The sequence below is a fragment of the Salvelinus alpinus genome, chromosome 20 (genome assembly GCF_045679555.1).
Source record: "Salvelinus alpinus chromosome 20, SLU_Salpinus.1, whole genome shotgun sequence".
NCBI classification, from domain to species: domain Eukaryota; kingdom Metazoa; phylum Chordata; class Actinopteri; order Salmoniformes; family Salmonidae; genus Salvelinus; species Salvelinus alpinus.
In genome coordinates, this window is record NC_092105.1 from 20,893,601 (window position 1) to 20,958,530 (window position 64,930).

Consider the following 64,930-nt stretch of genomic DNA (forward strand, 5'->3'; position numbering starts at 1 on the left):
TATGATAAGTGTACTATATTACATATTGGTGTCACTGCCGTCGAATGAAGAGGACCAAATCACAGCGTTGTGAGCGTACATATTCCTTTTTATTAGGATGACGCCGACAAAAACAATAAACAATACAAAAAAAACGACCGTGAAGCTTAAGGCTATAGTGCCACAAACAAAGACAACTTCCCACACTGAAAGGAGGGAAAAGGGCTACCTAAGTGTGGTTCCCAATCAGAGACAACAATAGACAGCTGTCCCTGATTGAAAACCATACCCGGCCAAAACATAGAAATACAAAATCATAGAAAACAAAAACATAGAATGCCCACCCCAAATCACACCCTGATCAAACCAAATGGAGACATAAAAAGTCTCTCTAAGGTCAGGGCGTGACAATTGGATCACAAAAAAATGCTACTTTTACATTACCGTGTAGTTTACCAATAAAATGGTCTGACGGGAATGTAGACATACTCGGTATACATCCCAAAAGAAAGAAATTATCTAACTCCAATACATTTTTATAGAAAGTTAGCACAAATAGATAAGATCTTGCTACCATGGAAAGGAAAATACCTGTCTATTTGTGGAAAAATCACCCTGATTAACTCTTTAGTCATATCACAGTTCACCTATTTGTTTATGGATTTGCCTACAACAAGTGACCAGCTTTTTAAATGATATGAACAAAAAATATTAAGTTTTATTTGGAATGGCAAGCCAGAGGCCTATTTATATAACGAATATGAATTCGGGGGCAGAAGTGATTAAATATTAAAGCCTTAGACCTCTCACTAAAGGCATAGAATGTGTCTGTAAAATGTGTATAATATGTATAAACTGAAGGTAGAAGACTAAGTGTTATTGTTTATTAATTTACTCTATTGGGGGAGGGGTGGTAGGGTTTGCTGGGAATAATAAAGTTACATTCAAATAAAGAAGTGTGTACAGTCATGGCCAAATTTTTTTGAGAATGACACAAATATACATTTTCACAAAGTCTGATGACTCAGTTTGTATGATGGCAATTTGCATATACTCCAGAATGTTAAGAAGAGTGATCAGATGAATTGCAATTAATTGCAAAGTCCCTCTTTGCAATGCAAATTAACTGAATCCCCCCCCCAAAAAATCACTGCATTTCAGCCCTGCCACAAAAGGACCAGCTGACATCATGTAAGTGATTCTCTCGTTAACACAGGTGTGAGTGTTGACGAGGACAAGGCTGGAGATCACTCTGTCATGCTGGTTGAGTTTGAATAATAGACTGGAAGCTTCAAAAGAAGGGTGGTGCTTGGAATCATTGTTCTTCCTCTGTCAATCATGGTTACCTGCAAGGAAACACGTGCCGTCATCATTGCTTTGCACAAAAAAGGCTTCACAGGCAAGGATATTGCTGCCAGTAAGATAGCACTTTATCGGATCATCAAGAACTTCAAGGAGAGCGGTTCAATTGTTGTGAAGAAGGCTTCAGGGTGCACAAGAAAGTAAAGCAAGCGCCAGGACCGTCTCCTAAAGTTGATTCAGCTGCGGGATCGGGGCACCACCAGTACAGAGCTTGCTCAGGAATGGCAGCAGGCAGGTGCGAGTGTATATTGCACGCACAGTGAGGCGAAGACTTTTGGAGGATGGCCTGGTGTCAAGAAGGGCAGCAAAGAAGCAACTTCTCTCCAGGAAAAACATCAGGGACAGACTGTTATTCTGCAAAAGGTACAGGGATTGATGAATCCCCTTTCCGATTGTTTGGGGCATCCAGAAAAAAGCTTTTCCGGAGAGGATAAGGTGAGCGCTACCATCAGTCCTGTGTCATGCCAAAAGTAAAGCATCCTGAGACCATTCATGTGTGGGGTTGCTTCTCAGCCAAGGGAGTGGGCTCACTCACAATTTTGCCTAAGAACACAGCCATGAATAAAGAATGGTACGAACACATCCTCCGAGAGCAACTTCTCCCAACCATCCAGGAACAGTTTGGTGACGAACAATGCCTTTTCCAGCATGATGGCGAACCTTGCCATAAGGCAAAAGTGATAACTAAGTGGCTCGGGGAACAAAACATCGATATTTTGGGTCCATGGCCAGGAAACTCCCCAGACCTTATTCCCATTGAGAACTTGTGGTCAATCCTCAAGAGGCGGGTGGACAAACAAAAACCCACAAATTCGGACAAACTCCAAGCATTGGTTAGGCACGAATGGGCGGTCATAAGTCAGGATGGGGCCCAGAAGTTAATTAACAGCATGCCAGGGCAGATTGCAGAGGTCTTGAAAAAGAAGGGTCAACCCCGCATATATTGACTCTTTGAATCAACTTCATGTAATTGTCAATAAAATACTTTGACACTTATGAAATGCTTGTAATTATACTTCAGTATTCCATAGTAACATCTGACAAAAACATCTAAAGACACTGAAGCAGCAAACTTTGTGGAAAATAATATTTGTGTCATTCTCAAAACCTTTGGCCACAACTGTTTATGTATGTATGTATAGTTGAATTCGGAAGCTTACATACACTTAGGTTGGAGTCATTAAAACTCGTTTTACAACCGCTCCACAAATTTCTTGTTAACAAACTATAGTTTTGGCAAGTCGGTTAGGACATCTACTTTGTGCATGACACAAGTCATTTTTCCAACAATATTTTACAGACAGATTATTTCACTTATAATTCACTGTATCACAATTCCAGTGGGTCAGAAGCTTACATACACTAAGTTGACTGTGCCTTTAAACAATTTGGAAAATTCCAGAAAATTATGTCATGGCTTTAGAAGCTTCTGATAGGCTAATTGACATCATTTGAGTCAATTGGAAGTGTATTGTGCCAGGTCGCAATTGTAAATGAGAACGTGTTCTCAATTTGCCTACCTGGTTAAATAAAGGTTAAATAAATAAATAAATAAACCTGTGGATGTATTTCACGGCCTACCTTCAAAGTCAGTGCCTCTTTGCTTGACATCATGGGAAAATCAAAAGAAATCAGCCAAGACCTCAGAAAATAAATTGTAGACCTGCAGAAGTCTGGTTCATACTTGGGAGCAATTTCCAAATGCCTGATAATACGCAAGTATAAACACCATAGGAACACGCAGCCGTCATACCGCTAAGGAAGGAGACACCTTCTGTCTCCTAGAGATGAACGTACTTTGGTGCAAAAAATGCAAATCAATCCCAGAACAACCACAAAGGACCTTGTGAAGATGCTGGAGGAAACAGGTACAAAAGTATCTATATCCACAGTAAAACGAGTCCTATGTCGAAATAACCTGAAAGGCCGCTCCGCAATGAAGCCACTGCTCCAAAACCGCCATAAAAAAGCTAGACTACAGTTTACAACTACACATGGGGACAAAGATTGTACTTTTTGGAGAAATGTCCTCTGGTCTGATGAATCAAAAATAGAACTGTTTGGCCATACTGACCATCGTTATGTTTGGAGGAAAAAGGGGGAGGCTTGAAAGCAACACCATTCCAACCGTGAAGCATGGGGGTGGCATTATCAAGTTGTGGGGGTGCTCTGCTGCAGGAGGGTCTGGTGCACTTCACAAAATAAATGGCATCATGAGGGACTAAAATGATGTGGATATATTGAAGCAACATCTCAAGACATCAGTCAAGAAGTTAAAACTTGGTCGCAAATGGGTCTTCCAAATGGACAATGACCCCAAGTATACTTCCAAAGTTGTGGCAAAATGGCTTAAGGACAACAAAGCCAAGGTATTGGAGTGGCCATCACAAAGCCCTGACCTCAGTCACATAGAAAATTTGTGGGCAGAACTGAAAAAGCGTGTGCGAGCAAGGAGGCCTACAAACCTGACTCAGTTACACCAGCTCTGTCAGGAGGAATAGGCCAAAATTCACCCAACTTATTGTGGGAAGCTTGTGGAAGGCTACCCGATACGTTTGACCCAACTTAAACAATTTAAAGGCAATGCTACCAAATACTAATTGAGTGTATGTAAACTTCTGACCCACTGGGAATGTGATGAAAGAAATAAAAGCTGAAATAAATCATTCTCTCTACTATTATTCTGATATCTCACATTCTTAAAATAAAGTGGTGATCCTAACTGACCTAAGACAGGGAATTTTTACTAGGTTTCAATATCAGGAATTGTGAAAAACTGAGTTTAAATGTATTTGGCTAAGGTGTATGTAAACTTCCGACTTCAAATGTATATATGTATGTAAGTATATATGTTCATATGTATGAATGTTTATGTATACAGTATATACATATATGGGTATGTATGTGTATGTACGTACTGTATGTATATGGATATATCTATTTACCCAAAATTATATGGGGGATTGGATGCAGACAATTACATTGATGGAAGCAACAATCTTTCTGCAATATTAAACCCGATCCACCAATAAAAAATATAAAAATAAAAATAAAAAAGAGAAACAAAATAGATAATAATGATGTCTGAGTGTTGGAGTGTGGCCCTGGCTATCCATCAATAAAAAACAAAACAATTGTGCCGTCTGGTTTGCATAATATAAGGAATTTGAAATGATTTATACTTTTACTTTTGATACATGAGTATTTCTAAAACCAAATACTTTTACACTTTTACTCAAGTAGTATTTTAGTGGGTGAATTTACATTTTATTTGAGTCATTTTCTATTGCGGTATCTTTACTTTTACTCAAGTATGACAATTTAGTACTTTTCCACCACTGGTATGAAGCTACAAGCTTGATACATCTGTATTCGGGGAGTTTCTCCCATTCTTCTCTGTAGATCCTCTGAAGCTCTGAAGCTCTGTCAGGTTGGATGTGGAGCATCGCTGCACACCTATTTTCAGTTCTCTCCAGAGATGTTAGATCGGGTTCAAGTACAGGCTCTGGCTGGGCCAATCAAGGACATTCAGAGACTTGTCCCGAAGCCACTCATGCATTGTCTTGACAGTGTGCTTAAGGTCATTGTCCTGTTGGAAGGTTAACCTTCACCCCAGTCTGAGGTCCTGAGCGCTCTGGATCAGGTTTTCAACAAGAATCTCTCTGTACTTTGCTCTGTTCATCTTTCCCTCGGTAGTGACTAGTCTGCCAGTTCCTGCCCCTGAAAAACATCCCACAGCATGATGCTGCCACCACCATGCTTCACCGTAGGGATGGTACCAGGTTTCCTCCAGCCTTGACGCTTCACATTCAAGCCAAAGAGTTCAATCTTGGTTTCATCAGACTAGAGAATCTTGTTTCTCATGGTCTGAGAGTCCTTTAGGTGCCTTTTGGCAAACTCCAAGTGGGTTGTCATGTGCCTTTTACAGAGGAGTGACTTCCGTCTGCCCACTCTACCATGAAGGCCTGATTGGTGGAGTGCTGCAGTGATGGTTGTCCTTCTGGAAGGTTCTCCAATCTCCACAGAGGAACTCTGGAGATCTGTCAGAGTGACCATCGGGTTCTTGGTCACCTCCCTGACCAAGGCCCTTCTCTCCCGATTGCTCAGTTTGGCCAGGTGGTCAGCTCTAGAAAGAGTCTTGGTGGTTCCAAACTTCTTCCATTGAAGAACGATGGAGGCCACTGTGTTCTTGAGACCTTCAATGCTGCAGACATATTTTGGTACCCTTCCCCAGATCTGTGCCTCGACACAATCCTGTCTCAGAGCTATGTGGACAATTTCTTTAACTTCATGGCTTTGTTTTTGCTCTGACATGCACTGTCAACTGTGAGACCTTATATAGACAGGTGTGTGCCTTTCCAAATCATGTCCAATCAATTGAATTTACCGCAGATGGACTCCAATCAAGTTGTATGGAAACAGGATGCACCTGAGCTCAATTTCGAGCCCCATAGCAAAGGGTCTGAATATTTATGTAAATAAGGTATTTCTGTTTTTTGCCAATATGGGGTATTCTGTGTAGATTGATGAGGGGGAAAATAATTTAATCTGTAATGTAGCTGTAATGTAACAAAATGTTGAAAAGGGGTCTGAATACTTTCCGAATGCACTGTAGGTTCAGTTTGCTCCTAGAAGAACTTCCGCTAGGCGAAGCGAACGCCCGTGCTTGTACACTCCCTAAAAGCGGCAATATTACTGTTATTTTTCCCTCTTGAGCCACAGTAGCAAAAACATAGCCAGTACACTCAATATAGCCAGAATTAATCTAAGATAAATAAAGAAATATGTTGACGTTTTTTCCAAGGAGGTCTTAGTCGTGCAATTTTACATCTGGCTAAAATGTTTGGTGCAATACTTCTCGGGTGAAAAAATGTGCATGAAAACTAGTAATAATAATAAAGTGCTTTTCATTTTACAAAGCTCTCCCTCGCCCACCATTTGGTAAATCCGACCACAACTCTATCCTCCTGATTCCTGCTTACAATCTAAAATTAAAGCAGGAAGCACCAGTGACTCGGTCTATAAAAAAGTGGTCAGATGAAGCAGATGCTAAACTACAGGACTGCTTTGCTATCACAGACTGGAACATGTTCCGGGATTCTTCCAATGGCATTGAGGAGTACACCACATCAGTCACTGGCTTTATCAATAAGTGCATCGAGGACGTCGTCCCCACAGTGACCGTACGTACATACCCCAACCAGAAGCCATGGATTACAGGCAACATTCGCACTGAGCTAAAGGGTAGAGCTGCCGCTTTCAAGGTGTGGGACTCTAACCCGGAAGCTTTCAAGAAATCCTGCTATGCCCTGCGATGAACCATCAAACAGGCAAAGAGTCAATACAGGGCTAAGATTGAATCATACTACACCGGCTCCGACGCTCGTATTATGTGGCAGGGCTTGCAAACTATTACAGACTACAAAGGGAAGCACAGCCCCGAGCTGTCCTGTGACACGAGCCTACCAGACGAGCTAAATCACTTCTATGCTCGCTTCGAGGCAAGCAACACTGAGGCATGCATGAGAGCATCAGCTGTTCCAGGCGATTGTGTGATCACGCTCTCCGTAGCCGACGTGAGTAAGACCTTTAAACAGGTCAACATACACAAAGCTGCGGGGCCAGACGGATTACAAGGACGTGTGCTCCGGGCATGCGCTGACCAACTGGCAGGTGTCTTCACTGACATTTTCAACATGTCCCTGATTAAGTCTGTAATACCAACATGTTTCAAGCAGACCATCATAGTTCCTGTGCCCAAGAACACAAAGGCAACCTGCCTGAATGACTACAGACCCATAGCACTCACGTCTGTAGCCATGAAGTGCTTTGAAAGGTTGGTAAAGGCTCACATCAACACCATCATCCCAGAAACCCTACACCCACTCCAATTTGCATACCGCCCAAACAGATCCACAGATGATGCAATCTCTATTGCACTCCACACTGCCCTTTCCCACCTGGACAAAATGAACACTTATGTGAGAATGCTATTCATTGACTACAGCTCAGCGTTCAACACCATAGTACCCTCAAAGCTCATCACTAAGCTAAGGATCCAGGGACTAAACACCTCCCTCTGCAACTGGATCCTGGACTTCCTGACGGGCCGCCCCCAGGTGGTGAGGGTAGGTAGCAACACATCTGCCACGCTGATCATCAACACTGGAGCTCCCCAGGGGTGTGTGCTCAGTCCCCTCCTGTACTCCCTGTTCACCCACGACTGCATGGCCAGGCACAACTCCAACACCCTCATTAAGTTTGCAGACGACACAACAGTGGTAGGCCTGATCACCGACAATGACGAGACAGCCTATAAGGAGCAGGTCAGAGACCTGGCCAGGTGGTGCCAGAATGACAACCTATCCCTCAACGTAACCAAGACTAAGGAGATGATTGTGGACTACAGGAAAAGGAGCACCGAGCACGCCCCTATTCTCATCGACGGGGCTGAAGTGGAGCAGGTTGAGAGCTTCAAGTTCCTTGGTGTCCACATCAACAACAAACTAGAATGGTCCAAACACACCAAGACAGTCGTGAAGAGGGCACGACAAAGCCTATTCCCCCTCAGGAAACTAAAAAGATTTGCCATGCGTCCTGAGATCCTCAAAAGGTTCTCCAGCTGCAACATCGAGAGCATCCTGACTGGTTGCATCACTGCCTGGTACGGGAACTGCTCGGCCTCTGACCGCAAGGCACTACAGAGGGTAGTGCGTACGGCCCAGTACATTACTGGGGCTAAGCTGCCTGCCATCCAGGACCTCTACACCAGGCGGTGTCAGAGGAAGGCCCTAAAAATTGTCAAAGACCCCAGCCACCCCAGTCATAGACTGTTCTCTCTACTACCGCATGGCAAGTGGTACCGGAATGCCAAGTCTAGGACAAAAATGCATTGTGTGCCCCCCCAACCCCTATTTTTACGCTGCTGCTACTCTCTGTTTATCATATATGCATAGTCACTTTAACTATACATTCATGTACATACTACCTCAATTAGGCCGACCAACCAGTGCTCCCGCACAGTAGCTAACCGGGCTATCTGCATTGTGTCCCACCCACCACCCACCAACCCCTCTTTTACGCTACTGCTACTCTCTGTTCATCATATATGCATAGTCACTTTAACCATATCTACATATACATACTACCTCAATCAGCCTGACTAACCGGTGTCTGTATGTAGCCTCGCTACTTTTATAGTCCCGCTACTGTATATAGCCTGTCTTTTTACTGTTGTTTTACTTCTTTCTTTACCTACCTATTGTTCACCTAATACCTTTTTTTTCACTATTGGTTAGAGCCTGTAAGTAAGCATTTCACTGTAAGGTCTACACTTGTTGTATTCAGCGCACGTGACAAATAAACTTTGATTTGATTTGAACATAAAAAGTAAGAAACCAAATAGAAAACAAATTGACACAAATAGGCAGGACAATTGACACAAAAAAACCCAGCTGGTGCTACAAAGGACAAGGACTTCAAGGAACACTGCTATAGGGCCAAGCTGCTGCTGCACTCTCTTGTTGAATGACAGCAAACACTTTATTAAAGAATCCCGTCCATAGTTCTCACTCTTAATGTTGACCAATCTCCAATGAAGGGGCGTAGATTCGGCTATCAAACTACGACTTGCCTCAAGAAAAAATGTGTGTGCACGAACAGACGGGGAAAAAACCTGCCGAACAATTAACAAATATTAGTCATAATATATGCGTGTAGTGTTTTAATTGGGAAGCATGCGACAGGCCATAGAGAGAGATTCTATATAGGAGGGCAACACTGGGTCTCATGACATAGCACCAGTAGCGGTGCGTGCATGGGTAAAATCACTGGGGAAACAGAAAGAAAAGCTATATTACAACCTATGTGATAGTTGCATTGTTTGCTCTATAACCTGTTACTTCATGCAGTATGTTATAGTTTTGATGTCTTCACTATTATTCTACAATGTAGAAAATAGTAAACATAAAGAAAAGCCCTTGAATGAGTAGGTGTTTTAAAACTTTTGACCGGTAGTGTATGTATCTCTATTAAGGGTCTTAGAAGACTTCATTAAGCCTTATAAGGCAATTTACAAGTAAAATCATGCTACGGCCAGAGAGTTTTATATGGTCATGGCAGATCTAACCTCTCACACCTCTGTGAGAACAAATCACCTCTCTCTACCCCTGAGCAATTTCGTGTTTCCTCTAAGAACCCAATGATCATTACTTTCCAAAGATTGTTTTTAAGATTGAACAGACCATACAAAGGCATTTCCGAAACTTCATACTTCATGTAACTTCATGTATCTAACCCTCAGAGTGTCGAGAAGGCCTCTATTGTCCTCAGTGTGTATTAACTGTGTTACTTCCACTCCAGACAAGTATGTTTAGGATCTCTAGTGGTTTTAATGGTCCCCATGGGACATACTCCAGGCTGCTGGGCAAAGGCTTACTGTAGACCAGGGCCTGCTTCCTGCCATGTACAGACGTGCATTTACAGGTAGCTATGTAGAAGATAACTTACCTGAGCAGGGGACACAGGCAGGCAAGGCAGGGAAAACACTGGACTTTGTGACCATGCATAATCTAGGCTACATTCCTCAAATGTTCACACACTCAGTGAGGGCTCTGTCCTGGTCCTGGAGCCAGGAGGGATGAGTGAGTCACAGTCCTGTAGTCAGCCCTCACTGCAGGTTCACAAGACCAAACCCTGCTCCAGGAAGCCTAAAAATAAAATGATGCCATTAAAGAATTCCTTACTGGAAACTAGGAAACATACTCACAGAAAACATGGGCCTAAGGAGGGAGAAAGATGAAGAGAATGAGTGAAGGAAGAGAGAGTGAAAGAGAGAAAGAGAGGGGATTGAGTGTAGAGGAAGAGGGAGAGTAGGACGGGGTGGAAGAGAGGTGAGCAGGTTCAGTGTGTGATAAGATGATAAGGAGGGAAAGAGAATAGAGGGTAGGGAAAATAAGACACAGAGATCCATTGCTGATGCATTTGAGGAGTTGTGGTGCAGTGAGAAATGCATAAGCGTAGGGTTAAAATTAGGTCTTGGAGCGACCACAGATTATCAAGCAATCTTTTTAGATTTGGACATATACTATGTGTTAAACCAACACAGGATGAATACAGTATTTGTGGCACAGGTACAGAACATGGGTTGAGAAGTGAGAGGGTGTGGGATATGAGTAAGTAAAGGTTTCTGAGAAATGCAGAGGGGGAGCAGAGGGATGTAGGGGGGTGAAGGTGGATGTAGGGGGGAGCAGTCAGATGCAGGGGGATGTAGGGGGAGTACGGAGATGTAGGGGGATGTAAGGGGAGAAGGGGAATGTAAGGGGGAGCAGATGGATGTTGGGGGGACAGGAGGAATGTATGGGGGAGAAAGGGGATGTAGGGGGATGTAGGGGGGGAGCAGGTGGATGTAGGGGGAGAGGGGGGTGTAGGGGGGAGCAGAGGGATGTAGGGGGAACAAGGGGAAAGCAGGGGGATGTAGGGGGTAGAAAGGGGATGTAGGGGGATGCAGGAGGTTGTGGGGGAGCACAGGGATGTAGGGGGAACAGAGGATTGTAGGGGGGAGAAGGGGAATGTAGGGGGGAGCAGAGGGATGTAGGGGGAACAGAAAATGTTGGGGAGAGAAGGGGAATGCAGGGGGAGAAATGAGGGAGAAAGGGGATGTAGGGGGATGTAGGGGGGAGCAGATAGATGTTGGGGGAAAAGGGGGTGTAGGGGGAGTAGAGGGATGTAAGGGGTGCAGAGAGATGTGGGGGGAACAGAGGATTGTATGGGGGAGAAGGGGGATGTAGGGGGAACAGAGGAATGTAAGGGGAGAAAGGGGATGCAGGGGGGATGTGCGGGAAGAAGAGGGATGTAGGGGGAGAAGGGGGGAGCAGCGGGATGTAGGGGGAGCAGCTTGTAGGGGGAGGGGAGAAGGGAGATATACAGGGAAAGGGAGCTGTTTGGGGGAGTAGGTGGACGTAGGGGGGAGCAGAGGCATGTAGAGGGGAGAAGGGGGAGGTAGGGGGAGAAGAGCGATGTAGTGGAGAATAGAGGAATGTAGGGGGGAGCAGAGGGACGTAGGTGGATGTAGGGGGCAGAAGGGGGATTTGGGGGTAATAGGTAGATGTAGGGGGAGAAGGGGGATGTAGGGGGGCGAAGGGGGATGTAGGGGGTAGCAGAGGAATGTAGCGGGGGGCAGAGGGACGTAGGTGGATGTAGGGGGCAGAAGGGGGATTTTGGGGTAATAGGTAGATGTAGGGGGAGAAGAGGGATGTAGGGGGATGTAGGGGGGAGCAGATAGATGTTGGGGGAAAAGGGGGTGTAGGGGGAGTAGAGGGATGTAAGGGGTGCAGAGAGATGTGGGGGGAACAGAGGATTGTAGGGGGGAGAAGGGGGATGTAGGGGGAACAGAGGAATGTAAGGGGAGAAAGGGGATGCAGGGGGGATGTGCGGGAAGAAGAGGGATGTAGGGGGAGAAGGGGGGAGCAGCGGGATGTAGGGGGAGCAGCTTGTAGGGGGAGGGGAGAAGGGAGATATACAGGGAAAGGGAGCTGTTTGGGGGAGTAGGTGGACGTAGGGGGGAGCAGAGGCATGTAGAGGGGAGAAGGGGGAGGTAGGGGGAGCAGAGCGATGTAGTGGAGAATAGAGGAATGTAGGGGGGAGCAGAGGGACGTAGGTGGATGTAGGGGGCAGAAGGGGGATTTGGGGGTAATAGGTAGATGTAGGGGGAGAAGGGGGATGTAGGGGGGCGAAGGGGGATGTAGGGGGTAGCAGAGGAATGTAGCGGGGGGCAGAGGGACGTAGGTGGATGTAGGGGGCAGAAGGGGGATTTGGGGGTAATAGGTAGATGTAGGGGGAGAAGAGGGATGTAGGGGGAGAAGGGGGGTGTAGGGGGGCGAAGGGGGATGTAGGGGGTAGCAGAGGAATGTAGGGGGGAGCAGGGGGATGTAGGGGGATTTGGGGGGAGAAGGTTGATGTAGCGGGAGAAGGGGGATGAAGAGGGATGTAGGGAGGGAAGAAGGATGTAGGGGGAGAAGGGGATGTAGGGGTGAGAAGGGGGATGCAAAGGGATGTAGGGGGGAGATGGGGATGTAGGGGCTTGAATGGCTTGTACAAAAGGTACATGGGGGGAAGGGGAATCTTGGGGGGAGAAGGGGGACGTAGAGGGGCGGTAGGGTCGAGCAGGGAATGTAGGGGGAATTAAAGAGATGTAGGGAGGAGCAGAGGGATCTGGAGGAGAAGGGGATGTAGGAGGGAGAAGGAGAAGGCAGGGGGATGAAGGGGGAACCAGGGTATATGGGGGAGAAGGGTGGAGAAGGGAGATGTAGGGGGAGAAGGGGGATGTAAGGGGGAGAAGGGTGATTTGGAAGGAGCAGAGGGATGTAGCGGGAGAAGGGGGAGAAGGGAGATGTAGAAGGAGTAGGGGGAGCAGAGGGATGTAATATATGTAAGGGGAGGGGAGAAGGGAGATGTAGGGGTAAAATCTAATCAAATCAAACTTTATTTGTCACATGCGCCGATTGCAACAGGTGTAGACATTAACGTGAAATGCTTACTTACAAGCCCTTAACCAACAATGCAGTTCAAGGAAGAGTTAAGTTTAGTTAAGGAAATATTTACCAAATAAACTAAAGTGATAATAAACAGCAAGTAGCAGCAGTGTAAAAACAAAGGGGGTGGTCAATGTAAATAGTCCAGATGGCCATTTGATTAATTGCTCAGCAGTCTTATGACTTGGGGGTAGAAGCTGTTAAGGAGCCTTTTGGTCCTAGACTTGGCAATCTGGTCCACTTGCCGTGCGGTAGCAGAGAGAACAGTCTATGACTTGGGTGACTGGAGTCTGACATTTTTTTGGGCTTTCCTCTGACACCGCCTAGTATATGGCAGGAAGCTTGGCACCAGTGATGTACTGGCCCGTACGCACTATACTCTGTAGTGCCTTACGGTCAGATGCCGAGCAGTTGCCATACCAGGTGGTAATGCAATCGGTCAGGATGCTCTCAATAGTGCAGCTGTAGAAGTTTTTGAGGATCTGGGAACTCATGCCAAATTTTTTCAGTGTCCTCAGGGGGAAAAGGTGTTGTCGTTCCCTCTTCGCGAGGTGTGTTTGGACGATGATAGTTTGTTGGTGATGTGGACACCAAGGAACTTGAAACTCTTGACCCGCTCCACTATAGCCCCATCGATGTTAATGGGGTCCGCCTTTTCCTGTAGTCCACGATCAGCTCCTTTGTCTTGCTAACATTGAGGGAGAGGTTGTTGTCCTGGCACCACACTGCCAGTTCTCTGACCTGCTCCCTATAGGCTGTCTCATCGTTGTCGATAATCAGGCCTACCGCTGTTGTGTTGTCAGCAAACTTAATGGTGTTGGAGACGTGTTTGGCCCCGCAGTCCTGGGTGAACAGGGAGTACAGGAGGAGACTAATCACGCACCGCTGAGGGGCTCCAGTGTTGAGGATCAGCGTGGCAGACGTGTTGTTGCCTACCCTTACCACCTGGGGGCGGCCAGTCAGGAAGTCCAGGATCCAATTGCAGAGGGAGGTGTTTAATCCCAGGGTCCTTAGCTTAGTGATGAGCTTTGTGGGCATTATTGTGTTGAACACTGAGCTGTAGTCAATGAACAGCATTCTCACATAGGTGTTCCTTTTGTCCAGGTGAGAATGGGCGGTGTGGAGTGAGATTGAGATTGCGTTATTTGTGGATCTGTTGGGGCGGTATGAGAATTGGAGTGGGTCTAGAGTATCTGGGATGATGCTGTTGATGTGAGCCATGACCAGCCATGAAGTGCTTTGGCTGACGACATGAGTGCTATGGGGCGATAGTCATTCAGGCAGGTTACCTTCGCTTCCTTGGACACAGGGACTATGGTGGTCTGCTTGAAACATGCAGGTCGATGCGGATGTTGCCTGTAATCCATGGCTACTGGTTGGGATACGGTCCGTACGTACGGTCACTGTGGGGATGCCGCTGTCGATGCACTTATTGATGAAGCAGATGATTGAGGTGGTATACTCCTCAATGCCATTGGATGAATCCCGGAACATATTCCAGTCTGTGCTAGCAAAACAGTCCTGTAGCGTAGCATCCGTGTAATCTGATCACTTCCGTATTGAGCGAGTCACTGGTACTTCCTGCTTTAGTTTGGTGGCTTTAGGGGGAAGCAGGTGGACATTTTTTATTTTTTTATTTTTTTACCTTTATTTAACTAGGCAAGTCAGTTAAGAACAAATTCTTATTTTCAATGATGGCCTAGGAACAGTGGGTTAACTGCCTGTTCAGGGGCAGAACGACAGATTTGTACCTTGTCAGCTCGGGGATTTGAACTTGCAACCTTTCGGTTACTAGTCCAACGCTCTAACCACTAGGCTACCCTGCCGCCCCATAGGGACATAGGGGGGAGCAGAGTGATGTAAGGGGTAGAAGGGGAAGGCAGGGAGATGTAAGCGGGAACAAGGGGATGTAGGAGGGAGCAGGGTATAAGGGAGGGGGAAGGGGGATGTAGAGGTGAGAAGGGGGATGTAGGGGGGCTTGTCGGGCTTGTACAAAAGGTACATACTGTAGTAGTACGTTCCCTGTCCTATCTGAGGAACACACGTCATCCAGGGTAGTATTTCATCCCTGCTGGTGCCTTCAGCCAGGCAGCCAGCCAGCCAGCAGCCCAACACAATGTTATCCGCGGATACGAGTGTGTGGACACACAGTTACAAGCCTCCCGTTCCCCTCACACACACGCCCGTACACACATTCTCACAAATGTGTACAGCGTGTAATAAAACGTGTTCATTACTGTTCGTATTTCCTGAAATGCGACTGAGCCACTTTAGCAGACCCAAGTTGAAGTTAATAAAACATCACCACATGTACAGGAAACAACATGTCAATGCAGCACAAAAACACATAATAAGACTAGCAACAACAAGCTCTTTCTGTTAATAGTATCCTATGAGACATGTATCAATCTAATCCATCATTAACCCGTGTGGTCAATTTCTTAAGGTGGTGAAATTTCTGGAATAGCCCCAATTCATCAACCTTGAGTCGACCCCTGTGTCAGTGACTGGGTATTGGGTGTTGCGTGATGCAGTGTATGTTTATTGGACAAGTTGATGAGCGATGCCCTCCTCTCCTCTGTTTTCATGGACATATAGCAAACACACACACACACAATACACACCCTTTTCTGTCTTCAATAACAAAAGGAGCCATGTCTGTCCACACACACATACACGCAAACACACACACAGTGCATGTTTCTCTGCATATCTGAGGTAGTTGCCTTGGGCGAGGGAGTCTTGTAGATACACCTCTTCCTGCGTTTGTTATCCCTCTCCTACTCTAGATGGTGAAACTGAAGCTTCAAGCTCGATGGAGAAAAATATAGCATTTGAGCCCAAATTACCTCCTGCTTTCCCCCAACCTTCGTTGCCTTCTTCTCATGGAGGTACCGACAGGGGCCAATTTACATTCCTGCTTGTTTTGATTTGACTAAAAGTCCAGTCAGTTATGTTGGGAAAACTCATGTAGGTCAGAAAAGTCATGGAACATTTTAATAAGATCTGAATTTCTATAGCAATGACCCAGCAATGTACTATATACGTTTTTCATCAATGACTGATGAAAGAGACATTCCTAAGAAGCACGCTAATTGTAATATATTGATACAACTTATAGCTGTTGGATATCAATATCATGGTTATTTTCATTGTATAACAATTTAAAGGGAAAATCCACTCAAAAACTAGGTGTTGGTATTTTTTCTTCATAAATCCACTGTTGAAACAACAATGCCAAAATGTTTTGCATGTCAGCAGTCAAGTTTCTCAAGATATTGGACTTTCAAGAAACAAAGTGCTTCATCATCATCATTCTCTATATGGAAAAAGTCTAGAATGGTCATTGAGAGGCTGAAAGGAAAACACACACACACACACACATAAACAGGATGTGTTTGTCACGGCCGTCAACAGAAGTGGACCAAGGTGCAGCGTGGTGAGCGTACATAATCCCTTTATTTAGAAAAATGACGCCAACAAAACAACAAACAATACAAAACGACCGTGAAGCGGTCACTAACAAAAGTCAACTACCCACACTGAAAGAAGGGAAAAAGGGCTACCTAAGTATGGTTCCCAATCAGAGACAACGATAGACAGCTGTCCCTGATTGAGAACCATACCCGGCCAAAACATAGAACCACAAAATCATAGAAAACAAAACATAGAATGCCCACCCCAAATCAAACCCTGACCAAACCAAATAGAGACATAAAAAGGCTCTCTAAGGTCAGGGCGTGACAGTGCTGTCTCCAGTGTTTAGCGGCAATATGAGGGAGGTGAAGTGATGGGGTTGGAGAGGGAAACTGCCAGTCAACCTTGACACACTTTATAAGACTCACATGACCCACATATTCTCTCCATCCCTCAGGTCTGGGATAACAACACTATAATGAGTACAGAGGTCAGAGGTCACCGTGTAAGAATAGCAGGAGCAGTCTAAAAGACAGTAGACAGATCTGAGCAACGGCTACGTGTCTGGTCGACAAGGAGAGAGACGACAAAGTGTGGCCCGCTGTGACATTGTCACCAATCCCCTCCATCCCTGTCATCTGCTCTGACTGGTCACCTGCACCTCACCTGCTCTGACAGTGTCACCATGGTGGGAACAAACAATGCATTGACTAATTTACTGTTAGGAATGCAGACAGTGTTATCTAGATAGAGTGGCTGTCAGTGTGTGCATTAAGGTAAGCTCTAACCAACAGCACCTGTGACTTATCAGACACGTACTCTTACATACACAGACTTGTAATCAGCACACACTCAATCTAAAGACTGATTGTGTCATTTGTTCATGTCAACATGAACACTTTCCTACTAAGTGGATCATGTTACTGGTGACGCAAAAACATGAAACAGACAGAGACAGCAACAGGGCTCATGCCGGAATAGGAGCAACATTCTGTATTCTCTCCAGGTTTGGCTGTGGAGTGACAGAGATAGAGGCTACAGTAGAACAACATGGTTAACAGGATGCCTACTCAGGTCACTATGTGGTTTACAGTATGTGAGGTAGGGTGTGTGAAGTTGGTGTGTGACCCCACACGGGAGAAGAAAGCAGCACGCCCTGGCAAGTCACTAAACCAGTGAGCGCACATACCTAAACCAGTGAGCGCACACTTAAATAGAGCACTTATCTCACCTACATACAGTCTGTGTGAACACATATGCATGCACACACATATGCATGCACACACATGCGCAAGGTTTGTTGATTGTATCATTGTGTATCACAGCATATCACTGTTCGTGTCACTTAAAAACCATAGTCAGGTCAGCTCATGGCAGTTGTGCCAATTGTGTGTGTTGTACTGAATGTTTGTCTGTCTGTGTGCCTTAAATGTTCCACAGTGGTGTAACCTAGGTCTACAGTGGTGTGGGAGGGAGTTTTGGGGGCATTTTGGAGGGTGACTGGGGTAGTGAGGTGCGTTTAGGAGACACAGAGAGTGTCCATCAAGCCTGGTTTTCCTCAGATACGGGTTCAGCAGGGCTGATATCGGGTCGGGTCACAAGCAGGGGTGGTAGGTGGAGGGGTTATGGGGTTATGTGGTTATGTTAATACGATCTGGCAGGTTTTTTTTTTTCCACACACACATACACAAACAGAGACACACACACTCTTCCCCACACACAGCCCACACCCTGGCAGTGCTGTTCTGTTGTAAATGGTGAGATTAAGTTGTGGAGCGTCACCTCTCTGTTCCAGATCACTTGATGCTGTTTGACTGAGTAAACAAACTATGCTCTGACCATAATCCTGCCTGATGAACACTAAAGAGGGGAAAGACAGGGTTGAATATCCCTTAGAATGAAAAGAGGATGATTAGGAATTAGCTACATCTTTCCTTTCCTTGAAGATTTCCTTTAAGAGTATTACTGATTGATTGAGCCTCAAGAAGCTAAAGGGAAGATTTGTTTGGTTTTTACAGTAATAGAGACTTAGCTGTGATTGGCTCTGAATTTGCTTTGGGGTTGTACTGGAGTTACATTAGGTGAAAGTCAAATACTGTATATCATTATTTTCTGTGTGTGTGTGTGTGTGTGTGTGTGTGTGTGTGTGTGTGTGTGTGTGTGTGTGTGTGTGTGTGTGTGTGTGTGTGTGTGTGTGTGTGTGTGTGTGTGTGCGTGTGTGTGTGTGTGTGTGTGTGCGTGTGCGTGTGTGTGTGTGTGCGCGTGCGTGCGTGCGTGCGTGTGCCTGTCCATGCATGAAGACAGAGCTACAGTGCATTCGGAAAGTATTCAGAGCCCTTGACTCTTTCCACATTTTGTTACCTTGCAGCCTTATTCTAAAATGTATCAAATTATATTTTTCCCTCATCAATCTACACACAATACCCCATAATGACAAAGCGAAAAAACAGTTTTTTATACATTTTACCAAATAGAAATACCTTATTTACATAAGTATTCAGACCCTTTCCTATGAGACTCGAAATTGAGCTAAGGTGCATCCTGTTAACATTGATCATCCTTGAGCTGTTTCTACAACTTTGGAGTCCACCTCTGGTATATTCAAATGATTGGACATGATTTGGAAAGGCACACACATGTCTATATAAGGACCCACAGTTGACAGTGCATGTCAGAGCAAAAACCAAGTCATGAGGTTGAAGGAATTGTCCGTAGAGCTCCGACACAAGATTGTGTTGAGGCACAGATTTGGGGAAGGGTACCAAAAAATGTATGCAGCATTGAAGGTCCCCAAGAACACAGTGGCCTCCATCATTCTTAAATGGAAGAAGTTTGGAACCACCAAGACTCTTCCTAGAGCTGGCCACCCAGCCAAACGGAGCTATAGGGGGAGAAGGGCCTCTTGGTCAGGGAGGTGACCAAGAACCCAATGGTCATTCTGACAGAGCTCCAGAGTTCTTCTGCGGAGATTGGACCAAAAATTCTAAAAACCTGTATTTGCTTTGTCATTATGGGCTATTGTGTGTAGATTGATGAGGGGGAAAAAACAATTTAATCGATTTTAGAATAAGGCTGTTACGTAACAAAATGTGGAAAAAGTCAAGGGGTCTGAATACTTTCCGAATGCACTGTTTGTTAAGGTATGCTATCTCGCTCCTGGGATAAGAGATTAGAGAAAGGAGTGAAGGATTATGGGTAGCAGAGGAAGTGATGACAGGCCCGAGAGTGACAGTGGCACCTCAACTGTCCCTCCTACATATACTGAAACAGACACACTGACACAGGCTTAAACAGACATACTGACAGATATATCCTACCCCTGTCACCTCATTGCCAAAATATTTTTTTTATTTCACCTTTATTTAACCAGGTAAGCTAGTTGAGAACAAGTTCTCATTTACAACTGCGAACTGGTCAAGATAAATCAAAGCAGTGCGACACAAACAACAACACAGAGTTACACATGGAATAAACAAGCGTACAGTCAATAACAGAATAGAAAAAAAGAAAGTCTATATACAGTGTGTGCAAATGGCGTGAGGAGGTAAGGCAAATAATAGGCCATAGTAGCGAAGTAATTACAATTTAGCAGATTAACACTGGAGTGATAGATGTGCAGATGATGATGTGCAAGTAGAAATACTGGTGTGCAAAAGAGAGGAAAAGTAAATAAAAACAATATGGGGATGAGGTAGGTAGATTGGATGGGCTATTTACAGATGGGCCATGTACAGCTGCAGCGATCGGTTAGCTGCTCAGATAGCTGATGTTTAAAGTTAGTGAGGGAAATATAAGTCTCCAGCTTCAGTGATTTTTGCAATTTGTTCCAGTCATTGGCAGCAGAGAACTGGAAGGAAAGGCGGCCAAAGGAGGTGTTGGCTTTGGGGATGACCAGTGAGATATACCTGCTGGAGCGCGTGCTACGGGTGGGTGTTGTTATCGTGACCAGTGAGCTGAGATAAGGCGGAGCTTTACCTAGCATAAACTTATAGATGACCTGGAGCCAGTGGGTCTGGCGACGCATATGTAGCGAGGGACAGCCGACTAGAGCATACAGGTCACAGTGGTGGGTGGTATATGGGGCTTTGGTGACAAAACGGATGGCACTGTGATAGACTGCATCCAGTTTGCTGAGTAGAGTGTTGGAGGCTATTTTGTAAATGACATTATGTACAGTATATCTTACCTTTTACCATCTCTCTGTAAGCTACGGTGTCATTTGTTATCCTCATGCCTAAGATGGAAGATGAACAAAAAGATGCAGATAGCAGACATGAAGAGGAACACATTGAGGAGAAGAGAAAAAGAAAGGGAGAGAGATCCAGGGGTGCTGATGTCACAAGGTCACGAGGAGCCTAGCATGGCTGGGGGGCACGGCATGAGATCTGCATCATGAACTAGTTTCCCAGATATATATATACACACAGAGGCATTATCTACAGGCTGCCATCAAAGACACACTTGTTACAGGGAGAACGGGAGACAACAGGCTCTTTTAGATAGTCCATAAGGCTGTGACATTAGCATGACTCTGCAGATCTAACCCACAGAGATCTGGCTGATCTGGGACTAGCACAGACCTACTGTAGGGAGCAGTATAGTCTCTGGGACGATATCAATTAAATGGCAAAAAAATGATATATATATATATATATATATATTACTTGACTAAACTAACAATACATGGGAAAAGTGAGTGAGGGGAAGTCCAGGTGGCCTAAGCCGTTATTTCCTTTAGGAGGCTAATCAATGGTAGATTAGAGCTGGCAAGAGAGATGGAAGGTGATAACACCCACCTTTTAGCATTTTCCATGTGTGCATGTGTGTTGTCGGGACAAGGTCTTTTTCCATGTCTCCTCTCACTCCTCTCATTGTAGATGAAAACAGAGTTCCCACAAGGTGATGGAAAGCAATGTCACATTCGACAGAGGTGCCCCTGCCACTAAATTAACATTGTCATAATGTATGTGCGTGTACTGTATGTGCATGCGTGACCATGTACACGTGTGCACACTTGTGCATGTGTGTGTGTGGCATTCGGTGTGTGTGACATTCAGTGTGTGTGTGTGACATTCAGTGTGTGTGTGTGTGTGCCCCCACCACATAATTACAGTTGTTTGAACAGGCTGCCTTTGTGCACACTCGAGCCCTGCAGCAAGGAGGAATCACAACATAAAAGATTGCCATTATATAATGTTGTCATATATCTGCAGGCCCATACATCTACAACAGTGGAACCAGCCAGGCCAGACACTGGCTCTGTGTACAGGACAGGAGGAGAGAGAAAGAGAGAGGAGGAGGAGGAAGAGGGTGAAGAGGAGTATCGGCCGGAATCCCAAACTTTGTCTCCTGACTCGAGAGCAGGACCGTGTTTGACAGCAAGGGAGGAGGGAGAGAAGACAAGACATGACCAAAACAGGTATTCTCACCACAGAGTGGAGGGGGTCGATTGTTGTTGGCATCTGTGGGGCATACTGTATAATACAGTAGGCCAGATATGCTTGTAATATCGCTGACTTCATGTTTACAGAGTAGTTGAACAAGGGTGAGGTATCCGATTCTGGCTAATTTAAAATGGTTATTAAATTCTGATCATCGTTCATATTTTTTAAAGTTTGTTACCTATTAATCATAATCAATATTTTTTTGTAAATGTATCATAAACATTCAACCTGTTTCAAATATAACAATGACATTATCTACTGCAAATAACACACTTAAAACTTTGATTCACTAAACATTTTCCACAAAACTTTTTAAAAGCTCGAAGTCACAATATTTCATGACTACTTGCAGTCATCGGAAATCATATTTATTTCCCAGTAGAGTGATTCTACTACGTACAGTATATTCCTTGACATAACTACTCATGTTACCTACACATTTCACAACTGAAAAATTACAGTAGTTATATAGTAAGCTGGGACAGAATGTATTGCTGTCTGTCTGAGGTTTATGCTGACTGCCACATACAGACTATACTCTTGATGGTAGTAAACTAAAAAAGCACAATAAAGACTAAATAATGCAGCTGGAATCTTTGTCAGAACGGAATTCCTATTGATCCCTGAACACAATTATACTTTCCTTCCTGATGTTAAGGAATTCTTCCCACCAAAATACTGTTAAGTGGCAGGAAGCCAACCAGGGATTCTGGGAGAGGGGGGTAGCTTGAGGAGACTGGGAGGGAAGTAAGGAAAGAAAGAGGAGGAGGATATGGAGGAGGAGAGAGAGGGAGGAGGGCAGAGTGGAAACGCTCTCTCGTGATGCCACTGCTTTTCTTCCCATGCCCCCTGCGCAGGCTAGCATTCTCACCCTGGGACGGCACAGTGCTCCAGCACTACTACAGTCTACTCTATAAAGATCCTACTCAACTCTACTCTACTCTATTCTACTTTACTCTACTCTACAAAGATCCTACTCTACTCTACTCTAATCTACAAAGATCCTACTCTACTCTAATCTACTCTACTCTGATCCTATCCTATCCTATCTACTCTACTCTACTCTACAATACTCTGATCCTATCTAATCTACTCTACTCAGATCCTATCTAATCTACTCTACTCAGATCCTATCTAATCTACTCTACTCTAATCTAGTCTACTCTAATCAGATCCTATCCTATCTACTCTACTCTAATCTAGTCTACTCTAATCAGATCCTATCCTATCTACTCTACTCTAATCTAGTCTACTCTAATCAGATCCTATCCTATCTACTCTACTCTAATCTAGTCTACTCTAATCAGATCCTATCCTATCTACTCTACTCAGATCCTATCCTATCTACTCTACTCAGATCCTATCCTATCTACTCGACTCAGATCCTATCCTATCTACTCTAATCTACTCAGATCCTACTATACTCTGCACAGATCTTACTCTACACTACTTTACCCAGCTCCTTTTGATGACATCTGATGCTGTCTGCAAGAGGTACGACTCAGCATCACTGACCTCCACCAACCTCTGTCCTCCAAGCTAGCACATCTCCACTCATCCCACCAGGTCACCACTCCTCTACGTCCCGGTCCCATCCTCCATCCTCCACTCCATCCGTGTCTGAGGGGAAGACACTGCTAGGAAGCAGCTCCAAGGACCCACTTCTTCAGTGTTGACAGCCATCACCATCTGCAGCAAGAACAGGTAAATAGCACCACATCACCTTCGATCGTGCATACAAACATAAGGGGGACACTTCAAAGGAGATAAAGGAAACTCAGCCCACTGGGCACTGATGTCATTTCAACATCTAGTTGTGATTTACATTTGGTTGAGTTGTCAACTAATGTGAATTCAATGTGAAATTAACAAAACATTTCACCATGTCATTGGATTTAGGTTAAAGGTTGGGTGAAAAGAAGTCACAATTCCCTTACGTTGATGACTTCTTGCAAATCCAATCAGTTTTCCATGTTGATTCAACATCATCACATATATTTATTTTGTTGAAATTATGTGAAAACAACAATGATGATTCAACCAGTTTTTGCCCAGTGGGAGGGAAAGAGTATTTTTTCTTAGGTGCACTCAGGGATACCAGGACTTCCACAGGCATCATACAGGTGTCACTCAGTGAGTGTGTGTGAGGGTTGTATAGAGGCATGCTAAATAACATCTGTCTCTTTTATTAATTCCATATTGTTGCTGTGCCACTAAAGCATCATACCCAGTGTCTCTGTCAGTTACTATTTGAGACAGAGCATTGACAGGGTGCTGGTCCATAGCCGTGAAGTCTCTGTCACAGACAAGAGTGTAGGGACAATTTCTAGAGGTTCTGGTGTGCATTAGTAGCTCTGTTGTCCTAGGAACACTGTTACTTTCACTCCCTCTCCTCCCCGGTCTCCCGTTCTCTTTTTCTCTTTCTTTCCATCTCTCTCGCTCTCTCTCTCGCTCTCTCTCTCCCTTTCACTTTTTAGTCTCTCTCCGCACGCTCTCTCTCTCCCCCCCTCTCTCTCTCTCTAACTCAAACTCTTTGGCTGTGTTTCTCTGTGACACCAGCTCCAGTCATATACCTCTCCTCCAGAGTATAATTCATCCAGCCAGCAGCTCAAGAGGCAAATATACTTTAACAATGTATTGACCTGCTGTTTTCGACTCTCTCTCTACCGCACCTGCTGTCTCTAACTCTGAATGCTCGGCTATGAAAAGCCAACTGACATTTACTCCTGAGGTACTGACCTGTTACACCCTCTACAACCACTGTGATTATTATTATTTGACACTGCTGGTCATCTATGAACGTTTGAACATCTTGGCCATGTACTGTTATAATCTCTACCTGGCACAGCCAGAAGAGGACTGGCCACCCCTCATAGCCTGGTTCCTCTCTAGGTTTCTTCCTAGATTCCTGCTGTTCTAGGGAGTTTTTCCTAGCCACCGTGCGTCTACATCTGCATTGCTTGCTGTTTGGGGTTTCAGGCTGGGTTTCTGTATAGCACTTTGTGACATCGGCTGATGTAAAAAGGGCTTTATAAATACATTTGATTGAAATTTGACTTCAACGTTCAGCTGTGTAAGATGACACATATCAAACCTTACACCGAGTGTACAAAACATCTTTCCGTGACACAGACTGACCAGGTAAATCCAAGTCAAAGCTACAGTATAATCCCTTATTGATGTCACATGTTAAATCCACTTCAGTCAGAGTAGATGAAGGGGAGGAGACAGGTTAAAGAATGATTTTTAAGCTTTGAGACAATTGAGACGTGGATTGTGTGTGTGCCATTCAGAGGGTGAATGTGCAAGACAAAAAATATAAGTGCCTTTGAATGGGGTATGGTAGTAGGTGCCATGCACACTGGTTTGTATCAAGAACTGCAACGCTGCTGGGTTTTTCATGCTCAACAGTTTTCTGTGTGTATCAAGAAGGGTCCACCACCCAAAGGACATCTGGGGGGAGCAATTCAATAGTAGGAAGGTATTCTTACTATTTTGTACACTCAGTGTATATTACGAAAGGTTTCTTTCTTGTGTTTATCAGTGTGCTGCTGGCAATGAGGGATATTCATACAGTTACACCACCATTTAAAATCTCCAAGAAATTATCCATTGTCATCAAATAAGTAAACTAAAAGGGCATGAAATATCATGAAATATCAAAACGGCATCATTAACAAATACAAGACAAATACCAATTTGGCATTAAATAGTACCCACATGTTCTACGGCTTAGATGACAGATGTCTACCTTTTTCAGTGTTGTAGCTATAGCTCTTTGTTTACCTCGTAGACGCACATAGTCTCATGACACATGACACAGCACCTTGTCATTAGAGTTTATACAGAAGCCAGGCAGAGATTGGCAATCTTCACTTCCTATCATTTCTAAACACACGAGAGAAAACTGACACAGTCAATGATAACAAGCATGCATTTCAGTGCAGATGGAAATACTGATGCTATTGATAAGAAAGAGCATTATAATAGTGTTAATGTATTGCACAAACATTCCATGGTCTGACACAAGCCTGTTCACTAGAAGAACCTTTGGAAACTGAGAGATAACAGTAAAACAGCTGAAGTAACACTTGGTCTCTGTTCTGTATGCTACTGACATTGCCTCACTCTCTACCCTCTTTTCTATGAAAACAAACTAGTGACAGAAAACTATTACATCCATAATCCAATTTGATAATCCTGATAACCACAGAAAATATGAACCTCAACTTTATAATCAAACTAGAAATATGTGCAATAACAGAACATTTTCTTTCAAAACTTAACTTAAATAAAGGTACTTGATAATCAAACATCAAATAGATAAGATCAACTGTCTTCCCCTCTGGCAACAAGCTGGTGTCTGGTCTGAGTGACCTAGTAACACTACGCAGTTAAAACAATAGCTCATGACAGGGATGTGGGTCTGTACAGTTAGTGGGCAGATGAGAAGGCAGACCTCCATGTAAGGTAGCAGATCATCTGGCTAGCTGTGTGGTGTCTGGAGGGGTGAGACAGTGACTGATTTATGGCTTCCCAATCCCCATGGCCTGCTGGTGGCTCACTGCTCTGTAAGTAGCAGTCATGTGGCCCCCCTGTCACCCCCCAACTCACCCATGGGGTCTATCCCCACCCCTTCATGATTAAACTAATAGTCAATGTTAATCCAGGGGAGGCTCCCGGTGCTTAGAGAGGAGGGTCACTCAGACCTCAAACAGTTTCCGTCTCATACATATACAGTACCAGTCAAAGGTTTGGACACACCTACTCATTCAAGGGTTTTTATTGATTTTTACTATTTTCTACATTGTAGAATAATAGTGAAGACATCAAAACTATGAAATAACACAAATGGAGTCATGTAGTAACCAAAAAAAAATATATATATATTTGATATTTGATATTCTTCCAAGTAACCACCCTTTGCCTTAATGACAGCTTTGCACACTCTTGGCATTCTCTCAACCAGCTTAATCTGGAACGCTTTTTCAACAGTCTTGAAGGAGTTCCCACATATGCTGAGCACATTGACTGCTTTTCCTTCTCTCTGCGGTCCAATTCATCCCAAACCATCTCAACAGGGTTGAAGTCGGGTGGAGGCCAGGTCTGATGCAACTCTCCATCACTCTCCTTCTTGGAAAAATAGCCCTTACACAGCCTGGAGGTGTGTTGGGTCATTGTCCTGTTGAAAAACAAATGATAGTCCCACTAAGCCCAAACCAGATGGGACGCTGTATCGCTGCAGAATGCTGTGGTAGCCATGCTGGTTAAGTGTGCTTTGAAGTCTAAATAAATCACTGACAGTGTCACCAGTAAAGCACCCCCACACCATCACACTTCCTCCTCCATGCTTCACGGTGGGAACCACACATGCAGAGATCATCTGTTCACCTACTCTGCGTCTCACAAAGACACGGCGGTTGGAACCAAAAATCTCTAATTTGGACTCATTAGACCAAAGGACAAATTTCCACTGGTCTAATGTCCATAGCTTGTGTTTCTTGGCCCAAGCAAGTCTCTTCTTCTTATTGGTGTCCTTTAGTAGTGGTTTATTTGCAGCAATTTGACCATGAAGGCCGGATTCACGCAGTCTCCTCTGAACAGCTGGTAACTCCAATGAACTTGTCCTCTGCAGCAGAGGTAACTCTGGGTCCTCCTTTCCTGTGGCGGTCCTCATGAGACCTAGTTTCATCATTGCGCTTGATGGTTTTTGTGACCGCACTTGAAGAAACTTTCAAAGTTCTTGAAATTTTACGCATTGACTGACCTTCATGTCTTAAAGTAATGATGGACTCTCGTTTCTCTTTGCTTATTTGAGCTGTTCTTGCCATAATATGGACTTGGTCTTTTACCCTTACCATGTCACAACACAACTGATTGGCTCAAATGCATTAAGAAGGAAAGAAATTCCATAAATAATTTTTAACAAGGCACACTTGCTAATTGAAATGTTTTCCAGGTGACTACTTCATGAAGCTGGTTGAGAGAATGCCAAGCGTGTGCAAAGCTGTTATCGAGTTAAAGGGTAGCTACTTTAAAGAATTCCAAATATAAAATATAATTGGATTTGTTTAACACTTTTTTGGTTACTACATGATTCCATGTGTGTTATTTCATAGTTTTGATGTCTTCACTAATATTCTACAATGCAGAAAATAGTGAAAATAAAGAAAACCCTTTTGACTGGTACTGTCTGTTAAAACCAAAACAACGATTGGGCACCTGGTTTATTTCAGGGTGAGTGTGGCATCCTTATCCAACATCTTTGTTCTCTAATGGTACACCAAGCAGTGCACTGGGACTTCAAAGAGAAAGGTGGGAGGAGGGGGATTTTAAGTTTTCTTAATATTTCCCTGAGGTTGTGCCACTGTTGCTATGCTGTCACTGCACAGTACATGCAAGCGGGACTGTTATTAGTGGGGATATTTCGGTTACAAAGCGCCGTTGGCAGAGGCTTGTATATATCTACTTAAAGTGCAAACTGTGGCATACAGTGACATGGTATGCTTTGTTTCTACAGTGGTATAGATAGACCTTAAAACATCCAGGTCAAGGACTACATAAAAATAATAAAGAAAACTTTGTTAATGGCCATGGGTGTTTAATTCAGTATGTTACCAGATTTGTCAATGTCTTCCATCTTAAACAGGCACATGCAGTAACATGGATACAGGACATTACAATCCTTGGTCTACCAACCAGACATACAGTAACATATACCATCTGACAAAACGGGCCCTTTCAGCCATACATAATGGCACTAATACATACTTAATGGACAAGGCATATCGCTTCTTTGCTACGAGTTTCATTTGAACATATAGCATTGCCTGGAATCTCCCAGTGTAAACCTATGGCTCTTAAAGTGACTGTCTAAATGTTTTTAAGATGCCGTGGTAGTCATATTGTTGTTCTATATATTGATGTTATATACTGTATATTGTTGTTCTATGTATTGTTGTTCTTTATATTGTTGCTATATATATTGTGCTAAATATATTGTTGTTATATACTGTATATTATTGTTTTTTATATTGTTTTTCTATATATTGTTGTTCCATATATTGTTGTTATATACTGTATATTATTGTTTTTTATATTGTTTTTCTGTATATTGTTGTTCTTTATATTGATGTTATATATATGGTTGCTATATACATTGTTGTTCGATATGTTGTTGTTCTTTATATTGTTTTTCTATATATTGTTGTTCCATATATTGTTGTTATATACTGTATATTATTGTTTTTTATATTGTTTTTCTGTATATTGTTGTTCTTTATATTGATGTTATATATATGGTTGCTATATACATTGTTGTTCGATATGTTGTTTTTCTATATATTGTTGTTCCATATATTGTTGTTATATATAGTATTGTTGTTCTACAGTGCATTCGGAAAGTATTCAGACCCATTGACTTTTTCCACATTTTGTTACGCTACAGGCTAATTCAAGAATTGATTAAATAAATACAAATCCCATCAATCTACACACAATAACCCATAATGACAAAGCAAAAACAGGTTTTTAGACATTTTTGCATATATAATAAAAATAAAAAACAGAACACAGTGGCCTCCATCATTCTTAAATGGAAGAAATTTGGAACCACCAAGACTCTTCCTAGAGCTGGCCGCCCGGCCAAACTGAGCAATCGGGGGAGAAGGGCCTTTGTCAGGGAGGTGACCAAGAACCGATGGTCACTCTCACAGAGCTCCAGAGCTCCTCTGTGGAGATGGGAGAACCTTTCAGAAGGACAACCATCTCTGCAGCACTCCACCAATCAGACGTTTATGGTAGAGTGGCCAGACGGAAGCCACTCCTGAGTAAAAGTCACATCACAGCCCGCTTGGAGTTTGCCAAAAGGCACCAAAAGGACTTTCAGACCATGAGAAACAAGATTCACTGGTCTAATGAAACCAATATTGAACTTCTTGTCCTAAATTCCAAGCGTCACATCTGGAGGAAACCTGGCACCATCCCTACGGTGAAGCATGGTGGTGGCAGAGTCATGCTTTGGGCATGTTTTTCAGCGGCAGGGACTGGGAGACTAGTCAGCATCGAGGGAAAGATGAATGGAACAAAGTACAGAGAGATCCTTGATGAAAACCTGTTCCAGAGCGCTCAGGACCTCAGACTGGGGCGAAGGTTTACCATCCAACAAGACAATGACCCTAAGCACACAGCCAAGACAATGCAGGAGTGGCTTCGGGATAAGTCTCTGAATGTCCTTGAGTGGCTCAGCCAGAGCCCGGACTTCAACCCGATCAAACATCTCTGGAGAGACCTGAAAATAGGTGTGCAGCGACACTCCCCATCCAACCTGACAGAGCTTGAGATGATCTGCAGAGAACAATGGGAGAAACTCCCCAAATACAGGTATGCCAAGCTTGTAGTTTCATACCCAACAAGACTCGAGGCTGTAATCGCTGCCAAAGGTGCTTCAACAAAGGACTGAGTAAAGGGTCTGAATACTTATGTAAATGTGGTATTTCAGTTTGTATTTTTTATACATTTGCAAAAATCTCTAAAAACCTGTTTTTACTTTGTCCTTATGGGGTATTGTGTGTAGATTGATGAGGGAAAAAACAATTTCATCAATTTTAGAATAAGGCTGTAACGTAACACAATGTGGAAAGAGTCAAGGGGTCTGAATACTTTCTGAATGTACTGTATATATTGTTGTTCGATATATTGTTGTTACATATAATGTTCTTATATACTGTATATTGTTATTCTATATGTTGTTGTTATATACTGTATATTGTTGTGTTATATATTGTTGTTCTATATATTTTTGTTATAAACAGTACCAGTCAAAAGTTTGGACATACCTACTCATTTAAGGGTTTTTCTTTATTTTGACTATTTTCTACATTGTAGAATAATAGTGAAGACATCAACACTATGAAATAACACATATGGAATCATGTAGTAACCAAAAAAGTGTTAAACAAATCAAAATATATTCAACCCATGATTCCATATATGATATTTCATAGTTTTGATGTCTTCACTATTATTCTACAATGTAGAAAATAGTAAAAAGAAAGAAAAACCCTTGAATGAATAGATGTGTCCCAACTTTTGAATGGTACTGTACATTGTTGTTCTACATAGTGTTGGTCTATTTATTGTTGTTATATACTGTATATTGTTGTTCTACATATTGTTGTTCTATATATTGTTGTTCTATATATTGTTGTTATATACTGTATATTTTTGTTCTATATATTGTTGTTATATATATTGTTGTTATATACTGTATATTGTTGTTCTATATGTTGTTGTTCTATATATTGTTGTTCTATATATTGTTGTTCTACATATTGTTGTTCTATATATTGTTGTTCTATATAGTGGTGTGATATACGGTATATTGTTGTTATATACTGTATATTGTTGTTCTATATGTTGTTGTTCTATATATTGTTGTTCTATAAATTGTTGTTCTACATATTGTTGTTCCTTATATTGTTGTTCTATATATTGTTGTTATATACTGTATATTGTTGTTCTATATATTGTTGTTTTATAAATTGTTGTTCTACATATTGTTGTTCCTTATATTGTTGTTCTATATATTGTTGTTATATACTGTATATTGTTGTTCTATATATTGTTTTTCTATATATTGTTGTTCTATATATTGTTGTTCCTTATATTGTTGTTCTATATATTGTTGTTATATACTGTATATTGTTGTTATATATATTGTTGTTGTATACTGTATATTGTTGTTCTATATTTTGTTGTTATATACTGTATATTGTTGTTCTATATATTGTTGTTTTTCCTATATATGGTTGTGCTATATATTGATGTTATATACTGTATATTGTTGTTCTATATGTTGTTGTTCTATATATTGTTGTTCTATAAATTGTTGTTCTACATATTGTTGTTCTATATATTGTTGTGCTATATATTGATGTTATATACTGGATATTGTTGTTATATATATTCTTGTTCTATATATTTTTGTTCTATATGTTGTTGTTATATACTGGATATTGTTGTTCTATATATTGTTGTTATATACTGTATATTGTTGTTCTATATATTGTTGTTATATACTGTATATTGTTGTTCTATATGTTGTTGTTCTATATATTGTTGTTTTTCCTATATATGGTTGTGCTATATATTGATGTTATATACTGGATATTGTTGTTATATATATTCTTGTTCTATATATTTTTGTTCTATATAGTTGTTATATATATTGCTGTTATATACTGTGTTGTTGTTATATATATTGTTGTCCTCTATGAGTACAGAAAAGGTGCACGTCAGTGGGTCAGACTAGTGATGATAGCATTAAAGGGAGTATGTGTGTAAATCAACCCTGCCCCCTGTTGTTCTCATCTGGTGGATACATGAGAGGAGGGAGAGATTGGGGATGATGGGAAGGGGTTGGAAAGAATAGGGGATGGAGGAGGGGTGGCTGTTTTGTAGCAAGACTGATTTCTCTCAACAAGCCTGTGTAAAGTTTTCTAATTTACTTGTCAGTGTGAGGGAATCACTTTTCTCTCATATAGTTCAGTAAGGTAGACTGACCAGTTCTGATAGTACTCTTGCAGGAGTCTATATACCTGTTGTAAGCAAAGATAGAGCATTGAAGACTTGAGAGAGGACTAACTGGGGTTGTGGGTTAGGGTTTTTCAAGTGAGTCATCACTTGTTAAACGTCACTTGTTAACGCAGAAAAAAGTCTTACACTCAGCCTTTTAAAAGGCAGCTATAAGTTATAGAGACCGGTCCCATGAATGGAGTGGTGGCTCTCCAGCTGGAGAAGGACTAACTGCCCTCTAAGGCAATGCTTTGAGCCCAGGCAGAGAGGAGCGGCGTCAGACAGGATTTATTGTTGTTGTGTTGCTGCCTGCCCTGCCCTGCATGGAGAGAACACACTGCATTCATTCCAATGGCTTTGTTAGCCCTGCTGCTGCTGCTGGGTCTGTAGCTGTACTGCAGGGTAACAGCAGTCACTAACACACACTAGCGATGCAGTTTGCTAGCCATTTCATCTCTAAGGAATACAGCCTGGCTGCTCTCCAGCCTAGGTCAACTCAATGTCCATGTATGTATAAACAGCTGTAAATACCAGCCAAGATTCTACCTCTACTATACTGGACCACAGGTTGTCCATATCACTCTGTGTGTCTCTCTTGTTATTTCCTGATCCACTCTCTGTCTATAGGCTGCTCCACTACAGGTCCCTATGGTAAGAGTTAAGGCATGACACCAACTTTTCCAAGCCCTGGGGCCCTCCGTTTACAGTATGTTCACTAAATGCAGTGCAACCTCACTCAATGCAAAGTGTGTAGGCCTACTGTCCAACCACAACCCCATCCCTCCATCTCTAAACATACAGGATTATCTTACTCTCTTTTATTAACAATAACTCTCTTTCTCTATACAGTACAATACAGATCACAGACTCTCTCCATGCCGACGCAGCCTATGGCCTCATCTGCCTACCTGCTCTGTAACGTCCCCTGTGCTCTGATCAATGTCAAAGAGACGTAGCTGAGTGATGTGCAATACCCAGTGTGCGCAGTGTTACATACCTCATAGCCCATTACTCGGAGACAGATATTATAAACCAATACGACAGCTATGACAGTGTACAGATGATCCATGGTGCTACCAGTGTATTACAGTAAATCCCTAGTTATTACTGGGCATCTAGGAATGGAACAATCTCAGATGTGAAGGCAAAGATGGGAAGATACCAGGTGGTGCTATGTATACATCAGGACAAATGACTGGAACTTCTCTCTTGACTAGTAATGACACATACGTAAAACTTTACATTTTTGTTAACATATTTTTCAATGCAGTGCATCCCTCCCCATTGTATTTAAACAAAACTGTTTTACCTTCAGCCAACCACTTTCTAAAAAACAATAACTCTTCTCATCCAGCTCCACCACTCCTCCTTTTCCATTCATATCAAATTAGCTCTCTTCCCAACTACGAGTTATTAAGAGGGAGGTTTCCTTTTAAGTGGCTTGTCTTTAGGAAATCATATTGTTTGGGATTGCTTCCTCTGAGAATAAGAACAGGAAGTAAAGTAAAGGAGGGAGACACTGAGACCGCTCGGGCCTACTCCAACCGATTGAGATATCCGCTCAGTCCCCGTTTCTCAGTGTAGCTAAGATTCCGTTCCCACCAAGCTGCTGCCGGTGTGTATGTGTGTTTGTCCAGACAGACCGACAGACTAATAATTGCTCCAGTGACAGGTCTGTGCCCCCGCTGCCCATGCTTCTACCTCTCACCCCTCTTAACCTCCTCTGACTGACCATGCTTCTACCTCTCACCCCTCTTAACCTCCTCTGACTGACCATGCTTCTACCTCTCACCCCTCTTAACCTCCTCTGACTGACCATGCCAACTCTGTCTGGGAACAAAAAAAATGTAATGTAAAGTCTGAGAAATAAACATAGTCAGAAATATCAAGAGTGACTGTTAAGGGCGCGGGTCTAAAGCTTACTGGAATGCTCAAGACACAGAATGAAGAACAATAACAAAAGATGACCTCACCACTTTGAGCAAACTTTGTCTGAACATACCATAACTTGCTTCAACTAACTAAGCACAACATTAGTCTATACGAGTCTATGTATACGTCTGACTTCATCATGGTCCTAATAATGTAGCTAATGTTGGCCAGCCAGGCTAGACAGCCTGTAGGTTGCGTTGTAAACTTGTGAGGAAACCCTTTGTCAGTCCAGCCTGGTAGCAAAATGACTGTTTTAACTCCGACCTCCTGCTATTGTTAAGGCCAGGCTCTCACTCCCTTCCTCTTGTCCAGGCTGGCTACACCTCTGGTTTTTGTGGCTTGCTGTACACACATTATCTAATGCCAAGAAAGCATTATAGTTAGCCAAAGCTGTGTGTTGATTTGATAGTTGGATATTGAGAGTTTTTTTAAAGACCCTGTGGCGAATTAAATTAATTAAATTACTTTGCGAGCATTTAGGGAGCATGGAATTTAAGGGTTCTAGCTTGGCTAACTCTCCTACATATCAGTTCTGAGCTCAGGGCATGGATGGACACCGCTAACATTTCCCCTCTCCTGTTCTCATAGTGGTGCTTTTTCCAGTGTCCCAGTCTCATTGAACCTCTCCCCTCCCCTCCTCACCCCTCTGCCCCGCTCCCCTCCCTGAAACGCAATCCGCCTGGGGGGATAAGAGCACTGACTCTGCTTGGAGCACCACCCGGTTTCCATCCTACTGCCATAAACCAGGGAGAGAGAACTGCAAAACGTCTCATGGTCATGGTCACTTCACAGCGAGGGTGAGAGAGGCAGATAAGATGGAGCCAGTGTCCTACTCAACGTACAGTCTTAATCATGTTCTAAGAGAATTTGAACAAACATTTCAAACCAGCTTTATGGATAACTATCAATGGGATATGACACACACGGTAAGATACGTTTGTGTGTATTTGTATGCGTGTGTGGGTGGAGGTATACACAGGTATAGGATACTTTGTTTTATCCTGTTGAGTATTTGTAGTAAAATTCAGATTAGTTCACTCAGTGAGTACTTAGTGGTACCAGTGAGTCTGAGGCTGAAATGGTGGAAAAACCTCTCAGACTGTTCTACCGTCATCCTTTCTGCTCTAACTCGTTGTTATTAGTTACTCATTGCCATCCTAAATCGTGCTCTGGGTATATATTTAGACAGCTCTGTCTCTCTGATGTTTCCTGTTGAGGACTGATGGATTGGTTTAACCCATGGATGATTGGGGCGTTTATGACACCCATAAAGCTGTCTACTGAGATGCCTTATAGGGGTATTAGATACACACCAGCCTGTCACTGCCATGTTTGGGTCTCACCCTAACTCTCACACTGAGGTCAAGGGGCAACGTCACATACACACGCACACACACACGCACACACGCAGACATAGAAATCACAGGAGGAGTGGAACTTAGAGATGGAAAGTGTAGAGAGAGTGAAAAACATCAAACATCAAAAGCGTCAATTAACTGGTTCAAACATGGTGACCGAGAACTGTTGCCAGGTGCTCTGGAGATGATGAAGATTGTCACAGAATTCCATTTGTGGGAAAAGGTTCATTCTCAGGCCGTTGTGTCGTGTCCAAGTCTCCAGGCTGATCACAGGCTATTTATACCATGCCTCACACACACTGGTCATTTTATCACCAGGATAAGGGAGTCTCTAGGCTGTCATGGTTGATCATAATCTACATTTTGTCTCCTTTCTTTACTCTGCCCATTTGCTTTCTTCACTACCTATCTTTCTATCTCTTCTCCATTCTCTCCCTCCCTCCTTGACCCATTTCTCTCTCTCTCCTTTACCCATACCCTGCCCCTCTCTATCTTTCTCTCTCCCTCTCCTCCTCTCTCAGGTGTGCCAGTGACCAGTGACCAGTGAGCAGACATGGGGGACTGGAGTCTTCTGGGGAACTTCCTGGAGGAAGTTCAGGAACATTCCACGTCGGTGGGGAAGGTGTGGCTCACCGTCCTCTTCATCTTCAGGATCCTGGTGCTGGGCACAGCCGCTGAGTCTTCATGGGGAGACGAACAGAGTGACTTCCTGTGCGACACCCAGCAGCCCGGTTGTACCAACGTCTGTTATGACCGGGCGTTTCCTATCGCACACATCCGCTACTGGGTCCTACAGATCGTCTTCGTGTCCACACCATCACTGATCTACATGGGCCACGCCATGCACATAGTGCGGAGGGATGAGAAACGAAAAAGGAGGGAGCAGGAGAAGACAGAGAGGATGGAGGAGGAGGAGAAGGGAGAGGGGGGGAGTGTATCGGGGGAGAAGGCGTATCTCCAGCAGAGGGATTGTGGGAAGGCGCTGGAGGCATCTGGGCGCGTTCGCCTGCGGGGGGCGCTGTTATCCACGTACATTCTGAGCATCCTGATCCGCACGGTGATGGAGGTGATCTTCATCGTGGTCCAGTACATGATCTATGGAGTCTTCCTCAGGGCTCTGTACCACTGCAAGGCCTGGCCCTGCCCCAACCCAGTCAACTGCTACATGTCCCGGCCCACAGAAAAGAACGTATTCATCGTCTTCATGCTGGTGGTGGCAGGTGTCTCCCTCCTCCTCTCTGTGGTCGAGCTCTACCACCTGGCCTACAGGCGGTACAGGAAGTGCAGACGCACTCGCGCCTCCCTCAAAAACACCACTCATAATGCTGTGGCAATCCCCTTCACCAGGGACCCCGACAACCCGACCAGTCACAACTCCCCAGGCTGCACCCCTCCCCCTGACTTCCGCCAGTGCTTGGTGTTGTCGGGGACAATGACCCCCTTGACCCCTGTGAACCCCATGAACTCCATGCCTTCTCAGCCCTTCAACAACAGAATGGCGCACCAGCAGAACTCTGTCAACATGGCCACCGAGCGTCACCATTCCAATGACGACCTGGAGGGAGAGGGAGGTTTCATGAGGATGAATTACACCCAGGTGCCAGGGGAGATGCCCAGCGGGTGCTCTGCGCCACCCTTACTGCATACCGGGTACTTGAAGGACAAACTAAGCCTCAGCAAGATCAGCGGCACCAGCAGCCGGGTTCGACCAGACGACCTGGCCGTGTAGAACCAGACAGACGGAAAGAGAGAGACAGAGAGGGGCTTAGAAGGTGCGGAGGGAGAGGACTTTCAGACACACAGAGAGAGAAAGGCCCTGCTTAGAGGAGAGTGGAGCAGGCTGGGTCTATATACCCAGCCAGAGACAGAGAAGGGGAGCAGGCAAGACAGATACTGGGGCTAAAGATGGATGTGTTAGCAAACTCCAAGTGAAGGGCTCCATTCTGCCCAAATCTGGGGGAACTGTGGAAGATTGCCTGGCCTAGAACTCCATGAGCACTACAGGAAGAAAGACATTGGGGTCTGTAAGCTCCCTGGAAGTGGGTTGAATGGATCTTGAGAACTTCTGCATACTGGACTGAGCTTTGAGACTGTGACCGTTAGTGCTGGGAGAACTGGTTGTTTTTGTTAGACAAGTGGTCGGCCAAGCTTGAAACATGGACTGTCATAACGTTGATCAAATATTGACATTGAAGCAAAATATAAATATACCTTTTAAATCACTGTGTGGAAAAAGCCTTGAAATAAATAACAGATAATTGCACATTGTATGTTTTTGATGTTTTAAAGTACCTTTAAAGTCTGAGAATATTGTACTTTAAACTTGCACATTCAGTATGCTAAAAACTGTCCTACTGTCTATCCAGCTGCCCATTATAATAACACAAACTTTTACAAGCTCGCAAATGTAAACACGCATGCACAAAAACACACATACACACATGTACACACTGCTGTCATAGGAGGGCAAAACCCTATCCTCAGGGGTCTGACCAAACAGTGTTGCCCCGATCCCTGGCATTCAGTGACGGAGGCTATTTGCAGCTGTCATGTTGTTTGGAAAGTGAAATTGTGACACACATCCCTGCAATGCAATCCATTGTGCATTATATCACCTTCAAATATAGCAACTGTTTTCTCTGTGTTTTATCCTGATGGCATACAAACAGAAACATAGCACCAGCATTATCTTCCAGTCAGAAGTCAGAACAAGGGACAGCTGTGCCAAGATAACTGATTTCTCTCCATTCAACAGACGCTTAGACCAATAATTACAGAGGGTTGTACGCACTCAGGTACAGATAGTGAAGAGCTATGCAAAAGTGCCTACAAAATGTGAATCTACAAAATGCTCAAAGTCAAAGTCTTTAAGCTCCATGTTAGATGTGTGAACATGTCCTGATATAATTTAAAAGTGTGTTCAAAAGCCATATACAGTATGTATACAAATAATTTACCTTCAATCAAGGCACAAGCCTATAGGCTAATAGAGAAGGCATAACCACAATCTGTGAAGTTCTCAACTGATTTTGCACTAGACTAGGCCTTTTGGGGTTTGGAATATAAAGACCCATTTGTAATTACATGAATCATATTTTCTTTTTCTATAGAGAGGAACAACCAGTAATTTACAGTAATAGTCTTTTGGAATGCCAACAAACGGGTGACTGGTTGACGTTTCTCTGTGCACATTTCAATGTCATTGTGTTTTGTAAAGTCTGCAATAAAACGAATATGTCAAATAAATTGTTCTCCCAGAAGTTAATGGGCTTGTTCGACATTGCAACCAACAGCGCAGGCGATCTGCTGACTGACTAATCTACAAATCTCCTTGCATCATAAATAACTACTTATTGTTATTTGTAGATCAGTCAATCACCATTTACCCACAAAGCATCATGGATGTGATGCTCACGAACGAGGTCAATGTAACGAATACCTTCTCAGAAAAAGTCTACCACAGCCCAAACATTTGTCCTCAACAGACTGGTCCTAAAAATAGTTGCCCTCAAAGAAATACATTGGCATTGCAACGCTGCACAACCTCTACTCTTGCCTCCAGACAAGCGCTCATCTGGTTGTCCACAGTAACAGACATACCATTAGGCAGAAGAGGTAATTACCTCAGGCCTCACATCCTCAAAGGGCCTTGTGAGCTGTGCAACCCCCATAATAATGAATCCATAATAATTCCTAATAGATCATTAATGTATTTCCATACATATACATATATTTCATATAAATATTAATATAATCCAAGTATTTCTCATAATAGAAGTAACAAGTGTCATTCATCATTCATGAACTGGTCCATAATAATGGTCTATTCCACCCTGACAGAGTTCCCATTCATTGTTTCATGAGATATGATTGCAAAAGTGATTTTTATTGAAATTAAACTGCAGAAATGAGGCGCTTTCAGAGCAGGGCAGAGAAAAGAAAAATAAATAATATTTTATTTTAAGTTAAATTACCTTAGTTAACTGACTTGCGTAGTTAAATAAATAGTGCACACTTTTGACCAGGGCCCATAAGGTGCCATTTGGTACACAAACAGAATCTAAATCTGTTATTTTGAGAACATGTTTTAAGGCTACATCACAATTTTCAAACAATATATGTGAAAAGGTGCTTGGTATTTGTGTTTTGTTTGTTCATGGTTTTTGACATCATATGAATGCATAATCTCGAGGGAGATTGTTCAAGGTTGATGTCGAAATTGGACTTCTATCCCATGTCCTGAGGACGCCAGGAAATGCATTCAAAACCGTCCACTAGCGGCAACAGTGAGCGCTATTACGGTCAAGTAATCCCATCAGAAGGTTCCGTGTTCGAACCCAGTCTCGGACACTGTTTTTTATTATATATTTTTTTTACCCTATCCCAAACCTTAACCAGTTGAAATGAGTGCCTAAACTTAACCCTTAACTTTGAAATGTGATGTTTGGAGCAACTTGAAATTTAACGTTTGGAGAACTTGGATGAACATCTAATTGTGCAGTGAGACTGTGAGAGCTTGTTGTGATCTTTCTCTCTATGTGTGTGCATGTGCATGTGCGTGTGTGTGTGTGTGTGTGTGTGTGTGTGTGTGTGTGTGTGTGTGTGTGTGTGTGTGTGTGTGTGTGTGTGTGTGTGTGTGTGTGTGTGTGTGTGTGTGTGTGTGCCAAATCAGCCACAGGATGCAGTGCACAGAGGACCACTGCCAGCCAGTGAGCTACTAAAGGGCAGTCTGCTAAATTCTAGATCCCTGGCTGGTGGTGTGTGAATGTTTACCTAAGTTAAATATCTATTTGAGACGAGGGGGAAAGCACATTTACATCCTTGTCTAAACGCCTCGCCCATAGAGTTTAGTGATGGGATGTTCTCCTTTCAACAATCCCTTTGATCTGCTAACGTGTCCGTTTTCAGTTGAAATAGTGTTGCTTTTTCTATTCGTACTCTTTTGGGAATGTATTATGAGGAGGCATTCATCAATCTAATCTGGTTAGGTCAGAGTCATACGTACAAACATTCATCTCCCAAATATAATTTTTTTACAGCTTTGGAGCCACAGTAAATGTAATAATTAAATGATAATACAATCATTAAAAACGTATTTTAATATCCAGCCACACTACAGGTAGCCTAAATCCTAGAAATATATTGCTATTAGCATAAACAAATGTCACAGGAAAGGAAAGCTTACGCCTGTTGTATTGCTGTTTAGATATGACGACATGTAAAGGATGTATGAAGGTTACGTTGTTGTTGTCGGTTGATGCTCTGCACATCTTACAGGCTTCAACCCCCCCACATTTCCACCTCCCAGTGAGTCTTTCAACCCTACAGTGACCTTTGACACCTCATTGGCCAGTGCGGGTCATCCTTGACCCCACTTGTCAATGGACTTTCATCATTTTGGACTTCCTTCCTTTGAGCCATTCACCTCCCTTCATGTCCACAGAAGAAGAGACAATGTATGGTTAGGAGGCAATGTATTGGTTAGGATTCATTGGGTTGTGGTTGGTTAGATGGATGCATCAGACGGGTGTCCCCTCCCCTCCCAAAAGGCTTAACACATTTCTTTAGTAAAAAGACAGGTGCTTCTGATAATACTGCCATCGTCATTGAGGCAGAGGACATGTATGTGTAGCCATGTATCTGATGATGTCTGGACAAAAATAGTATGGCAGACTGGCCTCTGCCTTTGGCCTCAATCCCTAAATCCACCCCTGGCCGTCCGGGTGGTTTTATGCATTCTGTCATGTCCTTCTTCAATTAGGGTCCCCTGGGAAACACGAAATAAAACCATGGTTCCCACCTTATATCTAACCTGTCTACTGTAGGCCTACATGCAATCTTAAAGGCTCTGCATGGTCAATCCGACAACTGAAGAGGCAGTACAGCATTTACTACGATGCAGCCTCTTCAGGGATTTCATACTTCGGGGCTTTCATACTTCTTGCACCTAGCGAAGCAGAGCAGAGTTATTGTGAAAGAAGTTGTCAAGGAAGTGTGTTTGTGTTTATACAGGAAGTACCGCCCCCCCACCTACCGTCAACCAATCATGTCAATGCGGAGCTATACGGAGCCCTTCGTATTGTTACAAAATTTGAGAGGCGTACGGCGATGCGGTACAGAGCTTGATTTGGGCTCTGTATGCCTCCGGAGGCTCCGCAATTGCGTCACACCATCCATATGAAGCCTCCGACTACATTTTCATATCAAGCATAAATTGGCTTTTACTTGTTCCTTCAAATAGCCTTTATTCACACTACTCATAGCCTTACATATAATGAATTGGCTACCATGATCATCATTGGATATTCATTTTTAGCCATATTGCCTGTCTGACCATATAGTGATGACTATCAGCTTCATCATTAGATGAATTAGGTGAATACATCTTAACATCCAACTTGTATCTACTTTAAAACAACCTTGTAAAACAACACATTTTACTGCACCATTTTTACGACTTCCACACTAAAGCACACGGGACGGCTCTAAAGATCAACTTCAGAACTCAGGGCTAGTAGGCCTAAGCAGGGGAATTGATGCCATTTCATTTCCAATCAGAAGAAACATTTAAAGACTTAGTTGTCAAGGAAATCTCCATACATAAAACCATAGACCGTTGGCTTATATATGTGTAACAGGGTCAGGATTGCCTTGTTACAAGTAGTAACTTTGAGTATTTATATTCTGTGTTGAATGTACTCTGATTGAGTACACCTGTGCCTACAGACTTGATACCATTGGCCACTTTAATAAATGGAACACTAGTCACTTTAATAATGCTACTTTAAGAATGTTTACATATCTTGCATTACTCATCTCATATGTATATCATGTATCCTTTACTATCTATTCTTTACTATCTATTGCATCTTAACTGCTCTGTCACTGCTCATTGATATATTTTATACTTATATATTCTCATTCCTTTAATAGATTGTGTGTATTAGCTTTTGTTGTGGAATTTGTTAGATATTAGGTTTTGTTGTGGAATTGTTAGATATTACCTGTTAGATACAGCTGCACTGTCGGATCTAGAAATATAAGTATTTCGCTACACTCACAATAACATCTGCTAACCATGTGTATGTGACCAATAAAATTTGATTTGAAGTATATAGTTTGTTTCTAGGTGTGGCACCGTGTAGCTCAGTCAGGTAAAGCACTACTTTCTTGAACATTGTTTTTATTTACATCTTTGTGTGTTTTAAAGGGGAAGGACTACATTTTTATAATTAGCCTTGAGCATCAGCCATTTAGTAGTTAACTTGCTGTATTTAATATTATAGCTTTGTGTGGCTTCACTGTGTGCTGTGCTTTGATGTGCCTCTTCACTAGAACCTAACTTGAGTGCTGGGGATTTACTTGCTACTGTGTGCTGTGACATATTCACGTAACTTCTGTGTATTAACTACTATTACCTGCACTTTAAGAACGCTACTACTTAGTATCTGTTTAGCTCCAGTACTCAAGAATTTGAGAACAAATGCTTTTCATCATACACTGAGTTTTACCAACAAACGAATAACATGGTAATAACTAATAAACAACCTATTTGTATTTTTGTCTTGATCCACCACTTCCCCAGAGAGCTCCGGGGCTGGCTGTCCTCATAGTCTATTTTTGTTAGACAGCAGAGGCAAGTCGAGTTATGAATTAATGGTCGCGTTTGCATGTTAATTACCACTAGTGTGTTAACCATCCTACCGTGTTCCTACCGTGTTTTATCATGCCTGTGCTATCTTGCAGGTGAATGTAATTTATATAACATTATTTCTTGCCCTGCTGCCCAACTCTAATAAATATTGGCACTTTGGTAAACACTGTTTGTAATTTATTTGACAGACCTGTGTTCAACCTGTCCCGAGGACCTCCCCTCGTGTGTAAAAAGCACAGATAAAACAATGAAACAGATATTTCACTGGATGTATTGTGAAGCATCTGCTTGGTGTTTCCACTCACTACCAAATATGGTATTGATAGGAAGCCCAATTGCGGGCAGTGGGAGAAGATTTTGGACGACATTCTGCAAATTTTCTCATCGATGAAACGTTTGACGTCAATACAGTTTTCTGTTCCCAAAACTTAAATCTGTTACCAACAGAGTGGACTAAAGTTTGTAGACTTTACCTTTGCAAAAATCGCGTTGTTTAAAGGAGCGCAAAGGCGAATTGAGTTATCGCACACGCGCACTTCACAGACTAGGCGTTCTCTAACGGAAATATGCAGATGTTGCTAGAGCGCGCCAATAGGATCTCGTTAGCTCGTACTTGGCTCTGCCCACCATGGCTCATTTGTTCACATTGGAAACGACAGAATGTTGTCTATCTTGGTTTACTTATACAATTATTTTTAAAAGTGGCCTAATACAGTTTAAGGGGGGGAGAGGGAAATGACGCTTGTGGGCAGCTTTTTCGGGAAGAGTAGTTTACCGCTACCATGGATTCGCTTTGAAAGCATGGATCATACCAGAAAGGACTACATATTCCAAAAAACCTTTTATCCTTAACCGGTGCAGTGTTTTCAAAATAGCCTGAGTTAGTCCATAGGGGATTTGTATCTGAAAAATTTGTTGGCTAGTTAACTGTTCCAGTGATTATTAAACGTAAGTAAATTTGAGTTCAAACCCGTGTGCCATTCAATTAGCTTGAGATGTAACGTTAGCTAACCCCTAATCGATAGAATGAGGAATTTCTTACGTTTGACATTAGCTAGCCATGAGTTGACATTTGTTGATAGCTAGCTAACCTTCAGTCTGCAGCAACTGCTCGATCTTGACGGCTAACGTAAACTCACTCACTTTTGTACATCGCCTTGGTCCGTACAATTTACCTTATTTTAGCGCACCAAAAACGTAATACTTCCAGATCAACTGTAATGTCAATACCATTGTAAAGCACAATTTCTCCACTTTCCAACAGAATCAATTACATGACCCCCACGCTGCCCGTTTCTGCATGATTCAAGAAGGCAATGAGCCTTTAAACATGGCGGGTGGGGAAGCGAAACTAATGCGTGATAGTGAGGAGAGATGTGTGGGAAAATTGCATTTTTTCACTTGATCTGTCCAACTTATCACCTTATCGCCTCTAAAATGTAAATAAAACACTATAAAGAGTTTATATAATGTGTCATTACATACCTATTTGAAGGTTTGTGTCGAATTTGAATCGGGTTTTTAGGGCGGTGCTAAAATGATCTTAGAAGTAAACAGCGGCTTTGAGAATGATGATTGCATGCAATGATGACGCAAAAAAATTACTTGGTATCCCCCTTACCCCCGTCACTGTCCATTTCTTGTTTTTAAAGGATGAGAGAAGTGCTACACCTGGTGGAGAGAGATTGTAAGACAGAATAGTTGCTTTATGCGTGCTGTACGTTACGACATGACACGTCACGGTGTAACGGAGGGTTCATTTTTTTCAACTTTTCTCCAATACTATAGAGCCATTACCATGTCGATCAACGCTTGAATATAAACCTAGTTCACACCCCAGATTTTGAAGTCAACACAGTCGCTACAGTCCCATTAGTTTTCTTTGTAGCCTCGTTTGAATGTTGCGGTTATGCACATTTTTATGGAATGGGGTGAGTTTACGTTAGCTAGCTAAGAGTCATTAGCTCAGTGGCAGCCAGCTTGTTCGTAACTCCTGCTTCAAAACTTGCTGCCATCGCCACCAAAAGATCAAGTGCCAGGTTCAACCATACTGCAGTTGTATAACTACCCGGTAATAATCTCTGGAATCGCTAACATTACAATTTATGAAGATCACACATTTACACTGGTTCGTTGTAAATGATTGACTATGCTAGCTAAATATGTTTTCAATGTTGTAATTGTGCGGTCTGTCTCGGCAGCACAGTAATCATGAGGATGAGGAACCTATGGACCAAAGCAGGTGTTCTGGGCTCGGTATCCATGGCGTTTGGATCCATGTTCTGGTCTCAGAAGAAGACGGCAACGACTCAGACGGGTTCGACCACCGCATGCACGGAACCACCTTCTCCTTATGAGCTCAAACTGGTGCAAGTCCTGTTCCGCCACGGAGCCCGAACTCCGCTGAAGTCTATACCGGATGTCATGGAGGTGAGGGACCATTTGTGTCAAAGATGGTGAATAAATGAAGATGTCCCACTCAGGCCTTTTACCGTAGAAAAAACATATTAGTTCCGGTCTGCTTAACGGGGTGGCTCTCCCATAGGCACCAATGCATTAGCAGCTGGGTGTGAATTATCTACTTAATTCATTCACTTAATTCATTAACCAGAAAAAATGAGGGAGTGGGATGTCTTGTTTCCTTTTCCATCTCTGCCTGTGTTCTGCCCCTGAACAAGGCAGTTAACCCAGTGTTCCTAGGCCGTCATTGAAAATAAGAATTTGTTCTTAACTGACTTGCCTAGTTAAATAAAGGTTAAAAAAAAAAAAAAATAAATGTTTAGCCTCATTGACAAGACAATGCATGCTGAAGGTATGGTCACCAGTATCTGAAAAGCTAAAATACTTCCTTGTCCTGTCTCTCAGGCCCAGTGGGTGCCTAACCTCCTGGAACCCCCAGCACACACACATATCAACTATGTGGTGACAGACCTGGAAGGAGGTCCACGGCCCTCCTCACCGGTGGAGGACAGCTACCGGGCCAACATACTGACCGTGAGAGTGTGTGTGTGTGTGTGTGTGTGTGTGTGTGTGTGTGTGTGTGTGTGTGTGTGTGTGTGTGTGTGTGTGTGTGTGTGTGTGTGTGTGTGTGTGTGTGTGTGTGTGTGTGTGTGTGTGAGTGAGCAGAGGAAGTAGTACCTAGAGAGAGGAAGTAGTACCTAGAGAGATAGGAGTAGGCGCTTTGATAAGTATGGTTAGGGCTGTTACGGTGACCGTATTACCCCCACACCGGCTGTCATGAAGGCAGTCAAATTCAACGGGACTGTTTAGTCACAGTAATTAGGCTTCTCCAAGCTCTGATGCTGCTGATGGTCATTAGTAGCCTGCCAAACTTGCTAACTTCCTGGTACTCAGCACACTATTGTTCCTCTAATCACTCTGGCATCAATGCAAATGTGATCAAAAATCTTATCAAACACTTCATGAGAGCCCATGAGCTCATGTTGCACAACATTTCTACAGGCTATGCAATTGCGTGAGAATGTGATGGCCTCTATTTAAAAAGAGGAGTATCCCATCAGCTTTCTATAGGCTAGGCCTACTACTATTATTTTTCAACTTTCCTAATATTAAGCACATTTCTTCCCTTTACAACAGGAGTATAGCCTTACTGGCTGGCATGAAAATGAACCACAGGAAAGCGTCCTCCATTCACTTTTTAAGTGCATAAATGACATGTATTTTTTCCCCTGCCCCAGTTTCCAGACAGATGCATGATAATGGTCCATTCTAAATCAAAACAAATGTCACACATATATTATATAGTATATGTAAAGACAATATTAAATCAAGAACAGTCTGATAGTCTAATATTTTCACCTATCACTTGGGAATTACAGTACCAGTCAAAAGTTTGGACACACCTACTTATTCCAGGGTTTTTCTTTATTTTTAGTACATTGTAGAAAAATAGTGAAGACATCAATACTATGAAATTGCACATATGGAATCATGTAGTAACCAAAAGTGTTAAACAAATCAAAATATATTTTCTGTTTGAGATTCTTCAAAGTAGCCAACCTTTGCCTTGATGACAGCTTTGCACACTCTTGGCATTCTCTCAACCAGCTTCATGAGGTAGTCACCTGGAATGCATTTGAATTAACAGGTGCGCCTTGTTAAAAGTTATTTTGTGAAATTTCTTTCCTTAATGCGTTTGAGCCAATCAGTTGTTTTGTGACAAGGTAGGGGTGGTATATCTACTGTATTATTGACTGTATGTTTGTTTTACTCCATGTGTAACTCTGTGTTGTTGTATGTGTCGAACTGCTTTGCTTTATCTTGGCCAGGTCGCAGTTGCAAATGAGAACTTGTTCTCAACTAGCCTACCTGGTTAAATAAAGGTGAAATAAATAAAAATAAATACAGAAGCCCTATTTGGTAAAAGACCAAGTCCATATTATGGCAAGAACAGCTCAAATAAGCAAAGAGAAATGACAGTCCATCATTAAAGTTTCTTCAAGTGCAGTCGCAAAAACCATCAAGCGCTATGATGAAACTGGCTCTCATGAGGACCTCCACAGGAAAGGAAGAACTAGAGTCACCTCTGCTGCAGAGGAAAAGTTCATTAGAGTTACTAGCCTCAGAAATTGCAGCCCAAATAAATGCTTCACAGAATTCGAGTAACAGACACATCTCAACATCAACTGTTCAGAAGAGACTGTTTGAATCAGGCCTTCATGGTCGAATTGCTGCAAATAAACCACTACTTAAGGACACCAATAAGAAGAAGAGATTTTCTTGGGCCAAGAAACTTGAGCAATGGATATTAGAATGGTGAAAATCTGTTCTTTGGTCTGTTGAATCCAGATTTGAGATTTTTGGTTACAACCGCCGTGTCTTTGTGAGACACAGAGTAGGTGAACAGATGATCTCCGCATGTGTGGTTCCCACCGTGAAGCATGGAGGAGGAAGTGTGATGGTGTGGGGGTGCTTTGCTGGTGACACTGTCAGTGATTTATTTAGAATTCAAAGCACACTTAACCAGCATGGCTACCACAGCATTCTGCAGCAATAATCCATCCCATCTGGTTTGGGCTTAGTGGGACTATCATTTATTTTTCAACGGGAAAATGACTAACACAGCCTGGAGGTGTGTTAAGGGCTGTTTGACCAAGAAGGAGAGTGATGTAGTGCTGCATCAGATGACCTGGCCTTCACAATCACCCGGCCTCAACCCATGGTTGATGATGGTTTGGGATGAGGATGAGTTTGGGATGAGTTGAGCCCGCAGAGTAAAGGAAAAGCAGCCAACAAGTGCGCAGCATATGTGGGAACTCCTTCAAGACTGTTGGAAATTCATTCCCCATGAAGCTGGTTGAGAGAATGCCAAGAGTGTGCAAACCTGTCATCAAGGCAAAGGGTGGCTACTTTGAAGAATCTCAAATATAAATTACATTTCTTTAACACTTTTTTTAGTTTCTACATGATTCCATATGTGTTATTTCATAGTTTGATGTCTTCACTATTATTCTACAATGTAGAAAATAGTAAAAATAAAGAAAAACCCTTGAATGAGTAGGTGTCCAAACTTTTGACTGGTACTGTATATATTATCACTTGTTAATGAAGCATATATAAAATAACTAAATGCCCAGCTTGTGTGCAGTAAGGCAAGAAACAGTGTATGCCTTTTTTTCGAATCATAGTCGAATACCTCATGTAGCGTAGCCAATAGGCCTATATGTTTTGATACGGTTTGTATCACACCTAACGTGGCCAAATGGCTTCTTAAAATTAAGCACATTAATCTGCTTTACAACGGTTGTAGAGCCTAATTGCCATACATAAGCAGTGCGTGAGTTTCAAGTTTTGGGAAGATAATTTTCACCATATAAATGCATCTTTAAATTAAAATTACATGCATAATCGTGTTTGCGGTCACTTTTGAAAATTGTGTTTTCCTTTTAATTGATTGCATTTTGGATCATTCGTGCTTATAGCCTACTGCCATGTGCGCATTGATGCGCTTATAATGTAAAGAAATAGCCTAATAGTTTATCAACATTTTAAGCAAAACGTTCTGATCTGTTGCATCAGTCCTCATTGCTTAAAAATGCTAGTGTTTGCATTAATTTGGGTTCTATCGCAACCCACAACTGTCCAAGACTATGTTCAGAATATTTATTTCTCGCACAGAATAGAATAGGTCAACCTTTGTACTATGGGGGATGGTAGATTGACATAGGCTAGTGCTTTTGCTGTTCGTTAGGCATACTCATCTTGTTGGCTGCCATAAAGTAAATGTGGACAGTTCTTCAAATATCTTCAATATTACGCTCGGAATTAGATAAGGATGTGCGCAGTTGCATCCCAGATGTGTCTTTCACTTGTAGCCTTTGAGAAAGACCCGATCACGTGACGGCATTGGCTAATAAGAATTGAGCTTTTTGAGAGAGCCATGTGAGTTAGAGGTGCTTCAGAGCACGCAGCTGGGAGAAGGGAATTATAATTTGTATATTCAGCCCAATGGCACAATGTACACTGGCTGCAAAAGGCATGGATTCTTTTATGGGACATTACGGCCACACAAACGGGATGTTGCCGGGAATTTTGAGGCATTATCATGCTTGTCAAATTGTGAATGAGAGACTGATAAAGTGTGTACAGCCTGTGCAAATAACAAAGCAGAGCTCATGCCTTTCATGCAACTTTTTTCAAATCATCATTAGAGTCACATCATCCAGCCTTAGAATGTATTAATAATCAAAACAAATAGCCCAACGTTTGTATCTCAACTAAAGTTGCATAAATAACTCTAAATTAAGCATATAGGTGGACCTGTTTATTTCTTAACCGATCAACACAGAATAGATGCATGTGCGCACTCCCTCAAATCGTTTGGAGAAAATATCCTTTCTATTTCATTCAGCTATGTTCAATTGTATTCTTCATAATATAAGATAATGCCACGGAATTCTAAGCAAATCTTGTCAGCCTTATGAACTAGTGTAGCCCACAGCAATATGGCATAGCCAGTTCAGGGCCTAACATAAGGACAACTCAGAGTATGCTATTCTGTTCTTCTGAAATGGACTACATTTTCTTCATATCATGTTTCTTTAGACCTGTCTTTTAAAAAAGTATTTATTGTGATGGTGTAGGCTATATTAAATGGATTTATTAGACTTTTTCAAATGTAGATGTTCCTAAGGTCTGCATCAGTGGCTTGTAGGCTATGTGTGGAATCCAGGAGATGCTAAATGTGTTTATGTGAGACCGGCAGTTATTTGCTTGACAATCACCAGCTGACAATTTCATGACCGTCACAGCCCTACGTATGGTTAATGGGTTTAAGTTGTCATGTAGGAGTGCTAGCATGGATTCCATCCAGACATGTTGATGTCACTTACTGGATTACCCACGACCAGCTGTCAACCAACAGGATTTCCCATTCCAGACCAGTTACATCACACACACCACAGTGGCACGAAATGGCATATCACTGAATACTACTCCGTCGACGGACCTCACATAGTCAATTATCTATCAGATACAGAGGTACCATACTCTGGAATTCTTACCTTCACATTGCCAAAACCTCATCATCTCCCAATAAGTGAAGACTGGGGTCATCCTGATGCACCAAACTACCCAATAATCCCCTTCATGTATCCTAACTCTCACACTTACACACATAATCAAGCATGTTTTTTTATTTTATACTGAGTATGTCATGTACAATTATAATTCAAATGCTTTTAACTGATTGAACAAATATATATATTTTGTACTTTTAACTTATTTGTGGTGTGGTTTTCATGTCAGCCCTTTTGGGCTTCCAGCCTCATTTGCACACTGTTTTTCCAGTTTTTTATATCTGTACTGTTTTGTCTTTCACTTATTTTCTTTGGTGTGAATAAATAAAACCTAACCTTTGACCCCTGTCCCTTTCCCCTGAAGGGGGGTACGTACCCAGGTCAGTTGACCACGGTGGGCATGCAGCAGCTGTATGAGCTGGGAGAGAGGCTGAGGAAGAGGTACATCCAGGACACGGCCTTCCTCAACCCCACCTTCAGCCCTACAGAGGTCTAGTAAGTACCACAGCCTTCCTTAACCCCACCTTCAGCGCTACAGAGGTCTAGTAAGTACCACAGCCTTCCTCAACCCCACCTTCAGCGCTACAGAGGTCTAGTAAGTACCACAGCCTTCCTTAACCCCACCTTCAGCGCTACAGAGGTCTAGTAAGTACCACAGCCTTCCTCAACCCCCACCTTCAGCGCTACAGAGGTCTAGTAAGTACCACAGCCTTCCTCAACCCCACCTTCAGCGCTACAGAGGTCTAGTAAGTACCACAGCCTTCCTCAACCCCCACCTTCAGCGCTACAGAGGTCTAGTAAGAACCACAGCCTTCCTCAACCCCCACCTTCAGCCCTACAGAGGTCTAGTAAGTACCACAGCCTTCCTCAACCCCCACCTTCAGCCCTACAGAGGTCTGATATGTACCACAGCCACATGTGCTCTTGTCAGCAGCCTGGTAGTCACGTTCTGTAGCCAACTCAGTCTTTGTTTGGCTTGACAATGAGAAAGAAGTTGGCTGTAGAGCAGATCCGCATCTAGGTAACACTTAGGTAACATCAGCCTAGCTAACGTAAAGGTCACCTAGGTAACGAGAATGGCTTACTAAGAAAAACTTCCAAACGGACTAATTCGAGGTAAAAAGGAGTTGGAGCACTCAACAAAAAAAGACAGAGATTGATTTTGTCATTGTTGTTGAGCACCCCTCCTTTCCTTTTTTGCTGAAGAGTAAAGGCCCACCTGAGCTGTCACCTAGGTAACATCAGGCTAGGTAACATAAAGGTTGAAGACATAATACCACAGTACATGTACAAGACATTGATATATTCTTCTAATATATATGCCGTTTCTTCTCTTTCTCCCAGTGTGCGTTCCACTAACATTGTAAGGACCATAGAGTCTGCCAAGTGCCTGGTGGCAGGCCTGTTCCAGCAAAGCCAGAGCGGTAGGTGTCACTGTTTGTTTGTTTGTGTGCGTATGAGCCGTGTGTGTCAAAGGCCAGTATTTCCGATCTCCTAATGTTGCTCCCCCTCTCTTCTTCTGAAGACATGGTTTCCATTCTGACGACTGAGGCAGAGTCAGAGATCCTGTACCCTAACTACCACGGGTGCAGACTGCTCAAACACCTCAGCGGGTTAGTGAGTGACTGGCTGGGTCCCTTTCCTATACATTTTTGTGTTTGGCTGGATCTCTCACTCGTTAATGTTTGTGATTGGATGTTTCTATCTTGTTGATTTTTGTGATTGGCTGTGTCTGTGTGTGCTGTAGTCATCGCTGGGCGGAGTCGTCCACTCTGCCAGACATCGCTGCGGACTTGAGGAGCATCCAGAGTGCTCTGGGCATCGCTGCCCACCAACGGGTTGACTTCATCCTCATCAGGGATGACATGGTGGCCAGAGAGGTGACACAATGCAACAAAGATATATATTCTTAATTTCAAACCTTTTGTTACCTAAATGTATTATGAGATCCAAAGCTATAAATAGTGATACTGTCATTGTCACGACTTCCGCCGAAGTCGGTTCCTCTCCTTGTTCGGGCGGAGCTCGGCGGTCGGCGTCGCCGGTCTTCTAGCCATCATCGATCCATTTTTCATTTTCCATTTGTTTTGTCTTGTCTTCTCACACACCTGGTCTCAATATCCCTCATTACATGTTGTGTATTTAACCCTCTGTTCCCCCCCATGTCTTTGTGCGGAAATGTTTATTGTAAGTGCATGTGCACGTTTTCTCTGGTGCGCGACGGGTTTTGTACCCATTTGATTATTGTTCTGGTTTCTGGTGGTTTTATGAATAATACTGCTCTGTTGATTACCCAGTTTTGCTCTCCTGCGCCTGACTTCCCTGCTGCCAGTTACGCACTCCCTTACAGTCATTTTGTTTGCATTGCATAGAGATGTTAACATGACAAAGTGTGTGTGTGTGTGTGTGTGTGTGTGTGTGTGTGTGTGTGTGTGTGTGTGTGTGTGTGTGTGTGTGTGTGTGTGTGTGTGTGTGTGTGTGTGTGTGTGTGTGTGTGTGTGTGTGTGTGTGTGTGTGTGTGTGTGTGTGTGTGTGTGTGTTATATCAGACACACGGACTACCCTGCCCACCAGTCCTGGACTCCTGGAGGAACACAGTGGAGCAGAGAGCTGTGGAGATGATCTGTCACATCTACGAACCCAGCAAGAGGTCAGGGGTCAAAGGGCAGTGGGATGTAAATACAGATGGGCCGGGTAGTAGAACAGAGACAATATAGTTCCCTGTTTCATGAGTATAAGCTGCTTCCTTATTCCACATTCAGAAATAAATTCCCCCAAGACAGTTGTTGTTTTCTTCATCTTGTCTGGGGTTTGCTTGTTGTGATCAGGGAGAACCTGCAGCTGTGTGTGGGTCCCCTCTTCCACACCCTGATGGGCAACATTGAAGACCAACTACAGGGCACAACCTCAGAGTCCAACAGGTGAGTTACTCTTACTTTGATTGCATTGGTTTTGGAATGGGGCTGCCTCCCGGCCGTGAACCGGGGCTGCCTCCCGGCCGTGAACCGGGTGCCCCGCTCTGGCCAACGACGAAGTGACCTAGATTTTAGCATGTGGATTAATCTTTTTTTTTATATATATATAATAATCAAATGTATTTATATAGCCCTTCTTACATCAGCTGATATATCAAAGTGCTATACAGAAACCCAGCCTAAAACTCCAAACAGCAAGCAATGCAGGTGTAGAAGCACGGTGGCTAGGAAAATCTCCATAGAAAGGCCAAAACCTAGGAAGAAACCTAGAGAGGAACCAGGCTATGAGGGGTGGCCAGTCCTCTTCTGGCTGTGCCGGGTGGAGATTATAACAGAACATGGCCAAGATGTTCAAATGTTCATAATTGACCAGCATGGTCAAATAAAAATAATCACAGTAGTTGTCGAAGGTGCAACAAGTCAGCACCTCAGGAGTAAATGTCAGTTGGCTTTTCATAGCCGATCACTAAAGGACTGCAATAGAAAACACAGCCAATAATAGATTTATTGAGCTGCAGATCTAAACACAACCACTTGATGGTAGCAAATGTCCTTTTCTAAATGGCACATTCTTAGTTTTTCGTTCCCTACCCCTACTTGTTGCTGAACATCAGAAATTATCTGAGGGCATTTTCACATATGTGTTTTCTCTCTCAGGAAGCTGTTCCTGTACTCTGCCCATGACACCACTCTGATGCCCTGTCTCATGGCTCTGGGGGTTTTTGACATGCAATGGCCACCGTACGCCGCTGACATCACCCTGGAGCTGCATCAACACAGGCAAACCAAAGAGGCCTTTGTCAAAGTGTCCTACATTGGCAAAGTATGGTCTAGGGCAGGGTTTCCGTTAGCCGGCTTTTGGCCCAAAATAAATAAATGAAAAGCCGATAAATTAAACTGTTGCCGGCCAGAAAAATAATCCCATTGCAAAATAATGCTTTTTATTCATTGATGGAAATACCAGTCGATGGAAATACATTTGACCGTCATGCTTATCGGTCTATAGCACAGGAGGTTGGTGGCACCTTAATTGGGGGGAACGGCTTGTGGTAATGACTGGAGTGGAATCAGTTGAATGGTATCAAATACATCAAACATGGTAACCATGTGTTTGATTCCATTTACTCCGTTTCAGACATTATTAGGAGCCTTCCTCCACTGGTCTATAGGTTAACTAGCATAATTTTATGGAATTGAATTGGCCTGTGTGTATCGCGTGTTAAAACAGTTTTGGTGTATGATTAAAAGATCGCCTCCCATTCACCATTCAAGTGCAGTCAACAGGCTATCAGTGTGTCACCCTCCACTTTACAATGTGAGCTGAAGGCAGTATGCATTTTGAAAAAGTACTTAATTGTTTGAAACGTGAATGTTTTATTTCATATTATGAGGCATGTTTTACCTTGCTTCAAAGTAGCCTATATGCAAAATCTGACCATGGAAACGTGTAGGCAATTATTTTATTAAGACTTCATAGGTGGCACATGAGTTTCAAGTTTGGTGAAGCTTACAATTTATCCTACCATGTCTACCGTTATGCATGCCAGTTATGATTTTCATATAAGAATTTTTGTGGATTAGTTTTATTTAATCAATAACTTACTTTTTTGTTTCTCAAAATCATTGTAATGTGGTTAATCATAATCTGAATTAAAATGATTAGAATCTGAAAGTAAAAAAACAACTAATGCGAGATCACCAGCCTCTGTCGTATTAATACACCGTGACCCATTGGTGGCTAAAGAAATTAGTGCATAGAGCTCATAGCCTATAACTGCCCTTGTTCTTTCACACCAAGGATTGGTGATTATTGAGGATGAGATTGTTGGAAAGATGTTTTAAATATATAGCACTTTGTTACATCGGCTGGTGTAATAAGGGCTTTATAAATACATTTGATTGATACATTTGATTGAAATAGCTTACCGTGAAGAACTATAGTTTTAATATGTTATCATTTGCATTGGATGTTAAACACTTTACATTTACGTCTGGTGACATGTTCTGGGGAATGATTTTTTTATGTAAGGGCAAACAATTCGCACAAACAATGAATGCACAAGAATTGGCAGGAGACAGCTGAGCCGTTCTGGAGAGACTCACCTATATATTCTCCACACATCCCTCCCCCTTCTTGTCTCAACATTTAAAATTATGCTCAAAACACATTATCTTCACACATATTGTAGATGTTTTTCACTGACAGCCGCAATTCAATAATCCGCTAAGCCTATTGCCAAGTGTGCTTCCCAAATAGACATCGGCCTACGACCTTGTGATTTTTGAAACAATCCACATCATATAGCAACCCATCCTAGTTGCATCTTTAGATTCCCCCTCTTTCTAAGTTTCCAACCGAGATTTCCATCTATTACATATGGAACAGGTGTGCTGTTTAGAATGGTGTTTTCCCAGCTGTGCTGTTTAGAATGGTGTTTTCCCAGGTGCGCTCTTTTGAATGGTGTTTTCCCTCAAATTGTGTTTGCCCTAATGGGTTATACATCCAATGCTTATGGGTCCGGTACATTTCTCAAATGGCCGGTAAATTTAAATCTTCCCGGTCACATTGTCCAGTGCCATATTTTCCGAACGGAGAACTTGGTCTAGGGCGCAAGTGTGCTAAGGAAGGCTCATAAAAGCTCATAAAAGTGTGCACATATTTAAACACTTTCAGGACCCTCTTTCTCTCTGAGAAAGTTAGTGGTCTCTTTTTGTGTGTGTCTCTTTCTTATGTTCTTTGTTTCTTTGTGTCTGTAGGACCAGTTGATTCCAGGCTGTAGTGGAGTCTACTGCCCCCTGCAGGAATTCAAGCAGGCCTTCTCTAACTACTCACTGACCTCTGAACTCTATGAGTCGCTCTGCAACCGCACAGAGGGCATGGCCGACCCCTGAGGCTTCCACACTCTCACTGTTACCAGCCACCCTGTTTACATCCCACCAGACATCCACTCTCCAGCCCTAGCCTAGCGTTAGCCCGTGTATTAGAGTATTTAGTATGTTAGGATACCTCACTGTTTAAGCCAGGGGTGGGCAAACTTTTTGGCTTGAGGGCCATATCGGGATTTAGAATTTCGATGGAGGGCCGTACAAATTTTGGGCGATTTTTAAAAATTATTTTTATCTATAAAATTTTTTTAATCAATTTGCGGACCCGAAAATAGGTCCATTGTAAATGGGTCCATTATAAATAATCCATTGGGCTCCCGAGTGGCACAGCGGTCTAAGGCACTGCATCTCAGTGCTAGAGACATCACTACAGACCCTGGTTCGATTCCAGGCTGAATCACAACTGGCTGTGGTTGGGAGTCCCATAGGGTGGCGCACAATTGGCCCAGCGGCGTCCGGGTTTGGCCGGGGTAGGCCATCATTGTAAATAAGAATTTGTTCTTAACTGGCTTGCCTAGTTAAATAAATAAAATAAAATAGGTCCATTATAATGTTCTTTCTATCTAGTTTTAGACATTCAAGTGTGGCCTGGAGTGTTTTTGTTAACCAAAATTATATTTCCCCCACACATTTATTTGATTATTTTGTACCTCCCGTGGGCCAGATTGAATGGTCACGCGTGCCAGAGTTTGCCCACCCCTGGTCTAAATGCACAAAGGTAGCGTCACTGTCAAAGTGGATAACTGGCTTTGAAACCACACCCAGGGCAATAGGCATCCTGTGTGGTACTGCTTCAACTGGTTAAGATGGTCAGTCCCGTGTGGCTCAGTTGGTAGAGCATGGTGCTTGTAACACCAGGTTTCTGGGTTCGATTCCCATGGGGGACCAGTACGAAAATGTATGCACACGCTTTGGATAAGAGCATCTGCTAAATGACTAAGATGAAGACAGTTTTACTTCACAAAGTAAATCATAATAATATTGAAATAATCTGGTGATGTTATAATGTATAAAATGTTACCAATTATAATCATAAATGTACTTTCTGCGACAGTACTATGCACAGAGCGATGTGCTTATATGTCTGAAGATAGACTGCATTTACCTGGTTATTACTTTATGCACCGTAAATGATGGGGCTTATAGATACTGTATATTGACTTTCTGAAATGTTCTGGCTTTGTTGTTTTCAGAGTGAACCAAAATGCTTCATAGCAAACTGCAATCTTCTCCTCAGGGGAAAACCAAGCACTTCATGTACATAGTGCTCATTAACCAAGGGTACCAAAACGTATGGTGTGTATGAGAGTGTGTGTTTACCCACTCAGAATCATTCATTTTAGAACCTTTTTAAAAAGGGATTTATTCTGTTTACGATATGTTGTGAGTGAAACAGTAGGTGCCTTCTTTTAGGAATGTGTTGATTATATTGAGTGTATAAATTATATGCATGGACATGTGAGCAAATATACACTACACACTGGAGTGTTTGTTTGTTGTAGGTCTCATCATGGGGAGTTGACCTGACATTTTTTGACTTTGGAGTGGTGGTTATTAATAAAGAGTTGGTCAATGCTTTGTCTGTCTCTAATGTGCAACACCAGTGGTCATATGGTCAGTCAGTGGTCGTCGTAAGGATACCTGACCCACAGTTTTCAGTCATGTGTTAGATCATGTATCATAGATGACCTTATGATGTAAGACAAACTGGCTCCAAGACAATGGGTGCATTTGAGCAGATCAGTTGTGCTAAGTCAGTGAAAATTGTTGGTCACCACTTATCAAAGGGTTTTGCTTTTGGGGATAAAAATTGTCTGACTTGCGCCAACATGTTGACTGCATGAACTTTACAAAAACCATGTGATCAAAGGTCATGACGTTTTGACTGCAGTTGACTACACGCATCTGCAGTTGCTCCAGAGACGGAAGAGGAAGCGAGACATCCCACACCCCGGATGTTCGTTCCTGACTCCGTCCGCAGTTCTCGTCCAAGTTCTGGAAGGCGTTCTGCACCCTCATTGGGTCGTTGGCCAGCCTGTCCTCCGGGTTCCACCTCCCAGTCCAACGGCCAGTCGGAGCAAGCCAACCAGGACCTCGAGATTACCCTGCACTGCCTGGTCTCCACCAACTCCACCACCTGGAGCCAGCAGCTTGTGTGGGTCGAATACGCCCGCAACACCCTTCCCTGCTCTGCCATGGGCCTATCACCTTTTGAGTGTTCCCTGGTGTATCAGCCCCGGCTCTTCCATGAGCAGGAAGAGGAGGTCTGCATACCTTCTGCCCAGATGTTTGTCCGCCGCTGTCGTCGTACATGGAGGAGAGCCCGGTCAAGACCACCTACAGGTATCGACGACAAACGGATCACCATTGGATCCCGGCCCCCGTATCGTCTTGGGCAGAAGGTATGGCTGTCCACCCGAGATCTGCCCCTCCGGGTGGAGTCTCTTAAACTGTCCCCCCATGTTTATCGGCCCTTTCCCCATCTCCAAGATCATTAGCCCATCTGCTGTCTGCCTTCTGTTGCCCCGTACCCTTCGTATTCATCCTACATTCCATGTGTCTAGAATAAAGCCCGTGTCTCACAGCCCTTTGTCTTCTATTTCCAGGCCCACCCCTCCCAGTGTCGTCGATGGACATCCGGCATACACGGTGAGATGACTCCTGAGGGTTCGACCACAGGGCAGGGGTTTCCAGTACCTGGTTCACTGGGAGGGTTATGGCCCGGAGGAGAGGTGCTGGGTCCCCGATAGAGACATCCTGAACCCAGCGCTCCTCGCCGACTTCCACTGCCGGCACCCCGGTCAACCAGGTATGCGCCCAGGTAGGACGCAAGGTGGCGCCCCTAGAGGGGGGGTACTGTCACGCTCTAATCTGTTTCACCTGTCCTTGTGCTTGTCTCCACCCCCTCCAGGTGTTGACCATCTTCCCCATTATCCCCTGTGTATTTATACCTGTGTTTTCTGTCTGCCTGTTGCCAGTTCGTCTTGTTTGTTCAAGCCTACCAGCATGTCTCAGCTCCTGTTTTTCCCTAGTCTCTCTTTTTCTTGTCCTCCTGGTTTTGACCTTTGCCTGTCCTGACCCTGTTGCCACCCGCCTGACTACTGCCTGTCTCTGACCCTGAGCCTGCCTGCCGTCCTGTACCTTTGCTCTACCTCTGGATTACCGTCCTCTGCCTGACCTGATGTTGAGTCTGCCTGCCATCCTGTACCTTGGCCTCTACTCTGGATTATTGACCTCTGCCTGCCTTGACCTGTCCTTTGCCTGCCCTGTTACAATAAACATTGTTACTTCACACACTTTGCACTTGGGTCTTACCTTGATTCCTGATAATATCTCCACATACATAATAATGTTATACCATCAAACAAAGTAATGTTATCCTCTTTATCTCTAATGAGTCATGTTAAGCTCTGAGACATGTTATCCTCCTTACTAATGACACGTGTTATCATGTTATCCTCTAATGAGACAAGTTATCATGTTATCCTCATTATAAATGAGTCATGTTACCCTCTGAGACATGCTACCCCCCCATGTGCACCTTCAACAGTTCTAAATGTTTACAATAACAATAACACTTGTGCTATTATCAGTGGTTCAGACAACGTAGACTTTTCTATCGTTACATCCTATGCACCATATGTATCTTCAACGGATCTCTTGCCGCTACTTCGTATATATATAAAACACCCCGTCTTGTTATCCAGCTTAACACGTCCTTTCCACATGTTCACATCCACATTCCCTTAGTACTATTCCCAAACACACCCAGTAATCTCCCTTATTACTCCATGTGCCTCTTGCTTTGCACCATTTCTATCTCTCATACATATAATATAGCTCCTCGTGCTATTATCAGTGGCTGCAGACCATGTAGACATTTCTCTTTATCAATGCCTACAGACAGCTGTCAGTGGGGCTTTCCATGGTACCGTTACTTGCTCTCACTTTAGTATTCTCACCATAAGACTAGTGAATAGTCTTCTCTCTATAATACTATGGGTAAATGTTTATGCATTGTTCGCCTTAATTTTATTGGTTTTATTTTATTTTTTTATGTGTTCATACAAGTTAATTTAAACGGACTTACTGAAATCCGTTTCCGTCCCTCAATTGTTTGCGGATGATGTGTCTCCTCCTGGGCAGCTCACAGTAAGGATCTGGTCTGGGCGGGTCTCGTCCTCGTTTGGTCAGACAGGAATTTCCCTCATGCTTTATAAAATGCGTCACCAGTTCTCCTCGTAGACCCTCACTGGAAAGCTCCGCAGGCAGAATAAATCATCCTGACTCCAAATTGTAGGGGAAATTCTGTACAGGGACACTCAAAGTCAATCTTAAATGAATCATTCTTTATTATCAGCGCGCTGGAGAGGTTCCAACCAATTCAATGCACCAGGTTCACATGTTGATCAGGAGCTCTCCCGGGGCAATCCAGTTAGATCTCTTATATACTGGTTACAGACACGTTACATAGGCATAGTTCATAGAGTTGGTTCCAGCATGTCTGGCACCGTCTCCTATGTTAATTTATAGAACATATTCTGGGCGTTCTGCCAGATGGTCCTAAGGAGGAAGTCATGTCACCCCCCCCCCCCCCCCACACACATCTTTACCAAGCACAGGCAAGAACCAAGGATTATTTATGACACTAAGACAAGATGAACATTTTCAAAACTGTCTCTTCACAAGATACAATTTTCCATCACATTACCTTCAGAAGAATATCTCTTCCGGCGTGTGATACAGTGAGCTTCAAAAGTATTGGGACAGTGACACATTTTTTGTTGTTTTGGCTCTGTACTCCAGCACTTTGGATTTCAAATGATACAATGTATATGAGGTTAAAGGGCAGACTGTCATATCGGGTGAACCATTTAGAAATTACAACACTTTTAGTACATAGTCCCTTCATTTTAAGGGACCAAAAGCATTGGGACAAATTCACATATGCGTATTTTGAAAGTAGTCCGAATTTTAGTATTTGGTCCCATATTCATAGCACGCAATCATTACATCAAGCTTGTGACTCTACAAACGTGTTGCATGCATTTGCTGTATGTTTTTGTTGTGTTTCAGATTATTTTGTGCCCAATAGAAATTAATGGTGTCATTTTGGAGTCACTTTAATTGTAGTAAAGAACAAAATAGAACAGAAACATTTCTACATCCATGTGGATGCTACCATGATTATGGATAGTCCTTTATGAATCGTGTATAATGATGAGTGAGGAAGATAGACACACAGATTTCATACCCCCCCCCCCCAAAAAAAAGGCTATTATTGTCATGGTGAGAGGGTGAGCATGTCTTGATATTAGCTTGTCTAACTTTTTCACTCATAATTATTCACAGTTCATTCAGGACTATCCCTAATCATGGTAGCATCCACATTAATGACATTAACATTAATTGTTAAGAAAGTGAGAGCAACATGATTTCCCTACCGGATCTTGAACCCAGGCCACCAGCATCAATGAAAAACACCCTAACCCCTTTCCCAATAAGGGATATCTCTGGAATATGTGCTTATTGAGCCATGTCCAGAAGAAACCGTAAACCCTCCTCCCTTGGCACTTGTGTAGATCTGAAACAACTTGATAGGGGTAAGCAATAGGGTGAAGGCAGTAAATATTTGAAGTAAATCTCAGCTCTGTTAAAAGAACACTCAATAAAATATTTTATTGATCATAGTGATTCAGTGGTATCATTAAAATGGGTTAATATGCCCCAACAACATTACACCACTATACAGATAGCCTTTCCATTTCTGAAATAAGTAAATAAAATCAATGATGAAAATAGATGAACTGATAGCTTACACTGACATGGGGGTGTAGCAGGAAGATCAGAGTATAGTGAACCAATAGATTGTCAGTTCAAATCCCAGAAGAGGAAAAGTTGAATAATAATTACTGTATAAATGATCATGCACAGTGTAGTCAAATATGTATGATGAAAACACTGTCTGGAAGCCCATACCTTGGCAACAGAAAAGGAGCTGTCAGTGGTTCATTAATTGGCTTGGCAACAATTATGTGATGTGTAATGAATATTTCTTTGGATACCAATGTTCTTCCAAATTCCCATAAAACGTGTCCAGAACATATATTATATTCTGAGAATATGGCAAACATGTTCTGTGTATGTTTGGTGGGACATTGATGGAACATTCTCCTAACCCTCAGAAATCTGGACACATGAAAGTTCTTGCAATGTTCCCATTGAACTAAGTTCTAAGTTCTATTTGACGTTAAGGGAATGGTCTCATGGAAAGATTCCTTTTACTTCACAAGAACATTCCTCTGAAAACTTTTGTTAACCTCACTAGGGTATGTGGGACGGTAGCGTCCCACCTCGTCAACAGCCAGTGAAACTGCAGGGCGCCAAATTCAAAACAACAGAAATCCCATAATTAAAATTCCTCAAACATACAAGTATTTTACACCATTTTAAAGATACACTTGTTGTAAATCCAGCCACAATGTCCGATTTCAAAAAGGCTTTACGACGAAAGCACACCAAACGATTATGTTAGGTCAGAGCCAAGTCACAGAAAAACTGTAGCTAGTTTTCCAGCCAAAGAGAGGAGTCACAAAAAGCAGAAATAGAGATAAAATTAATCACTAACCTTTGATGATCTTCATCAGATGACACTCATATGACTTCATGTTACACAATACATGTATGTTTTGTTCGGTAAAGTTCATATTTATATCCAAAAATCTGTGTTTAGGCAGGACGCTACTGTCTCACTTGGCCAAAAGCCAGAGAAAATGCAGAGCACCAAATTCTAATAAATTACTATAAAAATCAAACTTTCATTAAATCACACATGAAAGATACCAAATTAAAGCTACACTTGTTGTGAATCCAGCCAACATGTCAGAATTCAAATAGGCTTTTCGGCAAAAGCAAACGATGCTATTATCTGAGGATAGCAACAGAGTAAACGAAGAGAGAGAAGCATATTTCAACACTGCAGGCGCGACACAAAACGCAGAAATAAAAATATAATTCATGCCTTACGTTTGACGAGCTTCTGTTGTTGGCACTCCAATATGTCCCATAAACATCACAAATGGTCCTTTTGTTCGATTAATTCCGTCGATATATATCCAAAATGTCCATTTATTTGGCCCGTTTGATCCAGAAAAACACCGGTTCCAACTTGTGCAACGTGACTACAAAATATCTCAAAAGTTACCTGTAAACTTTGCCAAAACATTTCAAACTACTTTTGAAATACAACTTTAGGTATTTTTTTACGTAAATAATCGATCAAATTGAAGACGGGATGATCTGTGTTCAATACAGGATTAAAACAAACTGTAGCTAGTTTTCTGGTCATGCGCCTCTATCTAACAGTACACTTCAAGTGACCCTCATTTTTTTACGTAAATAATCGATCAAATTGAAGACGGGATGATCTGTGTTCAATACAGGATTAAAACAAAATGTAGCTAGCTTTCTGGTCACGCGCCTCTATCTAACAGTACACTTCAAGTGACCCTCGTTCAAGATGGCCGTACTTCTTCATTACACAAAGGAAAAAACCTCAACCAATTTCTAAAGACTGTTGACATCCAGTGGAAGCGGTAGGAACTGCAAGAAGATCAATTAGAAATCTGGATTCCCAATGAAAACTCATTGAAAAGAGAGTGACCTCAAAAATAAAATCTGAATGGTTTGTCCTCTGGGTTTGCCTGCTAAATAAGTTCTGTTATACTCACAGACATGATTCAAACAGTTTTAGAAACGTCAGAGTGTTTACTAATAATATGCATATCTTATCTTCTGGGGATGAGTAGCTGGCAGTTGAATTTGGGTATGCTTTTCATCCAAACGTGCTGCCCCCTATCCTAGAGAAGTTTTAACTTCAGACACAATTGTGGTTTTCAGGAAAGTCTCAAAAGTCTAAAACAAGTGTTATATTTATTTGCTTTATAACAATATAGTAAACAATTGGGAGATAATAACCAAATAATAACATTATAATATTCAGTATTGATTGTTTGCAATAATTATCATAATAATTGTCTTTTTTTTTCATGTCAAAATTCGTCTTCAGAAATGTGCATATTTATATCTGGCATTACAGAATACAGTTTCTTCTCCACATGTTACAGTATAAACAGAACATTACTTCCATTACCTGTGAGGTTATTAGTGATGGTCATATTCCACTCCATTGTCCGTACACCACTTTAATCATCTGTTATTTGACAGCTGTAGCTCCCGGTGTCATTTAGCTGTACATTAAAGATAGTCAGCTTTGTAGGT

At 42.7% G+C, this 64,930-nt stretch overlaps 2 protein-coding genes across 5 annotated transcripts; both read left to right on the plus strand.

Moving 5' to 3' along the window:
• The first annotated feature begins 22,596 nt into the window (after positions 1-22,596).
• LOC139546457 (gap junction alpha-5 protein-like) lies at positions 22,597-38,814 on the plus strand. Its single transcript, XM_071354851.1, has 2 exons — positions 22,597-23,437; positions 36,120-38,814. Exon 2 carries the CDS (start codon positions 36,152-36,154, stop codon positions 37,325-37,327), a length of 1,176 nt encoding a protein of 391 aa, XP_071210952.1. The 5' UTR covers positions 22,597-23,437; positions 36,120-36,151; the 3' UTR covers positions 37,328-38,814.
• A 5,087-nt stretch (positions 38,815-43,901) lies between these two features.
• LOC139546458 (lysophosphatidic acid phosphatase type 6-like) lies at positions 43,902-58,228 on the plus strand. Of its 4 annotated transcripts, none has more exons than XM_071354854.1 (12): positions 43,902-44,200; positions 44,905-45,323; positions 45,454-45,682; positions 46,118-46,246; positions 51,155-51,285; positions 52,135-52,214; positions 52,316-52,403; positions 52,538-52,670; positions 53,339-53,439; positions 53,618-53,710; positions 54,422-54,587; positions 56,522-58,228. In XM_071354854.1, exons 3-12 carry the CDS (start codon positions 45,464-45,466, stop codon positions 56,654-56,656), a joined length of 1,275 nt encoding a protein of 424 aa, XP_071210955.1. In that variant the 5' UTR covers positions 43,902-44,200; positions 44,905-45,323; positions 45,454-45,463; the 3' UTR covers positions 56,657-58,228. The 4 variants fall into 4 exon arrangements, with proteins under 4 accessions (XP_071210955.1, XP_071210956.1, XP_071210953.1 ...); XM_071354855.1 differs by having other exon boundaries at positions 45,459-45,682; XM_071354852.1 differs by lacking the exon at positions 44,905-45,323.
• The last annotated feature ends 6,702 nt before the right edge of the window (positions 58,229-64,930 follow it).

Coding starts and splice junctions, on each gene's coding strand:
- LOC139546457 (XM_071354851.1), top strand. CDS start 36,152: ATGGGGGACTGGAGTCTTCTGGGGAACTTCCTGGAGGAAGTTCAGGAA.
- LOC139546458 (XM_071354854.1), top strand. CDS start 45,464: ATGAGGATGAGGAACCTATGGACCAAAGCAGGTGTTCTGGGCTCGGTA. Junction 52,671..53,338: donor ATGACATGGTGGCCAGAGAG/GTGACACAATGC, acceptor GTGTTATATCAG/ACACACGGACTACCCTGCCC. Junction 53,711..54,421: donor ACAACCTCAGAGTCCAACAG/GTGAGTTACTCT, acceptor TTTCTCTCTCAG/GAAGCTGTTCCTGTACTCTG.